The sequence below is a fragment of the Lontra canadensis genome, unplaced genomic scaffold (genome assembly GCF_010015895.1).
Source record: "Lontra canadensis isolate GAN:19392208 unplaced genomic scaffold, GSC_riverotter_1.0 scaffold183, whole genome shotgun sequence".
In the NCBI taxonomy this organism is placed as follows: Eukaryota; Metazoa; Chordata; class Mammalia; order Carnivora; family Mustelidae; genus Lontra; species Lontra canadensis.
The window spans coordinates 215,328-287,416 of record NW_022631177.1 but is presented as its reverse complement, the minus strand read 5'-3'; the positions used below and the strand labels follow the sequence as shown (position 1 = coordinate 287,416).

General features: G+C 37.2%; 1 protein-coding gene across 3 annotated transcripts; it reads right to left on the bottom strand.

Annotated features, from left to right (window-relative positions):
* Window positions 1–41,415: 41,415 nt before the first annotated feature.
* Window positions 41,416–68,184, bottom strand: EDA2R (ectodysplasin A2 receptor). 3 transcript variants are annotated; one of them, XM_032846913.1, is made up of 7 exons: window positions 68,098–68,184; window positions 48,138–48,316; window positions 47,496–47,581; window positions 44,801–44,965; window positions 44,180–44,181; window positions 41,970–42,024; window positions 41,416–41,798 (listed from the first exon to the last, which is right to left on the bottom strand). In XM_032846913.1, exons 1-7 carry the CDS (start codon window positions 68,182–68,184, stop codon window positions 41,416–41,418), a joined length of 957 nt encoding a protein of 318 aa, XP_032702804.1. The 3 variants fall into 3 exon arrangements, with proteins under 3 accessions (XP_032702804.1, XP_032702805.1, XP_032702806.1); XM_032846914.1 differs by lacking the exons at window positions 41,970–42,024; window positions 44,180–44,181; XM_032846915.1 differs by lacking the exons at window positions 41,970–42,024; window positions 44,180–44,181 and having other exon boundaries at window positions 41,416–41,792.
* Between the last annotated feature and the right edge of the window lie 3,905 nt (window positions 68,185–72,089).

Here is a 72,089-nt window from a genome sequence, read left to right as displayed (position 1 = left end):
AAAGCCACCAGGGATGAGGTTCATAATGTTCCCAATTGAGTTCCAATCTAATCTAAATTCTCTAAAAGCTAGGGTAACTGAGACAGAAGATAGAATTAGTGATCTGGAGGACAAACAGATAGAGAGAAGGGATCAGAAGGAAGCCTGGAACAAACACCTTAGAAGCCATGAAAACAGAATTAGGGAAATAAATGGTGCCATGAAATGTTCCAACGTCAGAATTATTGGAATCCCTAAAGGGGAGAAGAAAGAAAGAAGTCTAGAAAATCTAGTGGAACAAATTCCCCATGAAAATTTTCCCAATCTCACGAATGGAACCCCATTCATGTACTAGAGGCAGAACCGTCTCCCCCCAAGATTATAGAATCTAGAAAGTCCTTAAGACACCCGATACTAAGAATGAGGAATCAAATTGCAGACAGGATCTCTTGAAAGCAGCTAAGACAAAGAAGCTCTTTATGTACAGAGCAAAGCCCAAGAGAATAACGTCGGACCTGTCCACAGAAACCTGGCAAGCCAGCAAGGGCTGGCAAGATGTATTCAAGGCACTAAATGAGAAGAACGCACAGCCAAGAATACTTATCCAGCAAGACTGACATTCAAAATGGATGGAGAGATAAAGAGTTTCCAAGACCAGCAAGGCTTAAAAGAGTATGGGACCACCAAGCCAACACTGCAGGAAATATTAAGGGGGGGTTCTATAAAAGAGGAAGAATCCTAAGAATATCATTGAACAGAACTATGGCGACAATCTACAGAAAGAAAATTTACAGATAACATGATGTCAATAAAAATGTATCCTTCAATAATCACTCTCAATGTGAATGGCCTCAATGTGCCCAAAAATGACACAGGGTTGCAGATTGGATAAAATGACAGGACCCATCCATATGTTGTCTACAAGAGACCTTTTTCAAACCTAAGGATACACCCAGATTGAAAGTGAAGGGATGGAGAAGCATCTTTCATGCCAATGGGCCTCAGAAGAGGGCCAGGGTAGTGATTCTCATATCAGATAAATGAGATTTTAAACTAAAGACTGTAGTCAGAGATACAGAAGGACAATACATAATTCTTAAAGGGACTATCAACCAAGAAGACCTAATAATTATAAATATCTATGCCCCCAATATGGGAGCAGCAAATTACATAAGAAAACTATTAATCAAGATAAAGAGTCATATTGATATGAATATGCTAATAGCAGGAGCTCTTAACACGCCTCTCTCAGTAATAGACAGATCATGGAAGCAGAAAATCAATAAAGAAACAAGAGCATTGAATGACACATCGGACCAGATGGACCTCATAGATATATACAGAACATTCCACTCTAAAACAACAGAATACTCATTCTTTTCAAGTGCACATGGAACCTTTTCCAGAATAGACCACATGCTGGGTCACAAATCAGGACTCAACTGATACCAAAAGACTGACATTATTCCCTGCATATTCTCAGATAACAACGCTTTGAAACTGGAGCTCAATCACAAGGAAAAGTTCGGAAGGAACTCAAACACCTAGAAGCTAAAGACCACCTTGCTTAAGAATGCTTGGATCAACCAGGAGATCAAAGAAGAACTGAAACAATTCATGGAAACCAATGAGAATGAAGACACTTCAGTCCAAAACCTATGGGACACAACAAAGGCGGTCCTAGGGGGGAAATACATAGCCATCCAAGCCTCCCTCAAAAAAAAAAAAATGGAAAAATCCAGAATACACCAGCTGTCTCTACACCTTAAGGAACTGGAGAATCAACAACAAATTAAACCAACTCCACACACAAGAAGGGACATAATCAAGATTAGAGCAGAGATCAATGAGGTAGAAACTAGAGATACAGTAGAACGTATCAATGAAACTAGAAGCTGGTTTTGTGAAAGAATCAATAAGGTTGATAAACCATTGGCCACACTAAACCAAAAGAAAAGAGAGAAAACTTAAATTAATAAAATTATGAATGAAAAGGGAGAGATCACAACTAACACCAAGGAAATAGAAACAATCATCAGAAGTTATTATCAACAGTTATATGCAAATAAGAAAAGCAACTGAGAGCAAATGGATGCGTTCCTGGAAAACTATAAACTCCCAAAATTGAACCAGGAAGAGATTGACAAACTGAATAGACCGATATCTAGTAACCAGATTGAAGCAGTGATCAAAAACCTCCCAAGAAACAAGAGCCCAGGACCTGACAGATTCCCTGGGGAATTCTACCAAATTTTCAAAGAAGAAATAACACTTATTCTCCTGTAGCTGTTTCAAAAAATTGAAGCAGAAGGCAAACTTCCAGACTCTTTTTATGAAGCCAGCATTACCCTGATCCCCAAACCAAGCAACGACCCTACCAAAAAGGAGAATTTCAGACCAATATCACTGATGGATATGGATGCTAAGATTCTCAACAAGATCGTAGCTAATAGGATCCAACAGCACATTAAAAAGATTATACACCATGACCAGGTGGGATTCATCCCTGGGTTACAAGGATGGTTCAACATTCACAAATCAATCAATGTGATAGAACAAATCAATAAGAGAAGAGAGAAGAACCACATGGTCCTCTCAATTGATACAGAAAAAACATTTGACAAAATCCAGCATCTGTTCCTGATTAAAACGCTTCAAAGTATAGGGATCAAGGGAACATTCCTGAACTTCATAAAATCTATCTATGAAAGACCCACTGCAAATATCATCCTCAGTGGGAAAAAGCTGATAGCCTTCCTGTTGAGATCAGGAACACGACAAGGATGCCCACTCTCACCACTCTTGTTCAACATAGTATTAGAAGTCCTAGCAACAGCAATCAGACAACAAAGAGAAATAAAAGGTATCCAAATTGGCAAGGAAGAAGTCAAACTCTCTCTCGTCACAGATGACATGATACTTTTTATGGAAAACCCAAAAGACTCCACCCCCAAACTTCTAGCACTCATACAGCAATTCAGTAATGTGACAGGATACAAAGTCAATGTACAGAAATCAGTGGCTTTCTTATACACTAATAATGAAAATACAGAAAGGGAATTTAGAGAATTGATTCCATTTACTATAGCACCAAGAACCATAAAATAACTGGGAATAAACCTAACCAAAGAGGTAAAGGATCTGTACTCGAGGAACTACAGAACACTCATGAAAGAAATTGAAGAAGATACAAAAAGGTGGAAGACAATTCCATGCTCTTGGATCGGAAGAATAAACATTGTTAAAATGTCTCTACTGCCTAGAGCAATCTATACTTTTAATGCCATTCCAATCAAAATTCCACCAGTATTTTTCAAAGAGCTAGAGCAAAAAATCTTAAAATTTTTATGGAATCAGAAGAGACCCAGAGTTTCTAAGGAAATATTGAAAAAGAAAATCAAAACTGGGGGCATCATGTTACCTGATTTCAAGCTTTACTACAAAGCCGTGATCACCAAGACAGCATGGTACTGGCATTAAAACAGACACATATACCAGTGGAACAGAGTAGAGAACCCAGATATGGACCCTCAACTCTATGGTCAAATAATCTTCGACAAAGCAGGGAAAAATATAGAGTGGAAAAAAGACAGTCTCTTCAATAAATGGTGCTGGGAAAATTGGACAGCTATATGTAGAAGAATGAATCGCAACCATTCTTTTACACCGTACACAAAGATAAACTCAAAATGGGTAAAATACCTCAACGTGAGACAGGAATCCATCAGAATCCTAGAGGAGAACATAGGCAATAACCTCTTCAATATCAGCCACAGCAACTTCTTTCAAGATATGTCTCCAAAGGCAAAGGAAACAAAAGTGAAAATGAACTTTTGGGACTTCATCAAGATCAAAAGCTTGTTCTCAGCAAAGGAAACAGTCAACAAAACAAAGAGGCAACCCACGGAATGGGAGAAGATACTTGCAATTGACAGTACAGACAAAAGGTTGATATCCAGGTTCTATAAAGAACTTCTCAAACTCAACACTCACAAAACAAATAATCATGTCAAAAAATGGGCAGAAGACCTACAAATGATTATCAGACACATGAAAAAATGTTCATCATCTTTAGCCATAAGGGAGATTCAAATTAAAACCACATTGAGATACCACCTTACACCAGTTAGAATGGCCAAAATTAGCAAGACAGGAAACAACATGTGTTGGAGAGGATGTGGAGAAAGGGGAACCCTCTTATACTGTTGGTGGGAATGCAAGTTGGTGCAGCCACTTTGGAAAGCAGTGTGGAGATTCCTCAATAAATTAAAAATAGAGCTTCCCTGTGACCCTGTAATTGCACTACTGGGTATTTACCTCAAAGATACAGATGTAATGAAAAGAAGGGCCATCTGTACCCCAATGTTTATAGCAGCAATGGCCACGGTCGCCAAACTGTGGAAAGAACCAAGATGCTCTTCAACGGACGAATGGATAAGGAAGATGTGGTCCATATACACTATGAAGTAGTATGCCTCCATCAGAAAAGATGAATACCCAACTTTTGTATCAACATGGATGGAACTGGAAGAGATTATGCTGAGTGAAATAAGTAAAGCAGAGAGAGTCAATTATCATATGGTTTCACTTATCTGTGGAGCATAACAAATAACATGGAGGACAAAGGGAGATGGAGAGGAGAAGGGAGTTGAGGGAAATTGAAAGGGGAGGTGAACCATGAGAGACTATAGACTCTGAAAAACAATCTCAGTGTTTTGAAGGGGTGAGGGTGGGAGGTTGGGGGGGGCCAGGTGGTTGGTATTATGGAGGGCACATATTGCATGGAGCACTGGGTGTGGTGCATAAACAATGAATTCTGTTACGCTGAAAAAAAATTAAAAAAAAACCAAGAAATTCAAATCAAAATCACATTGAGGTATCACCTTACTTCAGTTAGAATGACAAAAAAGACAATGCAAGAAACATCAAATGTTAGAGAGGTTGTGGAGAAAGGGGAACCCTCCTACAGTGTTGGTGGGAATGAAAGTTGGTACAGCCAGTTTGGAAACAGTGTGGATATTCCTCAAAAAATTAAAAGTAGAACTACCTTATGGCCCAGCAACTGTACTACTGGGTATTTACACCAAAGATACAGATGTAGTGGAAAGGAGGGCCATACGCACCCCAATGTTCATAGCAGCAATGTCTATAACTATTATATATATATATATATATATATATATATATATATATATATCTCAACAATAACTAAACTGGAATGAACCAAGATACCTTTCAATAGATGAATGGATAAAGAAGATGTGGTCCATATACACAATGGAATATTACTCCAACATCAGGAAGGATGAATTCTTAACTTGGCATTAACATGAATGGGGCTGGAGGAGATTATGCTGAGTGAAACAAGTCAAGCAGAGTAGGTCAATTATCATATGGTGTCACTTATTTGTGTAGCATAAGGAATAGCATGGAGGACATTAAGGGGAAAAAAGGGAAAAACGAAAGTGGGGGAATTGGACTGGGAGATGAACCATGAGAGATTATGGGCTCTGAGAAACAAACTTAGGGTTTCAGAGGGTTGGGGATTGGGGGAATGTGTTAGTTCGGTGATGGGTATTGAGGAGGGCACGTATTGCACAGAGCACTGGGTGTAACACACAAACAATAAATCACAGGAGACTACATCAAAAACTAATGATGAGCTTCTGCCTTCGGCTCAGGTCATGATCCCAGGGTCCTGGGATCGAGCCCTGCATCAGGCTCTCTGCTCAGTGGGGAGCCTGTTTCCCTTCCTCTCCCTACCTGCTTCTCTGCCTACTTGTGAACTGTCTGTCAAATAAATAAATAAAGCCTTAAAAAAAAACTAATGATGTATTGTATGATGACTAACATAACATAATAAAAAGATGAAAGACAAAACATGGAAAAGAAAGAAAACTTCCAAATGCATTCTATGAGGCCAACACTACTCTGATACAACAACAAGGCAAACACTGCAAAATAAAAGTGCAAATCAATACCCCTGATGAAAAAGATGCAAAAGTACTCAATAAATATTAGAAAGCCACATTCAAAAATACATTAAAGGTTTATTCACCATGATACATTAATAGTTTGTTCACCATGATAAAATGGGTTTTATTCCAGCAATGAAAGAATGGTTCAATATCTGCAACTTAATTAGCATAATACATTAATAAATTGAAGAATAAAATTATATAATCACCTCAATAGGTACAGAGAACCATTTAAAAGGACATTTTTTATGATAGAAACTCTTTACAAAGTAGATTTAGGGAGAATATATACCAAAAAAATAAAAACCACATATTATATAGCATGTATAGATTATACATATATCTATATAGAAATTCATATATATATAAATTTATAGATATATAAAATTTTATAGATTTATAAATTTAACATAATGAAAACCATATATGAGAAACCCACAGCTAGAATCATACTCAATGGTGAAAAACTGAAAGATTTTCTCTAAAAGCAAGAACGAGACAAGGATGTCCACTCTCACCACTCATTCAACTGGAATCAGACAAGAAATAGAAAAAGAATCATCAAAATTGGTAAGAAAGAAGTTGAACTGTTACTTTTTGAAGAAGATATGGCACTATATATGGCAAACCCTTGGGGAAAAAAAGAAAGCCCTAAAGAGTCCACCAAAAACTCAGAGAACTGATAAATTCAGTACATTTGCAGGATACAAAATTAATATATAGAAATCTGCTGCATTTCTATATAATATTAATGGAATAGCAGAAAGACAAATTAATAAAATAATCTCATTTACGATTGGACCAATAAAAATTAATTACCTAGGAATAAACCTAACCAAGATGGCAAAAGACCTGTATTATGAAAACTACAAAATATTAATGCAAGAAAGTGAAGATTACACAAATAAATAGAAAGATACTCCATGCTCATTGGTTGGACTAAATAATAGTGTTAAAGTATCTGTACTACCCAAAACAATCTACAGATTCAATGAAATCTCTACCACAATACCATTATTATTTTTTCACAGAACTAAAACAAGTAATTCTAAAATCTGTATGGAACTACAAAAGACCTTGAATAGCCTAAGCAATCTTGAGAAAGAAAAACAAAACTGGAGCCATCACAATTCCAGATTCTATGTATGCTACAAAGGTATATTAATAAATACTGAAACAAAAATAGCCATACAGATGAAGGGAACAAAATAGAGAGCCCAGAATTAGACCCATAACTACAAGGCCAATTAAAGTATGGTAAATAAGGTAAAAAATATACAATGGGGAAAAATCTTTTCAATAAATGGTTGGGGAAACTGGACAACTACATGCAAAAGAATGAAACGGAACCACTTGCTTACATTGTACACAAAAATAAACTCAAAAAGCTTTAAAGACCAAAATGTGAGACCTGATATCATAAAATTCCTAAAAGAAAACTGAGGCACTAATCATTTGGATATTGGCTGTAGCAACATATTTATGGATATTTTTCCTCAAGCAAAGGAAACAAAAATAAAAATAAACTATTTGGACTATACCAAAATAAAAAGCTTTTGCATAACAAAGGAAACCATCAAAAAGACAAAAAAGCAAAATACAGAATGGTGAATGTATTTATAAATTATATATCCAATAAGGGGTTAATATCCAAAATATAATAACTTAAACAACTCAACATCAAGAAACCAAACAATTCAACTAAAAATAATAGACTGAGGACCTGAATAGACATTTTAATGTAAAAGACTTGCAGATGACCAACAGACACATGAAAGGTTACTCAACATCACTAATCATCAGGGAAATGCAAATCAGTACTACAATGAAATATCACTTCACACTAGTCAGAATGGCTATTATGAAAATGGTAAGGAAATAAGAGTTGGTGAGGGAACTCTCTTGCACTTCTGATGAGAATGTAAATTGGTGCATCTATTGTGGAATACAGGATGGATGTTCTTAAATTAATTAAGTATATGATCCATATGATCCAGTAATACCACTATTGGGTATTTAGCCAAGAAAAACAAAACCAGTAGTTTGAAATCACATATGTGCCCCTATGTTCGTTGCAGCATTTGCAATAGTCAATATCCAAGATATGGAAGCACCCATCCATTGATAGATGAATGGATAAAGAAAACAAAACCATATGATAATTGATAATCACTTATTTCTGGAGCATAAGGAATAAAATGGAGGACATGGTAAGATGGAGAGGAGAAGCGAGTTGGGAGAAATTGTAGGGGGAGACGAACTATGACAGACTGTGGACTCTGAGAAACAATCTGAAGGTTTTGGAAGGGGGTGGTGAGAGGTTGGGTGAGCCTGGTAATGGGTATTATGGAGGTCACATATTGCATGGAACACTGGGTGTGGTATATAAACAATGAACTCTGGAACACTGAAAAGAAATTTAAAAAATAAATAAAAATTTAAAAAAGAAGATGTTATATATGTAAAAATCTAAAAAAAAACACAAATGAACAAACAAATAAAACCAGATTCTTGAATACAGAGAACAAACTGGTGACTGAGAAAGGGTGGTGGGGAATAGATAAAATAGATGAATGTGATTCAGAAGTACAAACTTCCAGATATAAAATAAATAAGTTATGTAAATAAAAGGTACATCCCAGGGAATATAGTCAATAATATTTTAATAACATTGTATGGTGACAGATGGTGACTACATTTATGGTGAGCATTGAATAATATGTAGATTTGTTGATTCAATATATTGTACACCGGAAACTAATATAGCATTGTACATCAATTTTATACTTCAATAATAAACAAACAGACAAATAAGCAAATATGTTGATAGATAAATAAATAAATAAATAAATAAATAAGAACACATGTACATACCAAACAACAGTGACTCAAAATACATGAGACAAAAAAATGATAGAAATTCTGAAGGGAGAAATAGACAAATCCAAAATTGTAGTGAGAGACTACAACATACCCCTTTGAGCACACAGAATTAGTAGATGGAAAGTTATCAAAGATTTAAGAAATATGATCAACAAATATGTATATGAGAAGGTGCTCAACATTATATAGTGTTAGAGAATTAAAAATTAAATGAATTTCTACTATAGACCTATTAGAATAGCTACAATCCAAAGTACTGACAGCAAATGCTGACAAGGATGTAACGAAAGGGACTATCATTTATTGCTGGCGAGAATACAAAATAGCACTGACACTTGGAAAGTTTGGTAGTTTGTTTAAAATGCTATATACACTCTGACCATAAGATTCCAACAATTATTGTGATTGATATTTCCTCAAATGTGTTGAAAACATGTCCACACAAAAATTGTATATGAATATTTGTAGTAGCTTTATTCATAATTATCAAAACTTGGAAGCAACAAAGATGTCTTCCAATAGGCAAGTGGATAAATCAACCATAGTATATCTAGAAAATTGAATATTATTCAGCACTAGAAAAGCAATGAGCTATCAGGGTACAAAAAGACATGAAGTACATTTAAATGTATATTACTAAATGGAAGAAATCAATCTGAAAAAACTACATAACACGTGATTCCAACTATGTGACAATTTGGAAAAGACAAAGTGATGGAAACAGTAAAGATCAATATTTGCCAGGGTTTTGAGAGGGAACGATGAACAGGCATATCATAGAGGATTTTTAGAGGATCGAAACTATCTGGTTTGATACTATAGTGATGGACATATGCGATTATATATTTGTTCAAACCCACAGAATGTACAAGATTTAACGCTAATATTAACTATGGACTTTGAGTAATGATGATGCATAAATGTAGGTTCAGTTGTAACAAATGTACTACTCTGATGTGGATGTTGATATGGGAGGCTGGTGGGGTAGGGACAGGGTATAGAAGGCCCTCTGTATTTTCTGTTCAATATGGCTGTGAACCAAAGTCTTCTCTAGGCAATAGTCCATTTAAAATAGGGGTAAATCGAATTCATATTTTGTAAGATGCAAATATATTCATACATTGTGGGAAATTTTTACCTCCAAATGTTTGTTAGAAATAGGAAACAATTAAAGAGACAATGTTAGCAAGATGGAGAAATAAAATGTTCTCCATTTATATCTCCATCAACAATGATTTAAACAATCAGCCATGGACAAAAATGCCTTTGTGGGAACTTTGAGATTCAGGGAGGAGCTTTTTAAACACTTCTGGAGTCCAAGACCAAGAAATGTTTTGAGAAAGTAGGCCTTGACTTAGGCAGCTGAGTTGCTGAATATGAGTCTGCCTAAAGACCCAAAAATAGCTCTGTGTATCTGAGGACTAATCTACAACCCAGATTTTGTCCTGTTACTAGCACCATATGACAAAGCGCCTGAATGGAGTCATGGTCATGCATACCTCAAGTAATAGACACATAGAGCTCAATCATAGCTGTGGACCCTGAAGTGGTTTTTGAACCTGGTCCATCTCCTCACAGCCACACATGGTCTAGGGACACCTGGAGGTAAGTCTACAATGTCAGTCAGACTGTAGATCATGAAAGAGTTCTTTCATGATACTCAACTCCAAGTTGAGTTGGATACTCAACTCCAAGTTCTCCCAGGCATTAACAGTCTTGTTGAAATAGGGATCCACTGAGACACACCCCTTTCTGCACTTCAGGAGATCATGAAATGGACCTATACTTCACTCCAGTCCCTCCAGTTAGAGAAGAGTTCGGTCAACGAAGGGACCTGGTGGGAGACACTCATTTATTTTTCCAGAGCCAGGTATTCATTACTCAGTTTTGGCTATGGACCCTGAAACAGCCCTGGAACTCAGTTCTGGCCCTTCTCAGCCATTTTTCAGGGCTAGCCCAGACCATCCATGGACCTACCCAGTTATCAGGCAAGAGCTCTCTTAGGGTCTGGTGGGAACCATACCAATTGTCCAGTGGTCTGAAGTTCCAGCTTTGAACCCCAAAACAGGCCCTTGTCCCACAGCCACCATACTAAACAAGATACTGGAGGCAGTCCTATTCACCAAGGAACCAGACAGATCCATGTCCACTTGAGTCCCTGTTAACAAACCTGCCAACTTCGGACTCAAGTACAGACTCAGCAACAGCCTTATAAGTTGGTTCCACTCCAACACAACTCAATTTTGGAGGTTCTTCCATCAGCACAGTGAGTGGACACTTGGCACCACCACAAGGTCAAAATCCGCCTAATTAGCAGAAGAAGGGTTTGCTCCTTAAAATGCACAGAGAGCAAAACAAAACTATACGGACCATGAAGAATCAAAGAAAATTGCACCACCAAAAGTAACTAATAGTGCTCCAGTAGCTGACCCCAAGGAAATGGAGATTTTCAAAGTGCTTGACAATGAATTCCAAATAATCATCTTCAAAACCTAAATGAAATTCAAGGGAAAACATATAGAGAATGAAATGAAAACAGGAAGAATAATGCATGAACAAAAAACCAGGTTTAATATAGAAAAAGAAATAATAAAAACAGAACCAAACAAAACTCCAGGAGCTGAAGAATAAAAGAATTGGAATAAAAGAACTAGAAAATTCAACACAGTTTCAACAACAGAATTGAAGATGCAGGAGAAAGAATCACTAAACTCAGAAAGGTCATTTGAAATTAGAGGAACAAAAAGAAAAAAATATGAAAAGAAAACATACATGAATGATGGGATGTCATCAAAAGAATGAAAATCCGTGAGAGTCCCTGAAGAAATAGAGAAAAAAGAAAAAAAAAAAACTTAAAGAAATAGTTGAAAACTTTCCAAATATTTGGAGAGCTAAAGTAATTAAAATACAGAAATCTCAAAAGACCCCAAAAAAGATCAACCCGAAGAAGATTACCACAAGACTTCTTTTCATTAAAATGGTAAAATAATAAAGACAGGGAATTTCAAAAGAAGCAAGAGAAAAATGACTCCTTTTACATAAAGTAAGTCCCAAAGGCTGTCAACAGATTTCTTTGCAGAAAACTTGAAGGCCAGGTGGGAGTGGGTATATTTACAGTGCTGAAAGGAAAAAAAAAAAAAAAAGCAACAATGAATACTATGCTTAGTGAAACAGCCCTTTAGAAATTAAGGAAAACTAAAAACTTTCCAAACAACAAACGGTGAGGCAGTTCAACACCACTAGACCTGCCTTACAAGAAATGCTACAGGGAGTTCTTTAAATCGAAATAAAAGATTGCTAAGTAACACAAAAACACAAAATAATAAAACTCACTCATAAAGATAAATACATAGTCAAATTCATATATGCTAATCCTGTAATGGTGTTGCATAATTCACATTTATCTTTAGTATAAAAGTTAAGGGACAAAGGTATTAAAAATTAATATAGCTACAAAAATTTGATAATGGATACACAATAGAAAGATGTTAAGAGTAGCATAAAATGTGTGGGGACGAAGCTTAAGTTTAAAACTTTTGTATGTAGTTGACAATAAGTCATTATCAGGTTAAAATAGACTGTTACAACTACAAGACATTTTATGTAATTCTCATGTTAACTACAAAGGGAAAACCTATAGTAGATAAACAAAAAGATAAAAAGAAAGAAATTAAAGCATATTACTACAAAAATATGTGTTAAAAATAGACAACAAGAGAGGAATAATGGAACAAAAAATGTTTTTAAAAAGTCAGAAAACAATGAACGAAAGCAGCAATATTAAGTCCATACCTATCAACAATTACGTTAAACATAAATGGGTTAATATTGTGAACCCAAAGACATAAAGCAGATGAATGGATTAAAAGTATCTAAAAATATACTGCTAACAAGTTATTCACTTCAGCTCTAAAGACCAGGCTCAAAGTGTAAATTATAGAAAAAATATTCCATACAAATAAAAATCAGAGGAAAGCAGGGTTTATATTTATATAAGATGAAATAGACTTTCAGTAACAATCAGTCACAATAGGCCAAGGAGCTCACTATATTAAAGATAAAGGATATATTTAGGGTATTTAGGATATGTATTCATCAATATATACAGACCCAGTATTGGGTCGCCTAAATATTTAAAGCAAATATTAGCATAACTTAAAGGAAAAATAGACAACAATTCTATAATTGGAGACTTCAATAACTCATTTTGAATAATAAAAGCTTTATACAGATAGAAGTTTAATTAGGAGATAGTGTATCTAAATAATGCTATAGACCAAATGGACCTAACAAAAATATACAGAAAATCCTGCCCTACAACAACAGAATATACATTCTGTTCAAGGGCACATGGTACATTCTTCAAGACAGATCATATCTTGGCAAACAATGAAGTCTTAACAAATTTTAGAAGAACAAAATTGCATCAAATATCTTTCCTGACCACAGAGGTATGAAACTAGAAATCAATATTAAAAGGTGAACTGGAAAACACACTAATATGTAAAAACTAACTAAAATGTAAAAATTAAACAACACATTCCTGAACAACCCATGGGTCAAATAAAAATCAAAAGGAAAATCACAGTATTTATGAGACAAATTAAAATAAACAGAACCTACCAAAAGTTCTGAAATGCCGTCTAAGTAGTACTAACAGGGAAGTTTATAACAATAAATGCCTACATTAAGAAAAAAAAGAAAAATCTCAAATTAACTAACTTTACACTTCAAGGGGTTAAAAAAAGATAAAAAAAAAGTAGGCCCACAGATAGCAAATGAAGAAAATAACAAAGATCAGAGCAGAAATTAATAGAGTAGAAAGAGAATAGGAAAAAAAATGAATGAAACGGAGTTGATTTTGTGAAAAATTAATAAAATTGACAAACCTTTATCTAGACTAACCAAGAAAAAAAGAAAATTCAAATAAAATTATAAATGAAAGAGAATACCTTAACACTCATGACATAGAAATAGGATTGTAAGCAGCTACTATGAATAATTGCATGCCGACATATTAAATAGCTGATTTGTGTCAGTCTCAGTCTATTGATGGTCATGTCATTGGCTTCAATGCCTGAAGCATTCACATGGATCTAAACTATTTGTGGCCAGTGCCCAAATGCATTTCCCTAGCCAAGCTAAAGTTGTGGCTGGACCATCCACTGTGATTCTTATGATTGCAAGATGCACTTAAGCAATAACTATTAGGAACTTTGAAAAAATAAAGTTTATTACAAATCCTAGAGTTACACAGGATGCATAGGGCTACACAGTGAGGTCATGGGTAGAGAAATAACACAGACCTGGGGTTCTGCTTTTATTAAGGTTGTGAGTGGGATGCCCAGGACTTTGTGGGTTTACTTTACAATGGAAAATTTACAAGATAATAGTGAGAATTATTTCATGGGAAGGAAAGTCAGGTCACTCAAAGTGGTCAGTTATCTAAATTACCCAGTGCTTTCTAAAAGGGGAATGTGAGGGGTAAAACAGATTGGCTCGTTATCTAGTTGTGTAATTTAAAATATGTTTATCTAAGATAGATGTCTTCAAAATGGATACCTCGGCAATTAAAAACTTAATATCAAGCATTTACATTATAATAAAACTGTATTGTCAAATGGTTACACTACAGTAGCCTAGAATAAATGGATAAATTCCTAAAAATATGTAACTTATCAAGATTGGATAATGGAAAAATAGAAAATCAGATCACACCAATAAGGAATATAGGCATTGAAGCAATAATCAAAAACCTAGCAACAAAGAAAAGCCCAGGAACAGATGATTTCAAGGGGAATTTTTACCAAATACTTAAAGATAAAATAGTGCAAATTTTTTTCAAATTCATCCAAAAAATTTGAAAAGAGAGAAAATGCTCAAATTCATTTTACAAAGCCATATTACACTAATACCAAAGCCAAACAAAACAATATAAGAAAATAAGAAATCCTCAAATTCAACACTCAAAAAAACAGATAATCAAGTCAAAAAAAAATGGGCAGAAGAAATGAACAAACACTTCTCCAAAGAAGACATACAAATAGCTAACAGACACATGAAAAAATGTTCATCATCATTAGCCATCAGGGAGATTCAAATTAAAACCACATTGAAATACCACCTTATACCAGTTAGAATGCCCAAAATTAACAAGACAGTAAACAACAAGTGTTGGAGAGTATGTGGAGAAAGGGGAAGCCTCTTACACTGTTGGTGGGAATGCCAATTGGTGCAGTCACTTTGGAAAACAGTGTATAGATTCCCTAAGAACTTAAAAACAGAGCCACCCTATGACCCTACAATTGCACTACTGGGTATTTACCCCAAAGATAAAGACGTAGTGAAAAGAAGGCTCATATGTACCCCAATATTCATAGCAGCAATAGTCACAATCACCAAACCGTGGAAAGAGCCAAGATCCCCTTCAATGGATGAATAGATCAAGAAGGTATGGTCCATATATACAATGGAATATTATGCCTCCATCAGAAATGATGAATGCCCACCTTTTATATCAACATGGATGGGACTGGAGGAGATTATGCTGAGTGAAATAAATCAAGCAGAGAGAGTCAATTATCTATGGTTTCACTTACTTGTGGAGCATAAGGAATAACATGAGGGCATTAGGAGAAGGAAAGGAAAAGTGAATTGGGGGAAATTAGAGGGGTGATGAACCATGAGAGACTGTGGACTCTGAGAAACAAACTGAGGGTTTTGGAAAGGGAGAGTGGGAAAATGGGTGAGCCGTGGGAGGGCATGTATTGCATGGAGCACTGGTTGTGGTGTATAAATAATGAATATTTGAATACTGAAAAAATAAAATTTAATTTTAAAAAAAGAAAAAGAAAGAAAGAAAATAAAGCTACAAGGCAATACCCCTGATAAATAAAGATGTAAAAGTTTAAAACAAAATATCAGTAATCTGAATTCAACAGTATGTTAAAAGGATCATGCACCCACCATGATAAAGTGGGATTAATACCTGGGATGCAAGGATGGTCTAAAATGCAAATCAATACACATGGTATACCACATTGATAGAATAACAGATAGAAACCACATGATCTTCTTAATAAATGCAGAAAAAAGGAGGTTGTTGAAACTCAGCACCCTGTCATGGTGAGAGTGCCCAATTAATCAGTTATAGGAGGATGTCTCAACATAATAAAGGCCATATAAAAAAGCACAGAACCAATATCATACACAATCAATGATGCAAAGTTGAGAACTTTTCCTGTAAGATCAGGAACAGAACAAGAGTGCTCACACTCACCACTCTGATAAAACACAGTACTAGAGGTACTAGCCAGTGCAATTTATAAAAAAAAAAAAGTTATCCAAATAAGAAAGGAAAATGTAAGATTGTCCCTATTAGCATGTGGCATGATTTTATGTTTAAAAAAAAATGTTACAGACTCAAATAAGATCTATAAGGACTATTAAATAAATTTAGTAAAAATAAAAGATAAAAAAAACAAAAAAAATATTTGCATTTCTATACACTGAAGCAAAATACCTAAAAAAAGATATATAGAAAACAATCCCATTTGTAATAGTATCAAAAATAATAAAATACATATGAGTAAAGTTAACAAAGGAGGTGAATGATCTGTACATTGGAAATTTATAAAGCATCGATGAAAGAAATTTATGAAGACAGAAATAAATGGAAAGACATACTTTGTTAATGGATTTGAAAAATTAATTATGTTTAAATGTCTATACTACCAAAGAATCTTTAGATTTAATGCTATTCCTATATAAATTATATTGATAATGTGCAACTTTACTGAATTTGTTTAGCAGGTCTAGCAATTATTTGGTGGAGTATTCTGGATTTTCTATATAGCATATCATTTCATCTGCAAATAATGAAAGTGTGACTTCTTCCCTGCCAGTTTGGATGCTTTCATTTCTTTTTATTGTCTGATTGCTCTGGCTCAGACTTGCAGTATTAGAACAAACAATCTTAATTTTTTTTATGGAATTACAAAAGACCCTGAAGAGCCAAAGCAACCTTGAAAAAGAAAAGCACAGCTGGAGGTATCACAATTCCAGACTTCAGGTATATTACAAAGATGCAGGGATGAAAACAATATGGTACTGGCCCAAAAACAGACACAAAGAGCAGTGGAACAGAATAGAAAACTCAGAAATGGACACATAACTATATTGTAAATTAATTATCAATAAAACTTGAAAGAATATGCAATGGGAAAAAAGTTTCTTCAACAAATGGTGCTGGGAAAATTGGATGGCAACATACAAAAGATTGAAACTGGACCATTTTCTTACACCATACACAAAATAAATTCAAAATGGAAGACCTAATTTTTAGACTTGAAACCATCAAAATCCTAGAGAAGAACACAGGCAGTAACATCTTTAACTTTGGCTATAGCAATTTATTTCTAGATATGTCTCCTAAGGCAAGAGAAACAAAAGCAAAAATGAACTATGGGATTTCATTGAAACAAAAGGAAATAATCAACAAAACTAAAAGACAACCAGTGGAATGGGAGAAGATAGCTATAAATGACATGTGATAAAGGGTTAGTATCCAAAGTAGACAAAAAAACCTAAAACTAAACACCTCCAAAATGATCCAATTAAAACGTGAACAAAAAGTATGAATAGACATTTTTCAAAAGAGGATGTACAGATGGACAACAGACACATGAGAAGGTGTTCAATGTCACTGATCATCAAGGAAATATATATCAATATATATCAAAAATTCAATGAGATACTTATCAGAATGGCTAAAATTAACAAGAGAGGAAATAAGTGTTGGCAAGGATGCAGAGAAGAGGAGCCCTTGTACATGTTGGTGGGATTGAAAACTGGTACAGACACTCTGGAAAACAGTGTGGAGGTTCCTCAAAAAGCTAAAATAAAACTACTCCATGATCCAGTAGTTGTATGACTAGGTAATTATGCAAAGGGTACAAAAATACTAATTCTAAGAGATACATGCATCCCAATGTTTATAGCAGCAACATCAATGGCCAACTTATGGAAAAAGCCCAAATGTTTGTTTATTTATTTATTTATTTATTTATTTATTTATTTATTTATTATTTTCTACTTTCAAGCATAATTACTTTTTTTTTTTTAATTAAACGTTGTTAGTTAACATAGAGTGCAATATTGGGTTCTGGAGTAGAATTCAGTAATTCATCACTTTCATACAACGCCCAGTGCTTATCACAAGTGTCCTCTTTAATAGCCATCACCCATCTAGCCCATCTCCCATCACCCATCTAATCTCCACCTCCCTCCATCAACCCTCAGTTTTCTCTCTATCATGAATGGTCACCTGTGGCTTGTTTCCCTCTTTTGTGTTTTTCTTTTCCTCCCTTCTCATATGTTTATCTGTTTTCTTTCTTAAATTCCACATATGTGTGAGATCATCTGGCATTTGTCTTTCTCTTATTGATTTATTTCACCTAGCATAATATACTCTAGCTCCATCCATTTCCATATTGCAAATTACATTCTGTTTGATGGCTGAGTAATATTCTATTGTAGATATACAATATATATTATTTGTCTATTCATGAGTCAATGGTTATTTGGGCTTTCTCCACAGTTTGGCTTTAGTTGATAATGCTATTATGAACATCAGGGTGCATGTACCTCTTTGAATCTGTATTTTTTTAACCTTTGGAAAATACCTGGTAGTGCAATTGTGGGATAATAGGGCAGTTCTATTTTTAACTTTTTGAGGAACCTCCAAACTGTTCTCCAGGATAGCTGCACTGGTTTGCATTCCCACCAACAGTGTAAGAAGGTTCCTCTTTCTCTGTATTCTTGCCAACACCTGTTGCTTCTCAGGTCGATAATTTTAGCCATTCTGATAGGGTGAGGTGATATGTCATTGTGGTTTCGATTTGGATTTTCCTGAGCCAAGTGATGTTGAGCATCTTTTCATGAGTCTGTAAGCCATCTGGATGTCTTCTTTGTGAAAGTGTAAAATTTGTAAAATTTTAAATTTTAAAAAAATTTATTTTTTATAAAAATAAATATTTTTAAATATTTAAGTAAATATATTTATTATTTAAATATTTATTGCTAAATATTTATTATTAATTTTATTTATATTATTTATAATATTTTATAAATATTATTTACATTATTTTATATTATTTATATAATTATTATGTAATGATTATATATAATTATTATTATATTAATTATTATGTAATTTTATATTATTATGTAATTATTTATATTATATTTATATCCTTAAAATAATTTTATTTATATTATCTATAATGAATATTTATTATTAAATATTTAAATATCTATTATTTAAATAAAATATAAATATAAATAAATATTATAAAATATTTTTTAAAAAATTAAAATTTGTAAAATTCTTTTCTTCTGTACATTTCCTAACAGGATGATTTGGTTTTTTGGGTGTTGATTTTGGTAAGTTCTTTATAGATTTTTGTATACTATCCCTTTATGAACTACATCATTTGCAAATATCTTCTCCCATGCCATTGGTTGCCCTTTAGTTCTGTTGAGTATTTCCTTTGCCATTCAGAAGATTTTTATCTTGATGAAGTCCCAACAGTTCACTTTTTTTTTGTTTCCCTTACCTATGGTGACCTGTCTAGTAAGAAGTTGCTATAGCCAAGGTTAAAGAGGTTGATGCCTATGTCCCCCTCTAGGATTTGGTGGTTTTGAGTATCACAGTGAGATCTTCATCCATTTTGAATTTATTTTTGTGTATGGTGTAAGGAAAAGGTCCAGTTTCCTTCTGCATGTGGCTGTCCAATTTTCCCAGCACCATTTGTTGAAAAGACTGTTTTTTTTGTTTTTGGTTTTTTTTTTCCTATTGGATATTCTTTCCTGCCTTGTGGAAGATTAGTTGATCATATATTTGTGGGTTCATTTCTGGGTTCTCTATTCAATTCCACTAATCTATTTGTCTGTTTTTGTGCCAGGACTGTACAGCCTTGATGACTACAGCTTTGTAATATAGTTTGAAATAATATAGAATCATGATGCCTCCAGTTTTTTTTTTTTCTTCTTCAGAATTGTTTTGGCATTTCTGGGTCTTTTCTGGTTCCATAAAGATTTAGGATTGTTTGTTCTAGCTCTGTGAAAAATGCTGTGACATTTTGATAGAGATTGCATGAAATGTGTAGGTTGCTTTGGGTGGTATAGATATTTTAATAATGTTCTTCTAATCCATGAGCATAAAATGCCTTTCTATTTCTTTGTGTCCTCTTCAATATCTTTCTTAAGTGTTCTATAGTTTACAAAGTAAAGACATTACCTCTTTAGTTAGGGTTATTCCTAGGTATCTTATCACTTTTCGTGTAATTGCTAATGGGATCAATTCTTTGATTTGTATTTCTGATATTTTCTTATTGGTGTATAGAAATGTAACAGATTTCCACACATCCACTTTATATCCTGCAACTTTGCTGTATTCATTTATGAGTTCTATTTTTTTTTTTTTTATGGAGTCTTTTGGGTTTGACTTCTTTCTTGCCTATTCAGATCCTTTTATTTCCCCCTCCTTTTTTTTCTGGTCTGATTGTTGTGACTAAGACTTTTAGTACTGTGTTAAATGGTAATGGTAATGGTGAAGGTGGGTATCCTTGTATCATTTCCTGACTGTAAGGGAGGATGACACTAGCTTTGGGACTTTTGTAAATGGCCTTTATGATGTTGAGATATGTTCCATCTATCCCTAATTGTTGAGGGTTTTATCAAGAAAGGATGCTGTATTTTGTCAATTTTTTTTCTGCATCTATTGACAGGATCATATGGTTCTTAACTGCTCTTTTATTAATGTGTTGTATCACATTAATTGAGTTGTGAACGTTGAAGCCAACCTGCAGCCCAGAAATAAATCCCACTTGATAATAGTGAATAATTCTTTTAATGTATTGTGGAATTTGATTTGCTAGTATTTTATTGAGAATTTTTAAATTTATGTCTGTCAGGGATATTGGCTTGTAATTCTCCTTTTTAGTGGGGTGATTATCTTGTTTCAAAAACAAGGTAATGCTAGCTTCATAAAATGATTTATAAGTCTTCCTTATATTCTTATTTTTTTTTTCACAACAGTTTGAAGATAGTACGTGATAACTCTTTTTTAAATGTCTGGTAGTTTTCCCTGGGAATCCATTTGGCCTTGGGCTTTTGTTTGTTGGGAGATTTTTGATTATTGATTCTATTTCTTTGTTGGTTATGGATCTGTTCAAATTGTCTATTTCTTCCTGATTTAATTTTGGTGGTTTGTAGTTTCTAGCAATTTGTCCATTTCTTCCGGGTTGCCCAGTTTGTTGACATGTAATTGTTCATAGTTTTATTTTCCCTAAAATTTTGTGCATTTCTCTGGTGTTGGTGTGATCTCTCTTCTTTCATTCATGATTTTATCTATTTGAGTCCTTTCTCTTTTCTTTTTGATAAGACTGGCTAGGTGTTTATCAATTTTATCAATTCTTTTGTAGAACTAGTTCTTCGTTTCGTTAATCCATTATATTGTTTTTTGTTTGTTTGTTTCTGTGTCATTTGTTGCTAATCAAATCTTTATTATTTCCCTTCTGCTGCCTTTAGCCTTTATTTGTCCTTCCTTTTCTAGCCCTTTAAGGTGTAAGGATAGGTTGTGTATTTGAGACTTTTCTTCCTTATTGAGGTGGGCCTCTACTGCAATATAGTTCCCTCTTTTAAAAAAAATATTTATTTATTTGATAGACAGATCACAAGTAGGCAGAGAGGCAGGCAGAGAGAGAGAGAGGAGGAAGCAGGCTTCCTACTGAGCTGAGATTCCAGTGTGGGGCTTGATCGCAGGACCCTGGGATCATGACCTGAGTGGAAGGCAGAAGCTTAATCCACTGAGCCACCCAGGTGCCCCAATATACTTCCCTCTTAAGACCACATCTGCTGCATCTTAAAAGTTTTGGACTGTCGTGTTTTCATTTTCATTTGATTCCATTTTTTTTAAGTTCTTCTTTAATTTTCTGGTTGGCACTTTCATTCTTTAGTTGGGTATTCTTTAGCCTCCTCGAAATTTTTTCATATGGTTGACTTCAAGTTTCGTAGTTTTGTGTTCTGAAATATGCATGGTATGATTTTAGTCTTTTTGTACTTGTTGAGGGCTGATTTGTGACTCACTATGTGATCTTTTCTGGAGACTATTCCATGCACACATGAAAAGAATATGTATTTTGCCTCTTTAGGATGAAATGTTCTAAATATATCTGTTAATTCCTTCCAGTCCAGTGTGTCACTCAAAGCCATTGTTTCCTTGATGTTTCTCTGCTTTGATTATCTGTCCATTGCTGTAAGTGGGGTGTTAAAGTCCCCTAATGGTATTGTATTATTATCATCAGTGAGATTATTACTAAGTGGTTTATTATATATTTGGGTGACCCAAGTCAGAGGCGTAAATATTTACAATTGTTAGATGTTTATGGATAACCCCTTTATTACTCTTCATCTCTTGTTACAGTCTTTATTTTTTTTTATTTTATTTTTTATAAATAAATATTTTTATCCGCAGGGGTACAGGTCTGTGAATCGCCAGGTTTACACACTTCACAGCACTCACCATAGCACATACCCTCCCCAATGTCCATAACCCCACCCTCGCTCTCCCAACTCCCCTCCCCCCATCAACGCTCAGTTTGTTTTGTGAGATTAAGTGTCACTTATGGTTTGTCTCCCTCCCAATCCCATCTTGTTTCATTACTCTTCTCCTACCCCCTTAACCCCCCTTGTTGCATCTCCTCTCCCTCATATCAGGGAGATCATATGATAGTTGTCTTTCTCTGATTGACTTTTTTCGCTAAGCATGATACCCTCTAGTTCCATCCACATCATCGCAAATAGCAAGATTTCATTTCTTTTGATGGCTGCATAGTATTCTGTTGTGTATATATACCACATTGTCTTTATCCATTCATCTGTTGATGGACATCTAGGTTCTTTTCATAGTTTGGCTACTGTAGACATTGCTGCTATGAACATTCGGGTGCACGTGCCCCTTTGGATCACTACGTTTGTATCTTTAGGGTAAATACCCAGTAGTGCAATTACTGGGTCATTGGGTAGTTCTATTTTCAACATTTTGAGGAACCACCATGCTGTTTTCCAGAGTGGTTGCATGTGCTTGCATTCCCACCAACAGTGTAGGAGGGTTCCCCTTTCTCTGCATCCTCACCAGCATCTGTCATTTCCTGACTTGTTAATTTTAGCCATTCTGACTGGTGTGAGGTGATATCTCATTGTGGTTTTGATTTGTATTTCCCTGATGCCGAGTGATATGGAGCACTTTTTCATGTGTCTGTTGGCCATCTGGATGTCTTCTTTGCAGAAATGTCTGTTCATGTCTTCTGCCCATTTCTTGATTGGATTATTTGTTCTTTGGGTGTTGAGTTTGCTAAGTTCTTTATAGATTTTGGACACTAGCCCTTTATCTGATATGTCGTTTGCAAATATCTTCTCCCATTCTGTCAGTTGTCTTTTGGTTTTGTTAACTGTTTCCTTTGCTGTGCAAAAGTTTTTAATCTTGATGAAATCCCAATAGTTCATTTTTGCCCTTGCTTCCCTTGCCTTTGGCAATGTTCCTAGGAAGAAGTTGCTGCGTCTGAGGTCGAAAAGGTTGCTGACTGTGTTCTCCTCAAGGATTTTGATGGATTCCTTTCTCACATTGAGATCCTTCATCCATTTTGAATCTATTTTCGTGTGTGGTGTAAGGAAATGATCCAATTTCATTTTTCTGCATGTGGCTGTCCAATTTTCCCAACACCATTTATTGAAGAGGCTGTCTTTTTTCCATTGGACATTCTTTCCTTCTTTGTCGAAGATTAGTTGACCATAGAGTTGAGGGTCTATTTCTGGACTCTCATTCTGCTCCACTGATCTATGTGTCTGTTTTTGTGGCAGTACCATGCTGTCTTGATGATGACAGCTTTGTAATAGAGCTTGAAGTCCGGAATTGTGATGCCACCAACTTTGGCTTTCTTTTTCAATAGTCCTTTGGCTATTCAAGGTCTTTTCTGGTTCCATATAAATTTTAGGATTGTTTGTTCCATTTCTTTGAAAAAAAATGGATGGTACTTTGATAGGAATTGCATTAAATGTGTAGATTGCTTTAGGTAGCATAGACATTTTCACAATATTTATTCTTCCAATCTAGGAGCATGGAACATTTTTCCATTTCTTTGTGTCTTCCTCAATTTCTTTCATGAGTACTTTCTAGTTTTCTGTGTATAGATTCTTAGCCTCTTTGGTTAGATTTATTCCTAGGTATCTTATAGTTTTGGGTGCAATTGTAAATGGGATTGACTCCTTAATTTCTCTTTCTTCTGTCTTGTTGTTGGTGTAGAGAAATGCAACTGATTTCTGTGCATTGATTTTATATCCTGACACTTTACTGAATTCCTGTACAAGTTCTAGCAGTTTTGGGGTGGAGTCTTTTGGGTTTTCCACATATAGTATCATATCATCTGTGAAGAGTGATAGTTAGACTTCTTTGCCAATTTGGAAGCCTTTAATTTCCTTTTGTTGTCTGATTGCTGAGGCTAGGACTTCTAGTACTATGTTGAATAGCAGTGGTGATAATGGACATCCCTGCCATGTTTATGACATTAGCAGAAAAGCTTTCAGTTTTTCTCCATTGAGAATGATATTTGCAGTTGGTTTTTCATAGATGGCTTTGATAATATTGAAGTATGTGCCCTCTATCCCTACACTTTGAAGAGTTTTGATCAGGAAGGGATGATGTACTTTGTCAAATGCTTTATCAGCATCTATGGAGAGTATCATATGGTTCTTGTTCTTTCTTTTATTAATGTGTTGTATCACATTGATTGATTTGCAGATGTTGAACTAACCTTGCAGCCCTCGAATAAATCCCACTTGATCGTGGTGAATTAACTTTTAATGTACTGTAGAATCCTAGTGGCTAATATTTTGGTGAGAATTTTTGCATCTGTGTTCATCAAGGATATTGGTCTGTAGTTCTCTTTTTTGATGGGATCCTTGTCTGGTTTTGGGATCAAGGTGATGCTGGCCTCATAAAATGAGTTTGGAAGTTTTCCTTCCATTTCTATTTTTTGGAACAGTTTCAGGAGAATAGGAATTAGTTCTTCTTTAAATGTTTGGTAGAATTCCCCCGGGAAGCCGTCTGGCCCTGGGCTTTTGTTTGTTTGGAGATTTTTGATGACTGTTTCAATCTCCTTACTGGTTATGGGTCTGTTCAGGCTTTCTAATTCTTCCTGGTTCCGTTGTGGTAGTTTATATGTCTCTAGGAATGCATCCATTTCTTCCAGATTGTCAAATTTGTTGGCGTAGAGTTGCTCATAGTATGTTCTTATAATTGTCTGTATTTCTTTGGTGTTAGTTGTGATCTCTCCCCTTTCATTCATTATTTTATTTATTTGGGTTCTTTCTCTTTTCTTTTCGATAAGTCTGGCCAAGGGTTTATCAATCTTATTAAATCTTTCAAAGAACCAGCTCCTAGTTTTGTTGATTTGTTCTTTTTTTTTTTTTTTGGTTTCTATTTCATTGATTTCTGCTCTGATCTTTATGATTTCTCTTCTCCTGCTGGGTTTAGGGTTTCTTTCTTGTTCTTTCTCCAGCTCCTTTAGGTGTAGGGTTAGGTTGTGTACCTGAGACCTTTCTTGTTTCTTGAGAAAGGCTTCTTCTGCTATATATTTTCCTCTCAGGACTGCCTTTGTTGTGTCCCACAGATTTTGAACCATTGTGTTTTCATTATCATTTGTTTCCATGAATTTTCTCAATTGTTCTTTAATTTCCTGGTTGACCCATTCATTCTTTAGAAGGATGCTGTTTAGTCTCCATGTATTTGGGTTCTTTCCAAATTTCCTCTTGTGATTGAGTTCTAGCTTCAGAGCATTGTGGTCTGAAAATACGGAGGGAATGATCCCAGTCTTTTGATACCGGTTGAGACCTGATTTAGGACCGAGGATGTGATCTATTCTGGAGAATGTTCCATGTGCACTAGAGAAGAATGTGTATTCTGTTGCTTTGGGATGAAATGTTCTGAATATATCTGTGATGTCCATCTGGTCCAGTGTGTCATTTAAGGCCTTTATTTCCTTGTTGCTCTTTTGCTTGGATGATCTGTCCATTTCAGTGAGGGGAGTGTTAAGGTCCCCTACGATTATTGTATTATTGTTGATGTGTTTCTTTGATTTTGTTATTAATTGGTTTATAAAGTTGGCTGCTCCCATGTTAGGGGCATAGATATTTAAAATTGTTAGATCTTCTTGTTGGACAGATCCTTTGAGTATGATATAGTGTTCTTCCTCATCTCTTATTACAGTCTTTGGCTTAAAATATAATTGATCTGATATAAGGATTGCCACTCCTGCTTTCTTCTGATGTCCATTAGCATGGTAGATTGTTTCCACCCCCTCACTTTAAATCTGAAGGTGTCTTCAGGTTTCAAATGAGTTTCTTGTAGGCAACATATAGATGGGTTTTGTTTTTTTATCCATTCTCATACCCTGTGTCTTTTGATTGGGACATTTAGCCCATTAACATTCAGGGTAACTATTGAGAGATATGAATTTAGTGCCATTGTATTACCTGTAAGGTGACTTTTATTGTATATTGTCTCTGCTCCTTTTTGATCTACTACTTTTAGAGTCTCTCTTTGCTTAGAGGACCCTTTTCAATATTTTCTGTAGAGCTGGTTTGCAAATTCTTTCAGTTTTTGTTTGTCCCGGAAGCTTTTAATCTCTCCTTTTATTTTCAATAATAGCCTAGCTGGATATAGTATTCTTGGCTGCGTGTTTTTCTCGTTTAGTGCTTTGAATGTATCATGCCAGCTCTTTCTGGCCTGCCAAGTCTCTCTGGATAAGTCTTCTGCCAATCTAATATTTTTACCATTGTATGTTACAGACTTCTTTTCCTGGGCTGCTTTTCGGATTTTCTCTTTGTCACTAAGACTTGTTAAATTTTACTATTAGGTGACGGGGTGTGGACCTATTCTTAATTGATTTTGAGGGGGGTTCTCTGAACCTCCTGGATTGTGATGCTTGTTCCCTTTGCCATATTGGGGAAAGTCTCTCCAATAATTCTCTCCAATATACCTTCTGCTCCTTTCTTTCTTTTTCTTCTGGAATCCCAATTATTCTAATGTTGTTTTGTCTTATGGTGTCACTTATCTCTCGAATTCTCCCTTTGTGGTCCAGTAGCTGTTTGTCCCTCTTTTGCTCAGCTTCTTTATTCTCTGTCTTTTGGTCTTCTATATTGCTAAACCTTTCTTCTGCCTCATTTATCCTAGCAGTGGGAGCCTCCATTTTTCATTGCACCACATTAATTGCTTTTTTGATTTCAACTTGGTTAGATTTTAGTTCTTTTATTTCTCCAGAAAGGGCTTTTATATCTCTCAAGAGGGTTTCTCTTTTATCTTCCATGCCTTTTTCGAGCTCGGCTAGAACCTTGAGAATCGTCATTCTGAACTCTAGATCTGACATATTACCAATGTCTGTATTGATTAGGTCCCTAGCCTTTGGTACTACCTTTTGTTCTTTTTTTTGTGGTGAATTTTTCCACCTTTTCACTTTTCCAGATAAGAGTATATGAAGGAGCAAGTAAAATACTAAAAGGGTGGCAAAAACCCCAGGAAAATATGCTTTAATCAAATCAGAAGAGATACCAAATCTTGAGGAGGGAGAAAAGGGATAAAAAGAGGTTCAGAAAGAAAAAAAAAAGGAAAAAAAGAAACAATTAAAAAAAGAAAACGAATAAAGAAAAAATATAAAAAGGAAAAAATATATATATTAGATAAAGTAGTTAAAAAACGTTTAAAAAAGGGTAAAAGTTAAAAAAAATTAGCAGAAGAAGAGAAAAAAAAATTGAAAAAGAAAAAAAAAATTAAATTAACTGCAAGGCTAAAGAATCATGGGGAGAAAGCCATGAGTTCCATGCTTTGCTTTCTCCTCCTCTGGAATTCCACTGCTCTCCTTGGTATTGAAACTGCACTCCTTGGTAGGTGAACTTGGTCCTGGCTGGATTTCTTGTTGACCTTCTGGAGAGGGGCCTTTGTAGTGATTCTCAAGTGTCTTTGCCCCAGATGGAATTGCACCGCCCTTACCAGGGGCTGGGCTGAGTAATCTGCTCGGGTTTGCTTTCGGGAGCTTTTGTTCCCTGAGCACTTTCTGTAGAGTTCTGGAGGAAGGGAATGAAGATGGCGGCCTCCCAGTCTCCGGCCCAGAGGAGCCGAGAGCCCGGGGCCCCACTCCTCAGTGCACCCTCAGAGAACAGCACCCAATTACTCCCATCACCCTGGCCTCGGGCTGCACTCTGAGCTGACTGAGCCTGTCACCGGTTCAAGGTAACCCCGAGCTGAGAGTCACTCCTCGGCTCTGTCTCTGTAGCCGGCTTCCCCGTTCTAATACCTGTAAACTCTGCAACACTCAGACACCCCTGATCCTTCTGTGACCCTGCGGGACCTGAGGCCACGCTGACCCTGTGTGGGTTTCACCCTGGATAAGCCTCTGGAGTGATGTCCCTCAGCGGAACAGACTTTTAAAAGTCCTGATTTAGTGCTCCGTTGCTCCGCCACTTGCTGGGAGCCAGCCCCTCTCCCCATGGTCTATCTTCCCGTCGTTTTGGATTCACTTCTTTGCCAGTCCTACCTTTCAGAAAGTGGTTGATTTTCTGTTTCTAGAATTGCTGTTCTTCTCTTCGATCTCCCGTTGGATTTGTAGGTTTTTGCAATCTTTAGATAAGCTATCTAGCTGATCTCCTGCTACCTGAAGTAGTCTCAGCCTGCTACTTCTCTGCCATCTTGACTCCTCCACAGTCTTTATTTTAAAATGCAAGTTGGTGCAGCCACTTTGGAGAACAATGTGGAGATTCCTCAAGAAATTAAAAATAGAGCTTCCCTATGACCCTGCAATTGCACTACTGGGTATTTACCCCAAAGATACAGATGTAGTGAAAAGAAGGGCCATCTCTACCCCAATGTTTAGAGCAGCAATGGCCACTTGTCACCAATCTGTGGAAAGAACCAAGATGCCCTTCAACAGGCGAATGGATAAGGAAGATGTGGTCCATATACACTATGGAGTATTATGCCTCCATCAGAAAGGATGAATACCCGACTTTTGTAGCAACATGGATGGGACTGGAAGAGATTATGCTGAGTGAAAATAGTCAAGCAGAGAGAGTCAATTATCATATGGTTTCATTTATTTGTGAAGCATGACAAATAACATGGAGGACAAAGGGAGATGGAGAGGAGAAGGGAGTTGAGGGAAATTGGAAGGGGAGGCGAAACATGAGAGACTATGGACTCTGAAAAACAATCTGAGGGTTTTGAAGGGGTGGGGGGTAGGAGGTTGGGGGCGCCAGGTGGTGGGTATTATGGAGGGCATGTATTGCATGGAGCACTGGTGTGGTGCAAAAACAATGAATTCTGTTACACTAAAAAGAAATTAAAAAAAAAAAAAGGAAGAAATGCAGAATCTCAGGCCCCAGCCCCACGAAGTCAGAATCTGCATTTCAACAAGATTCCCAGGAGATTTTCATGTATGTTCACATTTGAGAAGCAGGGGATTTATGCCTATCCCTAATTGTTGTGACTTTCTTAGAAGGAATCTAGTACCTTTAATTCATTGATCTGCTCATAAGGAGGGCATGGGTGATGAGCCCGGGATGTTGTACAGAAGTGTTGAATCACTATTATATGCCAGGAACTAATATTATACTGTTAGTCAACTAATTAAAATTCAAATAAAACTTAAAATAAATAAATAAATAAATAAATAAATAAATAAATAAATTATTGAATCAGAAAAAAAAAATCTAGTTTGAAATAGTTTAAAATCCTGTAACTTCTATGACTTTTTCATGCCCAGGTATTATCTTTATAATCATTGTTTTAAAGCCTAGTTCAGACATCTTACTTATACCTGTATTAATTAAATCCCTGGTTATAAATACTATTTCCTGTTCTTTCTTTTGGCATGTATTTCTCCATCTCATCATTTTGTCCAGAAAAGAAAAGAAAGAACAAGAAAAAATCTAGAACAACAACAACAACAATTACAGCAACCAAACTAGATCATGAGTGTGTTTTGGTCTGCTTGTTAAAAGAAACTAGTCATATATATAATGAAAGTATAATATATATATATATATATATATATATATAAATACAGTACATGAAATTCATAAAATACAGTGTAAGTAAACAAACATAGATAGAAAGTAATATATAAAAAATAAATTTATAAAAACTAAAGAATTGAAAAATAAGAAAATAATGAAAAAAATGAAGAATTAAAGTACAAATGAGATTAGATCTATTTTCCCCTAGAACTGATGTTTTGCAGCCCTCTATGACTAGTAAACTTTGTGTTAGTGAGTTGTTTATGCTGGTCTTCTGTGGAGGGGCCAGTTGCACTGATTCTCATGTGGCCTTGCTGTAGTGGAAATGCACCTGCAGGGGGCAGAGAGGCAGGGCTTGGTGTAAGTGGAGGCTCCAGACTCCACTAAATGGCATTTTTTTGTTCCCTGAAGGCTCTCAGAACTGATGGGTGGGATGAATATGGTGGTGCCCCACTCTCTAGCCTTGGAGTTGAAAATTCATTCCCCCCCAATCTTCCATGAGCCCTTAAAGAAGAACAATCAATCATTCTAATCTAGCTGGTTTCTGTCAGATCCCTGTGTTCTCCCTGCCTTTGTCTGAGGTTTTTATCTCAGGCATGCAACTAAGTTTTGTAAGTCCAAATTTTAGGGATTCCCATGTCAGGGACTCTTGGTGTTCCTCTCGGTGGGGGAGGGGTGTCTCTCCATATTTCTGCTGTTTGCCGGAGCCATTCTAGGAAAGTGGTCAAAAAACCACACAGTGATTCACAGCTTATGACAATATAGAGTAGAAAGCTTGTAACTAGACTTGCATTTCTCAGCTGGCTTCCCGGCTCCTATGCCTGGAAGCAGTGCAGCACTTAGGCACCACCTGTTCTTCTTGCAACCTAGGGGATCCTCAGACCATGGTGTTCCACCAGGGATTCTGCCCACCTGACCACTGCACTGCCTTTATGCCAGGTGCATTCCATAGTTTTCTAAAAGTTCTGGTTTTGTACTCCACTGCTTACAAGTTCCGGTTTTGTACTCTCTCCTTTGATAACCTCTGTAAGCATACTCCCTCCCTGTCATTGTATTCACAACTGCACTGGCCTGGATTCAAGTCTCCACACCTCCTACCTTCCAAAAGCTGGTCATTTTCCTACTTGTAGACTTGAGGTTTTTGTTCTTTCAGACCTCTGATTGATTTATCAGGTATTCAGAATGACTTGATAACTAGCTATATTTGAAGGATGAGCAAACTTATGGTTTCCCTAGTCCTCCACCATCTTAACTTCTCCCCAAATGTCTACTGACTGATGAATGGGTAAGCAAGATGTGATACACACACACAAACACACACATACACACAATGATATATTACTCAGCCATAAAAAAGAATGAATTCTTGTCATTTGCAGTGACATGGATGGAGCTAGAGGGTAAGCAAAATAAGTCAGTCAGAGAAAGAGAAATAGTATATGATTTCACACATATGTGGAAATGAAGAAACAAAACAAATGATCATAGGGAAAAAAAGAGAGAGGGAAACCAAGAAATAAATTCCTTACTCTGGAGAACAAACTGATGGTTACCAGAAGGAAAGTGGATGGGAGGATGTGTTGAATAGGTGATGGGGATTAAGGAGTGCATTTGTTGTGATGAGCACAAGGTGTTGTATATAAGTGTTAAATAACTAAGTTGTACAACTGAAACTAATATTACAGTGTATGTTAACTGACCAGAATTTAAATAAAAACTAAAAAAAATGAGATATATGATTTTACAGATAACACATGAATGAGTAGGAAAATGCACCATGATCTATGTCTCTTTGTTCTTCCTACTTATGACAAACTTTCTTTCTCAGAAGCAGCTGGAAGATCTGAAGATAATCTGTAGAGGTGAATTTTAATAAAAATGTGGTTAAAATGTCAGGGGATTAAAAACAGCTGATTCCTAAAGAGAATGGAAAGCATCAATAAGGTCCATAAGTTAAAAAAAAAAAAAATCAAGCCCTGTCATTCACTCAGTTGTTTTCTAGTAACCATTTCCTGTGATATTCTTTATCCTTCCTCTCCTTTGAGAACTCCTGCCACCAAGAGTGAGTCTACAGCAAAGCTAGGTCTTGCATGTTCATTGCACATTGTCAGTGTTGGAAGGATATTAGAGATCATTGAGTCTAATCTCCTTTGTGCACCAAAACTGAGGCCAAGGAAAGGTGGAAGGATCTTAATCCATCTAAGGAATGATGGAGGTGAAATAAGAACTCAGATTTCCAGGATGCTCTGTCAATGACAGCATTGTGCCCAATAAAACAGCATAATCAGTGTGGTCATTCTGATAATAAGGAAACAATTATCGTGAGCTGATAGTATTTTGAGACTATTGTGTTATACTTAGAAATTCCTAAGAAGAATCTTTTTTCTTTTTTTTTAGCTTTTTTCTTATTTATTTATTTATATTTTTATTATGTTACGTTAGTCACCATACAGTACATTATTTTTTGATGTAGTGTTCCAAGATTCATTGTTTGCATATAACACCCAGTACTCCATGCAATACATGTTCTCCTTAATATCTGTCACTGGGCCAACCCATCCTCCCACTTCCCTCCCCTCTAAAACCCTCAGTTTGTTTCTCAGAGTCCATAGTCTTTCATGGTCCATCTCCTTCTCAGATTCCCACCCCTCCCCCCCATTTGATGTAGCTTTCTAATCTGGGAACTGTGAGAAATTCAGTGGGGGTAAAAGCAAGTCTCTTTTCTGGGGTCTGTCTTAGGGAGGCAGCTGTGGATAGTGGGAAATGCTTGTGCCTCAGAGTCAGACAGATTTGGGCTAGAATTCCAGCATGGCACTTTCTGATACAGCAATAGAAAAAGCCTGAAATTTGTTTGACTTTCTTTTGTAAAATAAGGTTGTAAAGAACACCAGCCACCCAGGAACATCATGAGGATTGAATGAGACAACATATGAAAGTGAGAAAGCATATGAGAGGTAATGTGTAAGAGCTCAAAATTAAAAGAACTGAATAGGACTCAGGTTCTCTCTCTTTCTTTTGTTCTGAATTGGGTAACTGGGTGGTGTGTATGCCTGTGTGTGTGTGAGTGTGTGTGTGCTGGGGTGGGGAAGGAGGGAAGAAGAGAGAGAGAAAGATTGAGATTGAGATGATTTCTGGCAATGCAGGTATTTAGAAAGTAATCACACTGGCAAACAACAGCCTACTCACAGATCAGTGATCATAGAATATTTTTAAAAACAACTTTATTGAGGTATATTTTACATATTATAAAATTCATTCACTTTGTACATTTCAGTGATTTCTATGAACTTTACTGAGTGTTGCAGCCATATCATAACTTGATTTTAGAACATTTCCATCTCCAAATAAGATCCCTTTTCCCAATTTATATTCAAGATTTTTTCTCACTCCCAGCCCCAGGCAACCACTAATGTACCTTCTTTTTCTATTAGCTGCTTTTAAGGACATTTTAAAGAAATTGAATCATACAATATGTGTTCTATTTATCTGGCTTTTTTACTTAGCATACTTTGAGGTTCATCTATGACATACTGTGTGTCAGTTCAATCCTTTTTATGACTGAATAGTATTCCACAATACGTATATATGACAATTTGTTTATCCATACACCAATTGATAGACTTTGGGTTGTTTCTACTTTATAGGTGTTATAACTAATGCTTCTATAAATATTTGTGTAAATATTTTCAGAAAGTCTAGTTAGAATATGCTTTGGTTTTAAAAATTTTATTATCAAAATTAAAGCACACACAAACACACAATCCTAGAAATTTTGCAGACCTCAGAAAACATGTGCACATGTCTCCTAGGGTCATGGAACCCTGTTTAAGAAGTATTAGTTTAGAACACAAAAATTTCTTTTTTTTTAAGATTTTATTTATTGATTTGACAGACAGAAATCACAGGTAGGCAGAGAGGCAGACAGAGAGAGAGAGAGGAGGAAGCAGGCTTCCCGCTGAGCAGAAAGCCTGATGCGGGGCTTGATCCCAGGACTCTGGGATCATGACTTGAGCTGAAGGGCAGAGGCTTTAACCCACTGAGCCACCCAGGTGCCCCAGAACACAAAAATTTCTAATAGATTTGTAGCACAGATGAGAAGATAAATGTTATAAACAGTTTAAAAAGATAGAAGGAGACCTTCGACTATAAACCAGATCTCCTGAGAGACAGGCCAGTGGATTCCACTACCCCTGATGGTATATCCACAGTAGAAAAAAAAAAATTCTTATTTCCCTGCTCTACTCACTGAGCAAAGATACACCAGCCAAAGGAAGTATCTTGTGTTTTTTTTTTTTAAGTTGGGGGGGGAATGTGTTTGGAAGTATTTCTGTTTACTGGTTAATAAGACATATTTCCAGAGCATCAAAAACAAAACAGAACTCTGGCATCTGCCAGTAGCCACACATGTATATGGCTCAAGATTTAACAAAATTTCTATAAATAACCAATTTATGATGGAAAAGTAATTAAAATTAACCTACATCCAGTGTAAAACACCAAACACCTTGATAGTAAGGTGGGCTAGGAGTTAGAGGCATGAGAGATTATCTTCCCGGTATAGTAGGGCCACAATATTGACACTGTTACTTAACGTTGGTCTGAGAACCTTGGAGGAGAAAGTTGCTCTCCTAGATTATTCCCTGTCAAAATCCAAATCCAGTTATACAGAGAGGAAAATATTAAACCAAAAAGCAAACTCATTCCTTGTAAACAACTACCTTCCCTTACAAACAAAAAAGAAGTTACTTTACTAGTTCAAATAGAGACAACTCAACTATTATGTGGGCTTGAGGCATGTTGAAAATGTTTTTATTAAGTGCCCTTTGTGCTTCCACTGACCAATAACTCTCCAGTAAAACAAAAATACATAAAAGCAAGGTGTTAAAAGAAAGGTGTCCATACTTAAAAGCAATGAAAAGAAAATCTTTAAAAGCACTCTCTAAAAGCAAACAGCTGAGTGTGATATTTGTCATGGGCAAAGAGCAATTACAAAGAAAAAAAGTATGTTTCACCTCACCTCTACATAAGATACCTTAAAAAGCAAAGTAAAACTTCATTTTCCTATTTTCATTGCCAACTCCAATTTTTGAACTTTGGAAAAGGAAATTAGAACCAAGGTGATTCTTGGTATGGCTTGGGATGGTCACACAATGTTCATATCATGAGGACTTTGCTCTTGGCTGGCACACCTGTGCACTGAGGTAGCCTTGGCAACCAAGGCTAGTATCTGAATTGCTACAGAAAAATCTCAGTGCCAAGAAGCTATTCTAGGCTAGGTATTCCAGCCAGGAAGTTTGTTGTCTTGGGTGGGGCCTACATTGAGCTTTGTAGTTACTGTGTTTATAGACACACCAATGGAAGATTTTGATACCTGCATGTTGTTTGTTTTGTTTTGTTTTCTGCAATGTTGGCCTGTTTCCACTATGGTACTTGTACTATGTACTGTCCTAAAGCAGTTGTTAGGGGGAGGACTTGAAGCAGAGGAGAAAGCCTTGCTCTGGGGATTAGAAGACTTGGGCGACTGACCTCTGGCCTAACAAACCATGTATCTAATCTGAGATGGCTTCCTCTTCTTTAAAAAGGGATAAAATAACACCCAATTCAGGGTCTTAAGAGGATGAAATGGGTGTAAATGTGCTTCATAAATTCTAAAGTCTAGAGCAGGCATAATGAAGAAGGCTGTGTCATTTTTATGATTGTATTATTATTATTATTGCTGTGTTATAATCACCACATTTCCCATAGAACAGTAGTGTTGGACTTGAGCCACTGTCAGGTGCATGGTGACCTTTGAACACACCTAAGGCCTGCTCAAACTGAATCATCTTCTGTTTGGGTACTAGTTCTTACTCTACCAGAAGGTGTAGACAAGACTAATTAAAGCCAGTGAGAAAAAAACCATCCCAGAAATAAAAGAACAGAGAATCTAAATGCCATGGCTGAAAGCCTTGGCTCATACATATTTGCTAATACCTGTGTGATGTCAGACTGTGTGGTATAGCCTTGTAAATCAATTGCTTCTAGTTCCCAGTCCAGCAGAATGGGCCATTTTACTTTTTCTCAGGTGCTTTTAGCACTCTCATCAATGAGTTGCCCCAGGAGCCCTTAATCAGTGATTATAGATAAAATATCCCCAAAGATGCATAAAATCCTGAAATCAGAGGTCTTTCTGTAGAGAACAGTCCTTTTCCAGGGTTAAAACCTGGTGATGAAGTGCTCATGGTGCCTAACTCAATTCATTAACCACCAAGTACTTATGGAATGGGAATTGGCTTTACAGGATTCAGAAAAATAACCAGACAATAAAGAAGAATACAGTCTCCAAAGAGCTTATTCCTCTCTGGTCATGGGATGTATAAGTAGGACCTAAAGCAAAAACACAATGGGGCTCCTTTTCCTCTCCCACTCAGCTGCCCCCAAGTTAATTGGAGTATCTTTCTGGGAGATAGTTTGGGAAAATCAGACCCCAGGGGTGCCTCAGTGGCTCAGTAAGTTAAGCATCTGCCTTCCATTCAGATCACAATCACAGGGTCCTGGGATCACGACCCCGCACATGGGGCTCCCTACTCAGCAGGGAGTCTGCTTCTCCCTCTCCCTCTGCCTGATATTCCCTCTGCTTGTGCACCTTTTCTCTCTCTCTCATATAAATAAAAATAAAATATTTAAAAAATTGATAACTAAAAAAAAAAAAAAAAAAAAAAAAAAAAAAGGAAAGTCAGGCCCCAGAAGGAAGGTCAACTTGGCTCAGAATTTTCTGTAAGTTTGAAAGACAGCAAGACCTAGCCTTATTCCCTGCTGGAGTTGGAGAGTTATACCACCTCAAATAAAGAGTGAGACCCAGATAATCGATCCACTGGGAAATCACTTTCTTTGCTCTATGCTGCAATGCAGAAACATGGCTCTTCAAACATGTCTTAAGAGCTTCCAGCTGACCCAGGGAGTGCAATGATTCTGGAGAAACCTAGCAGAAGAGGAAAGCAGAGGAAACTTTATAGGCCATAGGAGGTAAGAACTACAGAGAGAAAAGAAAAAAAAGGAAAGGAAAGGAAAGGAAAGGAAAGGAAAGGAAAGGAAAGGAAAAGAAAGGAAAGGAATGTAAAGGAAAGGAAAGGAAAAAAAAAAGGAAAGACCTCTATATCTTGGATGCAGATGAAGTCATGTGCTATTTTTCGATGGAAGATCACTGTTAACTCAGCAACAATTTACAGAATATTAGGTCAGATGTTTTTCCTGGTAGTAGGGATGAGCTGCCTTAATCCATCTCCTAAGTCTCTTCCCTAAGTTCCTTAGTGATCCTTTGGGGTTATTTAGGCAGTATCTAATGGAGAGAAAGAACTAGTGCCCTTCCCTGTCCTTTCATAGCCAAGAGCAGTTTCTGCTCTACTTGTTCTTCCCTGGACTAAACACTAAGCTATGGGATCAATACTTGGGTCTGGGAGTGGGAGTGGGTATGTGGGGCAGGTTGTATTTCCCAAATATGCATTGCTTTGGATAATTTATTAGTCTTTCTAGGCCTCGATTTCCTCCTTTAAAATGGGCATAATGTGTGAATAAACCTTTTTAAAAATAAACCTTTATAGACTATAAAGTAATGAAGTTATAGTTGACATATTTACTCCAATATCTGCAATCTACCTGGAGGAGGCTTTTAAAGATGAAATAATTGTACTCCTCCCACCTCTGAATAAAGAAAAGTCTCAAATATTTGTTCAAGCTAAGATCAGAGACTCTTAAACTGGACAGTGGAATGTGGGGAGGGGGCAATAGAATGGATGTTCTTACTACCTCCAGCCTTTAGCCAATCTTTTCATATTCAAGAGGCAAAATAAAATAAGACAGGTAGAAAGTGTCTTGTCTGACCTTGCAGCCCTTCTCACTTTTTGACCTCTTGAGGGACAGTACTAAAAGGGAAATCTCTTAGATTTACACTAGGGTCAGACCTGGCAGAAAATGTACAAGGGTGGCTGCAGGGTAGATGTGGAGTTGTAGGGAAGGGGTGAGAATAGGTTTGGCAAGAACATTACCTCATTCGCATAAGAGCCTTATTTGTATCTCCACCCTTTCTCCTGCCAAAGATTGTTGTTTTCTGGAACAGATATGCCAGAAAATCAGTATCTCCTTATTCCATAACACTGTCTTTCAGAAAATTAAAATTTTAAGATATTGGAGAGGGCTTGTTATTTACCCCTACATTACCAAGTGACTTAAGGTTAGTCATTTTCCATCTTTGGGCCTCAGTTTTCTTATCTGCAAACTGGGGATAGTAATCCTTGCCTTGCCCATCTCAGGGCTTCTATAAAGGTCCAATGAGGGGTGGCTGTGTTGCTCAGTCAGTTAAGTGGCTGCCTTCAGCTCAGGTCAAGATCCCAGTGTCCTGGGATCAAGCCCTGCATCAGCTTCCCTGCTCAGCGGGAAGTCTGCTGCTCCCCCTGCTTGTGTTCTCTCTCTGTCAAAACAATAAATAAAATCTTTAAAAAAATATCCTGTGAGATAATGGTTGTAACACATACTGCAAACTGTAAAGTGTAGCACCTGTATATGTAGTAAATTTCAACACTTCCACCCTAGGATAACTCTGCCCTATCTCTATCCTGAGTTTTTATACATTAAGTTACACCCAACATTCTGGACTATATATACTGTTCCCAGAGCAAGAAGATAGTTGCTCCACTCATCTGAGAACTGTTTTTCTTCAAATCTGATCCACTGTGAGGGAGTGGGCATCAGCTCAAGTGACCCATTATAGACCTAAGAGGGACTTAAAAGCATTCTGCAATGATCCGATCTCTACACTGAGTTTCTCTTATGTCCTCTGTCATCAGCCTTGGAGACTGAAGTTCCACTTTATTATGAGAAGCATGTGAAACTGGTGGTGAGGGGTCAGAAACCAATTTTGTTCTACTCTAAACCAAGAAAGCACCAATAGCCCTTGAGCTCCCCTAAAATCAGGCCTCAGTGAGAACCTTCTGTCCACAGTGCCCCCACTGTAGACCTCAATAGCTTCACTGTCACTTCAAATATCAAAGCTCTGAAGTGAGTTTGGTCATTGGGATCTAGAGATTTAGCCTTGGGCTTTAGAAGACCAGGTACCAGGAAGTGACAAAAGAGGCAAAAGTAGGAAGATAAATAAAAATAAAAGGAACTTTAGGAAATATCATTTAAAAGATAAAAAAATATTGAGTTCAATCTTCACTAAAGAGGGGTAAATGACCTATATGTGGGGAGGAAGACCCTGGCAAATGGGCTAGCTCCAGAGCTGTCCCAACCACAAAAGTCTAGGAGATGAGTGGGGAATCAAGGTGTCAGGCATCCCCCAAGATGTGTGTAAAGGTGTGTGTGTGTGTGTGTGTGTGTGTGTGTGTGTGTGTTATAGAGGGGGCAGTGTGAAGGAGTTAAAGGGGGAAGGGCTTGATTTTGTCCCTGAAGTGCTAGGTAGAAATATCAGTATCTGTATTATCCTGAGAGGTCTCTCCTCAAGGTCCACCTGACAAACATCCAAACAGTAAAACTCTACCCCATTCATTGGCATACCCTCCTTTTTTCTCTATAATTAAGCTAAGCTAGGTACATGTCTGGTAGTTCCATGGCAAAGAATATTGCTCTCTGGGCTAGATATAATAAGGAAGCAAGAAATGCTGCAGGTCAGTCTTGGGAAAATGGTAAAGAATCAATCTTTTGGTGGAATGGGATAGGATGTCCCCATTCATAGAGTAATGGCTGTTGTGGATACCACATCCCAGGCCCCTGATACTGTTGTGTATAGGAAAAAAGGCAGGAGATTCCAGAAAGAATGACTGGGCAAGGTTGCTGAAGCCCAAGAGACCTAGGGAAGGAGCAGAGCAACTTAAAAATCTGTGGAGCAATCTCATTATTCTCCTGCTCTCCTTATGTCTCCAACAAAACAAAACAAAACAAAACAAAACAAAAACCACTTTAGTTCAGGTCAATGGTTGAAGATTCAACAGTAGAAATACATCACTTAGCTAGGTTGATGATAGTTCTACCCTGTTCTATCTAGGTGATACCATTCCTCATGAAACTGGGTTCAGTTTTAAGCCCCACATTCTCCAAAGAAACACAAAGTGGTACCTCCCAGAAAGGAAAGGCTATCTTTAGACCTCTTCAGGGCTTTCACAAGGCAGAGAAAGCAGATGAGGTCTGTGTGGCCCAAGGAACATATCCAGGACCCATGAGTAGATATTATAGGGAGAGAGAAGGTTTTTCTTTACATTGAGCTCCAATCTCCCAGTTATAGTTTCAGTACACATGGGGCAGTAGTAAGCTCTCTGACACTGTAAGTATGTGAGCAAATGAGATACAAACATTTGTTGGGGACATTACAAAATGAAATCAAACATGGATTGGAGGACTTGGAAGGGAAGTTGGACTAGATAACCCTGAAAATAAATAAGCTGACTTGTTTGATAGCAGTGTTAGATTTCACCTACATTTTATTCACATTTTCTTAAGTAGATATAGGGGAGGGGGAGACATTAGAGGGCCTAGACAATATCTTACCTGCAGAAATATGGAAAAGGGTTTTAAAATGTAGTTGGTTAGTTGAAAAGTAATAATCTACCTGCTCTCCTGCCTCATATTACCTCATACTAATTAAGCCTCCGAGAAAGTAACATTGGCTATGGAACATTCATGGTTAGACAAACTCTGGAATGGAGCCTCCAGCTGGGCTCTAGCTTAATTCAAGCACTGATTTGCTCCATGACTTTGAGCAAATCACTTTCCCTCTCTGTCTCAGTTTCTATCTCTATAAAATGAGGCTAACAAACTCTGACCTGCTTACCACAAAAGGGTGTTAGATCAGATAAGTGTAGTCAATATGGAAGGGTATACAAATTGAACTAGGGTTGGGGAAGGAAAGAAAATTAACAAGATTTAAACAGTTCGAATGTCTCAGACACTATAAAAGATGCTTGCACATACATTTCTTACTCAACATCCCACATGATCTTATGGGGTAAGTAGTGCTCTCTACTTTTTATAGTTTAACGACCTGGGGTACAGTGAGGTAAAGAGATATACACAAGGTTCACAGAGCTATTAAGGAATAGAGGTAGATTTCAAATATAGGGATGCCAGATGGCAAGGCTTACTTATTTTTCCATTGTGTCATGGTGCTTCTAGACATGAGTGGAGATAATGGAATATGAATATTAAGACAATGAGGTCAAGAGAGCTTGTAAAAACCCAGGATAGAAAGACCAGCACCATGTCAACCTGGCTACCTCCTTGACCATTGTAGGCCCAGAAATGTGATATTTAGCTGACAGACTCCAAAGATTAGCGTAGCCACTTTTGCCCCTCCAGTGTTTCTAGCTTGCTCTTCCTCTACCCCTAGCCCTACTGAACAATATTCCAGAGGAAAATTCCTTGTGGATGGTCCCCAGTTTCTGGTCTTTCTGTCCCACCTTTCCAGCTCACCTCACTAGAGCTAAGGGCTGGAGACTTTAAATGGCATCTTGAACTCCAGTCTGTCTTCAGAGTTTTCAGCTCTGTCCCCCCACAAGTTCTCAGCTCCAGTATAGGAGGATGAACTAGAAAACTTTTGTAGATCAAGCTCTGTGCATTCGATCGGGGTGTGGACCCAGTGGGAGTGGCTCTCTGAGGCACAGGAGGCCATGGTAAAAGACTCCTGTGTGGGGAAGCCACAAGTTGAGCTGCAGTCATCATCCAGGATGGGGTTAAGTGGCTGGGTCTCACGGATGCTTTCACTCAGGGGAGACTCAGGACTGGTCTCCTGTCCAGGTGGCATGGTGAAGAGAGATTCTTCTTCTGCTGCCTCAACAGCCTCAAATTGCAGTGAACCTCCTGCAACTTGAAGCAGAAAGCCACTGGGTCACACAAAGGTAGGAGATCCTTTCAGTAGAGGACCTTGTCTGGTATACAAGATGGGCAGGGCCTGGGTAGTAGTGCTCCCCTTCCCCTCCCTGGAGATCAAAGTACCTAGCACTAGGCTGAGGTAATACAATTGGGAAACACATTTACACTGGGGTATCAAATTGAGGCTACCTAGTGGTGTATCAGGAAAAAGAGTCAATTTCTCCAGAGAATGAGAAATTCTTTGAGGGCAGCAGGACTTTGACCCTTTTTTCCCATGACTTTCATCCCTTAGTGTTATGCCTATGTGTTATGTTATGTCATATGTCAAGAGTCACACTGCAGATGGAACTAAGATTATGGATCTTAAAATAGTGATATTGTCTTGTATTACGCAGGTGGCCCCAATGTCATTATATGTGCTCTTAAAAGCAGAAGAATCAGAGAGAGCATCAGAGAGATGTGACATGAAAAGGACTTGATCCATCATTACTAGTTTTGAAAATGAATAAGGGTCATAAGCCAAACAATGGCTTTATAGAGTCTAGGTGGACTCTAGAAACTAGAAATAGCCCTCAACTGACAGACAGCATGGAAATGGGACCTCATTCCTATAACTGCAAGTAATTGAATTACTCCATCTTTCTGAATGAACAAGGAAATGGATTCTCTCCTCCAGTTTCCTGAAAGGAACACAGTCCTGCAAACAGATTTATTTTGGCCTTGTAAGACCCTAAGTAGAGATCCAGCTAAGTCCACAAAACTTCTGATCCATGGAAATGGTGAGATAATAAATAAGTGTTTTAAGCCATTAAATTTATGTTAATTTGTTATGGCAGTGACAGAAAAGGAGTACATGCTTCACGCATAAGTCTAATACAGCATCAGGTTATAAACTGAGAGTCCATGGGGTGTGTATTTGTTTGACTCTCTGCATTGTGGTTGTTTTATTTATTTGTTTGTTTGTTTATCTATTTATTTATTCATTTAGTCATTCAGTATATATGCATGTATTTTATTACTAGAATTCATCATCAGAGCTTAAAACTAACATACAGAAATTTGGATTTCTGTATTCCTCTGAAAATGCAGAAAATCTCAAAACATTGAACATTCCCCCATTGTAAAATAAAGAGAAAGAAGAAAGAAATAAAGGAAGAAAGGAAGAAAGAGACAAAGAAAGAAGAAGAAAGAAAGAAAGAATGAATGAACGAACGAACCACTTGGAGTTGAGTAGCAGATTCGCCTTTGGGCAAAAAATGAACTAACTCTTTCATTTGCCATAGTCCCTACTCCTCTCTATTATGTAATATATTGGATCTAATTCACACAATGATTCTCCTATATGACTCCAGTATGCATATTAGTCAGTGACTCCTGATAAACACCCTCTCCAAATGAAAATAAATAAATAAATAAATAAATAAATAAATAAATAAATTTAGTTTTATCCTCTTTCTCCTGTGGAGACTCTGAGGGAAATACTTGCCCTCATATCCTCAGGGAAGGCTACTTAATTATTATCTTGAAGACAGGGGAGGAGCAGAGAAGGGTTACCCACTTCTCCTTTCCTGAGGCAAGAGGAGGGACATAAGCAACTCTCAGATGTTGCCTCATCTTCATCTTTCTGGGGTGTGGAGCCCAAATTCTTCACTGCCTATGTTTCAGGCCCATGCCCAGGGACTGGGCAACAGCTCTCTTATTTGAGAAACTGTCTCCAAAGTCAGAAAGGTCCACCCTGAACCACAATTTTCCAAGATCCACCAAATAGTAGAGGAGAAAGAAACAGAGTTTGAGAGGGTTGATAAAGGGATAACAGTATTCCCTTTGCATCTCTGCAGTCCATGAAATGCTAGATTCACCATTGCTTAAGCTAAACCTATATGCTAGGCCTTCTATAGATTACCTGGCATTTCCTAAAACCAAAGTTACCCAAGGAGGTCTATATAAAGAGATCTTCCCACATAGAGAGAAGTTAAAAAAGTGATACTATTTTGGGCCCAGTATCCAGTGGGCTGAGGAGGAATCTGAGCACCAGTATATCTAAGAAACTTTATCCTCCCCATTTCTTACTAAACAAACTCTATTCATTAGTCTGGATTCCTGTTTAGGTGTCTCTGCCTAGCTCTCAGTTCTCTCAATGACATGAAAGCTGCACAGAACCTTAATACTCTGGGCTCTTGTTCTAACCTTTTGCCTATTCCTGGCCAGCCCAGCATCCCATCTCTTCCCATCTTTGCTTTCATTGACCTGGACTTTCTGTCCCACATTTTTGGATAATGGCTAGAGCTGTCTGAAAGCAGATCACAATGGTACTTCTGACTTTATGACCTTCAATTGGCAATTTCCATGGCAATCTCCTATGGGCTGGGTCAGACCTCTTTGGGTGTCAGTATTGTCTGGGGATAAATGTCTGGGTCCACTAGCTCCTCTGGAAACTGGATTCTCAGCTACCACATTTGAGATATAACTATACTGATAACAGTTGCCCAAGACCTCACCCACTTTTATTACAGTCATGTCTCAAAACCAGCCATTCATCTTCTATTCCTGATAAGCTCCAGAATCTATACCTATAAGTAGGAATGAAGAATTGGAAAAGAACTTAGAAACCAACTAATCCAACACCAACTCTCATTTTAAAGATTAGGGATGAAAAGACCCAAAGAAGCTAGACAACGTGTCCAAAGTTGCATAGTAATGCATAGGTTGATTTAGAACCTAGGTATCCACATTTCTTCCCTAAGGGTTTTCTCATGATGTTGTGCTCCTTTATGAACCCCTTTACCTTAATGAATCAAGTTCCATATATTTGCAGGGTTGGCCTCAGTAGTTTCTGAAGTCCCATGCTTTCTATTGCTACCCACAGATAGTCCACCCCTGAGGTTTTTCAGCACTGTAGGGAAGGCCCATTAACTCTCAACCCCAGAAAATTCCTCCCTTCTGTTAATCAGAGCCTTGCTCCTGATTCGTGTGATATGTGAAGTAGCTACCCTTACCATGCTGGCAATGTCTGTTGAAGAACTGCTTGCAGTAGAAGAAGAAGAGCCCCAGGAAGGCCAGGGAAAACACCACAAGCAGACTGCTCATCAGTGCAACAAGTGTGGCCTCCTGAGGGGGCACTGTGGGTATATCTGCCTTCACTAAGCTCAACTGGAAGGCACCTGTGAGATAAGAAAATGGGGGATGTCATTCACCATGGGCAGTTAATAGTCACCCTGACACTGGGCCTGACCTTCTGTAAGTTATTGTCCTCTTCCTAGGACCCCCCCTCAGTTAGGGCTGCTAAGCTGGTTTTAATTCTTCATAGAGAAGGCAAAAATATAAAAAACGAAATAGAAGAACTTGCAAATACTGTTGGTAAAGTATAAGTTAATAAATTATTCAAACACAAACATATTTTATGGTCTTTCCATGTCATATCTAGTTATATAACCTAGAAAACTAGAAACAAATTAAAATGTCCATCAGTAGATACAGCATAAATAAACATGTAATGACATAATATTATTATATAATTTAAAATAAAAGACCTGTATGGATCAATATAAATAATCCAGAAGGGAAAAAGAAAATTGGGGAAAGTGAGGATATAACTTGAAATAATTTATATAAAATATCAAATATGAAATTATGTAACAAAAATACAAGTATTAAAACATGGGTGGAGGGTTTGGCAGAATCATAGTGCTCACCAATTATCCACATGCTTCCCTGTATTTCCTATAGACTTTGTAGTTAGGCCATCAGAGTACTTCTGGCCAATGGACCATGAGTGAAAGCAATGTGTGTCCCTTGCAGACTGAAGTAATTAAGAACCACTATGTTTCTTCCATATCTTCCCTGTTCCATCAACTTAGGAGCCACAGGGTCTAGATGGTATAGTCACAAGATGGAGGAATGTCTTCATATAGTGAAAAATAAACTTTTGTATTAAGTTAAGGGTTTGTTACTATAGCATAGCCTACCAAAAGGATGCATACAATTTTATGACAGAGGTTGCCTCTTGGGGAATAGAGAGAGAATTAAATTCAGAGAGGATCAAAAAGGAAATTCTATAGGGATGCCTGGGTGGCTCAGTCACTTAAGTATCTGCCTTTGGCTCAGGTCACAATCCCAACATCCTCAGGTCACAATCCCAACGTCCCAACTCCCTTCTCAGAGGGGAGTCTGCTTCTCCCTCTCCCTCTGCCCCTCCTTCATGCTCTCTCTCTCTCTCTCTCAGATAAACAAACAAAATCTTTAGAAAAAAATAAATTCTATTAAATCTGTGGAATCTTTGTTCTTTTTAAGAAAACCCTCAGATTGTTTTTCAGAGTCTATAGTCTCTCATGTTTCGCCTCCCCTTCCAATTTTCCTCAACTCCCTTCTCCTCTCTAACTCCCCTTGTCCTCCATGCTATTTGTTATGATCCACAAAAAAGTGAAACCATATGATAATTGACTCTCTCTGCTTGACTTATTTCACTCAGCATAATCTCTTCCAGTCCCGTCCATGTTGCTACAAAAGTTGGGTATTCATCCTTTCTGATGGAGGCATAATACTCCATAGTGTGTGTATATGGACCACATCTTCCTTATCCATTCGTCTGTTGAAGGGCATCTTGGTTCTTTCCACAGTTTGGCGACCGTGGCCATTGCTGCTCTAAACATTGGGGTAGAGATGGCCCTTCTTTTCACTACATCTGTATCTTTGGGGTAAATACCCAGTAGTGCAATGGCAGGGTCATAGAGAAGCTCTATTTTTAATTTCTTGAGGAATCTCCACACTAAGAAAACCTAAAATAAATATGCAAAATGTTAAAATTTATTAATTTTGGATGTTGTGCAATTAACCTTTTTTAAGATTTTATTTCTTTATTTTTGGGAGAGAGAGAGAGAAAGCACGAGCAGAAGGTAGATGCAGAGGGAGAAGTAGACTCCCTGCTGAGCAGAGAGCCTGACATGGGACTCCATCCCAGGACTCCAGGATCATGACCTGAGCCAAAGGCAGATGTTTAACCAACTGAGCCACCCAGGCACCTGCAACTAATGATTTTTATATATATTTTTTCATTCTAAATATTTCTATATACAAATTTTAGAATTGTTTGTTCCAGCACTTTGAAAAATGCCAGTGGTATTTTGATCAAGATAGCATTGAAAGTATAGATTGCTCTGGGCAGCATCTACATATTTGAAATATTTCATAATATAAACATATCAATAATTATAAGGATTGAGTATATCTATCTATTTATCTATCTATCTATATATGATAAATAGAGAAAAATGATAGATAGAAAAATGGATGGTGGTATGGGCATAGACTAGATCCTAGTACTTCATTCAGGCTTCTCTATTCCTAAGCAATAGAGACTCTTTTAAACCTCATATTACATCATCATTATCATCTGTAAGTGTACAAATAGTATAATTTATAAAGTGCTTTCTAAATCTATTAATTCATTAGACCTAGACAGCCATCCCATAAAGGTATGAAGAATGGTGATTATCATGACTTACATTCTTTTCAGATGATGTAAAGAGGGTTATGCAGACACTGCATTACAAAATAAGAATTCAAATCTAACTGCTTCTCTTGCCAATCTGCTCTACGGGAAGGAGTACAAGGGGGTAGGGAAGTCTTTACTACCCTATCTTGCTACCACCCAATGAGTTGGAGGAAAACAGGAGAAGAGAACTGGATACACACACTGAACCTCAGAGGTGGGTGTCTGCTTTGTGCATGGAATGCACTCTTGGTCCTGCAGTCCTCCAATGCGTGTCTTTCGGTAGAACCTATGGTCAGAGCAATAAGGAATGGCAAAGTAATAAAATAAACAATGCATGTAGGCTGGTCCTTACTGAGACCATAAGCAACTTCTAAAAGTCTTGCCGTCCTGGAAGCCGGTACCCACCTCCAACCCTCATGAATGCTCTGCCTCAATATCTGATTCTGAATCAGAGTCCCACATGTTCTACCTCCTCCCTCATTCACCCGACCCAATAGCTAAGAAGCAGAATTAATCTTATAAGAGAGGGGAGCAGTGCTTTGAAATCAATTGCTTCATGATCTCATTTAGGTCTACAGTGAGATTTACCTTGAATCTTGGGCCTTGGCTTAAGCATGCCAGCATGATGAAAAAATTGTTAAGTATTCATCTGTGGCTGACCATGTGCTAGGCACTTCGTAAGGGGATCATGGGAAGACACTGCTTCTCTCTCATGGGACTTTGAGCTCATCATGATATGGACAGTTAGAATATTTCAACTAGACTTTGAGAGGTAAGGATTAAAAAGACCTCCAAGGAATAGAAAAGGTCCAGAAAAATCTTGGTCTCCAGAGCAGGCTCACCTAGGCAGACAGTCTCCACAGACAGCATTAGAGGTAGCTGTGCAGTTGGCCTTCTGGATGCGATTAATGACAGCACAGGTGATGCAAGTCTGACATCTATGGTGGCCCCAGCTGCTTTTGAATCTACGGGGAGGGCAGGCTGTGCAGTATGCATCTCCACCTTCTCCATAGCCACAATCCTGCAGAGAGACAGGTATCACTAACACAGCTCTATAGAAACTTAGAGAGAGGATCAGCTATGGGACAAATGGACATCGTATACAGTAGTGCTTTACAGACTGCAAGTTGCAATACATTTATGAGTCACAAAATCAGTTTACTAGTTTGAGATCAGCATTAAAATTGAAAAACAAAACAAAATAATGATATAAAATATCAGTGTGCATATGCTAATGCTAAATATCAGTCAACATAGGCTAGGTTATAATATGGCATGTGGGAATTTACAGTGCTTGGATAGATAAAATCTGACTTGTATATGCCTCCCTGGATGAGACTAATTGAAAAGCAAAGGAGGAGTGCCCAGAACACCGCATCCTTTGAAGTTTCTTGGCTGAAAATGGCCAAATTCTTACTGAGGCTCAAGGTTCTAATCTAGGGAGTAAATGTTTAAGTTTTGAAGAAAAAAAAAGGCACCTGTTGTGGTCACATACTTCACAGACTCCTTGCCTTCTTGCGCTTATCACACACTGCCCCATATATTAATATCCTGACCATTAAAGTTACACTTTCTTCCTCACTTTGCACTTGCACCTCATATATTGCTAAGATCCCAATAAAAGTGGAGACAAAGCTTGGCAAAAGGTCTTTTGCCACTAGAGAGTCTTGTCCTCAGGCCTCTTCTTTCTCCTACTAAGGTGTCTGGAGAAATCTTTTCATTCGCCATTCTCTGGGTTTGATGGCCAAACCTGACACTGGCAAAAAGTGAATTCCAAATCTCAATGCCTTGAAGGAACAAAAGTTTATTTCTCAATCACCCTATTAGCCTACCAGAGGTCTAGTAGGAGCTATGCTTTACATTATTCTCATTGGGCTACACAAGGTAACAGAGGCTTATCTTTGTGTTGCCATGATTGGAACATCAGGGAAAAGAGAACATTGTGAATTGCCACTGGCTCTTATTTTCTTCCAGAAATGATCCATTTCACTTCGCTCACATGTCTTTGACCACACATACCATCTGACCATTAGTAACTACACAAGTAAAAGAAAGTGCAATTCCACAATGTTCTAGAGGGTAAGGAGTTGGAAATATTTGACAAACAGCTGTAATCACTACCAATACCACAATATCATCTTACAAAACTTTTAGAGATAAAATATATGCAAGTATGTGTTAGAATGTGACAAAAAATGTTTTCCTTACTCTTGGTAATGGTTAAAAAATGTTTGAATGCCAGTGATATAGAGGAGAGATGAGTGATCTAGCTGGTTCTTGCCTTGGGTCTAATATTGACTCAGTGTGACTCTAGCCAGTCCCTCTCTATTTCTAAAGATCAGAAGCCCCAACATTTGAAGAGGCTGAAGTAGATAGTCTCTAAATATTCTTCCAGCTCTGATATTCTAACTCAGGTATAAGGCACCTGCCTGATACATCATATCTCTTTCAAAAATACAACTCTAATTATTAAGGGATATTAACTATTTGCTAGTTATGGCAGAAGTAGGCTGATTGCCAAACTAAGTCTCCATTCTTCCTGAGAATACCATTAGCCAACATTCTCTAACCCCACTGTAGTTAGGTGGATTCATGTACCTAATTTCTAGCTAATGGAATATGGATAAAGTGATGTTTGCCTCCCTTAGGCCTGCCCCCAAGAAAACTGCCTGTTTTTTTCTTTATACTTATTTTATATTTAAAAATGCTTTAATTTTATTTATACTGAGATTTTCTGGAACACAGGAACACCCAGAGAAATGCTGAATTCAATATATTAAAAATGAAAGGACATCAGGAAAATGGAGAAGGTGGCAGCTCCAAGCTTTCATTTCCTCATAGTAACACAGAAAAACAGGCAGAGGGACACTTAGGTGGCTCAGTCAGTTGAGCATTCAGCTCCTTATTTCAGTTCATGTCATTATCTCAAGGTCCCAGGACTGAGCCCAACATCAGGCTCCATGCTCAGCAGAGTGTCTGCCTGAGGGTTCCTCTCCCTCTCCCTCTGCCCCTCCCCTGGCCCGTGTTCTCTCTCTCTCTCCCTTTCTCTCTCTCTCAAATAAATAAATAATTCTTTACAAAAAGTATGCAGATATTGTCACAATAAATATTTCAGGACTCTGGGAAACAAAGGTTTACAGCAATTAAGCAAATGCTGAACCAAGAAAAAGACGACTTGAAAATGAAAGGAAAATTTTATGCCATTTTTGTTTGCCCTTACTACACCCCTCTCCTGAGCAGCACCAGTTCTAAAGTGGAGGCAATCTTAAAGTGGCAACAGCCTGTGTTCTTAGTGGGTGGACTTCATCCCTAGTTCCAGAGTGAATTGAGCAAAACTTATTCAAAATTATTATGTTTGACTGTTCTAACCTGTCTGTTGGCTACCTGAAAGACTGGTACAAAGTGTTCACCTCTGTTTCATTCAATACAGAATTCAGACTGGGAAAGGGGTATGCATTTAAAAAAAAGATTGCAAAGCAAACTAATGAACAACAGATTCCTAGGCAAGAAATGATAAGCAAATAAACACAATAGACATCCTAATCTTGGAAGGGTTAGAAAGACGAAAGAAATGTGGGATAAATGATAAATGTGTTGTGAAATGGAAACATTCAGAAGCACCCATATATATGGGGGAATTTAGAAAGGCACATGCATTCCTAGGGCATGAGAAATGCTTATAAAAGGAGAAGACCCAAAGCTTCCACATCAGGCTGATCCACAGGTTAAGTGCAATTTTGGCTAAGGAATGCTTCAGCACAAACCCAATCTGCAAAGACTGGGAAAGGTGTGTTTTTGTTTATTTTTTGTTTATTTTGCTTAACTTCTAACACTCAAGGAAATCACTATCAAAATATTATTGGGGCATCTGGGTGGCTAAGTCTGCTAAGTTTCTGCCTTCAGCTCAGGTTATGATCTTGGGCTCCTGGAATCCAGCCCTACATAGGGAATCCATGCTCAGCAAGGAGTCTGCTTCTCCCTCTCCCCCTGCCCCTCCTTCCTGTATGCACTCCTTCTTAAATAAATAAATAAATAAATAAATAAATAAATAAATAAAAATATTAACTAACTATGATCTAAATGAATACAGATTACATGACAACATATGGCAAAGAATACAGTGTCTGAAAAAAGAGTTTGGAAAAACACCTAAATAAGTGACCCAATAAGCTTTCAATAAATTCATTAAAAAAAAATAAAATAAATGTGAAGAAGAAAAAAAAACTGGTTAACACCACATTATAATTAAAAAAAAGGTTAGTTTTGAACAAAAAGGTGACAAAGCATATAAAGAAATAGGGATGTATGGTTCATTTAAAGAAACAAATAAAATTGATAGTTTCTGAGGAAGTCCAGACATTGGACTTATTAGACAAAGACTAGAAGACTAAATCTTAAATATATTAAAAAATCATGAAATAAGGAAATTAGAAAGAAGTGTTTAAACAAAATGGTAATATAAAAATTATAAAAAAGAAACCAAACAGAAATCCTGGATCTGAAAATAAACCAATTGGAATAAAAATGCATTATAAGTGTTCAACAGCAGCTCTCAGCAGGTAGAAAAATGAATAAGCAAACTTGAGGACAGTTGAAATTATGAAGTCTGAGGAACAGAAATAAAAAAAGGAATGAAGAGAGTAAACAAAACCTAAGAGACACCAAAAAGTGGAGTAACAAACAATGGGGATTCCCAGAAGGAAAGGAGAGAAATAAACAAGCAGAAACCATATTTGAAGAAATAATGGCTAAAATTTTACGAAATGTGATGAAAGACATTAATAAACACATCTATAATGCTCAATGAACTTTAATAGGAAAATTCAGAGACCCATAATAAGACATATTACACATAAGATATACAGAGCCAAAGACAAAGAAAAAACCTTGACATAACAATAGAGAAACAACTTGTCAAGTACAAGAGATCATATTTTTCCTAAAAAATATGGAGGCTGGAAGGCAATAAGATGACATATTTAAGTATCGAAAGAAAAAGACTACTAACATATTATTCTTTATCCAGGAAAAAAAAATTCTTCAAAAATGAAGGAGAAATTAAAACATTTCTATATAAACAAAAGCTGAGGCAGTTTAATATTAACAGACCTGTACTGCAAGAAATGCTAAAGGGAATTCTTTAGATTAGAATTAAAGGGTGCTGGGGGCTCCTGGGTGGCTCAGTGGGTTAAGCCTCTGTCTTCCACTTAGGTCGTGGTCTCAGGGTCCTGGGATCAAGCCCCGCATTGGGCTCTCTGCTCAGTGGGGAGCCTGCTTCCCTCTCTCTCTCTGCCTGCTTCTCTGCCTACTTGTGATCTCTCTTTCTGTCAAATAAATAAATAAAATTTTTAAGAAAAAAAAATTAAAGGATGCTGGATAGTCGCTTAAAGCCACACAGAGTGATAAATATCTTTGGTAAAGGTAAATACATGAACAAATATAAAAGGCATCATTATTGCATTTTAAGTTTTCCACTCCACCTTTTATTTCCTATACTATTTAAAAGAAAATGCAATAATTATAAATCTATGATATTGGCACATAGTTAAGACAAAAGTGAAGGGCGCCTGGGTAGCTCAGTGGGTTACGCCTCTGCCTTTGGCTCAGGTCATGATCTCAGGGTCCTGGGATCAAGGCCGGCATTGGGCTCTCTGCTCAGTGGGGAGCCTGCTCCCCACCCCCTGCTTGCCTCTCTGCCCACTTGTGATCTCCTTCTCTCTCTGTCAAATAAATAAATAAAATATAAAAAAGTGAAAATAATAACATAAAGAGAAGTGAGACCAAGCTGTATAAATTAGAGGTTTTGTATGCTATTGAAGTTAACTTGGTCTCAATTCAAACTACATTAATTTAGGATGTTAAAGGGAATCTGCATGGTAACAAAAAGAAAGCAACTAAAATATATATAAAAGGAATGAAAAGGAAATTAATAAAACTCATTGCAAAAAAATCAACTAGCAAAAATGGTAATAATGTAGGAAATGAGGGTCAAAAATGGTATAAACCATACATAAGACAAATAAGATGTAAGAAGTACTCCCTTAACAATCTCTCTCTCTCTCTCTGTCTCTCTCTCTTTTAAGTATTTCTCTTACTATCAATGTTCTAAATGCTCCAAAAGCAGAGATTGGCAGACTGGATAAACAACAACAATAACAACAAAAATATACATGCATGACGCACCCATATGCTGCGTACAAGATTCAAAGACACAAATGATTGAAAGTAAAAGGATGAAAAACATATTCCTTACAAATAGTAACAAAAAGAGCCCTGGGGTGTCTGTATTGATGCCATATAAAATAGACCATGAACAACAACAACAACAAATCTATAAGAAACAAAGAAAAGGGGGGAGCAGTTAACATGACAGAGAAGTAGGGGGACCCTGGGCTTTTCCTCATCCCTTGAAGACAGCTGTACTGAAGTCATATCACTTAGAACATCCATTAAATTAACCTGACGAATGGGAGAAGGATATTCATGTTTGGAGAGAGATAACCTGGCAAAGTGCCAAGTGCATGGAAGTGAATTTGAGGAGAGAAAAACTGTGGTGCTGTAGAAAGGAGGGAATGATTTCCATGGAGAGAGAAAAAAGAGAGAAAGAGAGAGGGTTGAAAGAATGTAGCATTAGGTTCACCCAAGAAGAAAACCTCTTTGGACCAAGGACTGGAGAGTGAAGGGTACTGAGTGTTGCAGGATTTTTGCAAATAGTGTATGGAGCTCAAACTCCGAGGTTTTGGAAGAACATGACTTTCACCAGAGTGCAACTATGACATGCACTTCTGGGGAGGAGGGAGCTAGCCTAGGAGCATATAATGTGGTGTAGGAATATCCTGGGTCACACTGGGAGAGAATGTTCCCCTTCTTGGAGTACATTTGGAAGAGGGTATTTTGCTTCTCTAAGGACAAAAGACACTTCAGGTGCCAGCAAAGGGCCTTTCATCAATATGAGACAGAGGCACATGCAGAGGGTGGCTAACCTGGTTGCTGCATTTCATTGTGCTACAGCATAGATTCCATGCACTGCACAGGCAAAGGACTGTTTTTCTGGGACAAAGGACACCAGATACAGCAGGGTGAGGCTCCATGCTAAAGGATGGGGATAGGCCCAAGCAGTGCCAGCTCCTCTAAGATTTGGAGTTTTGAATTCGTCAAGCAGCAAAGATAAAATGCAGGAGAACTGTGGTGTTGGGTGGGCTGAGGGCCCCTGCTACTTTGTAAGGTCTTCCTGACAGGGACAAGAGAGTGGGGTGGAGCCATTTTTCCTCTCAAAAACAACAGAGTCAGGGGCACCTGGGTGACTCAGTGGGTTAAAGCCTCTGCCTTCGGCTCAGGTCATGATCCCAGGGTCCTGGGATCGAGCCCCACATCTGGCTCTCTGCTCCGCAGGGAGCCTGCTTCCTCCTCTCTCTGCCTACCTGTGATCTCTCTCTGTCAAATAAATAAATAAAATCTTTAAAAAAAAAACAGAGTCAGACTTCAGAGTGCAACACAGTGGCCCCAAGAGGAGGTGAGACCGGCTTATACCAAAACCTGCCCCCTGTACCTAGCGAATGCATATGTATTGGGACATGTTTGATTCTGATCCAGTGCATGGGGCCTCTCCCCCAGAAGACCAGCATAGGGAGTACCACGCATGCACAAGGTCTATTGATCATAGGGTGCTTCAAGGTGTCAGCAGCAATTCTGGTGGAAATAGGACCAGGATTTACTTCTTAGTTTTTTCCTATTCTTTAGAATCAGGCTCATAGGGTTTTTTTTTTTTTTTTCCTTCCTTTTCTCTTTGGGGGGGGGGGGGGGTCAGAATTTTTTTTTTTTTTTTTTTTTTTTTTTTTTGGAATCAGGCTTATAGTTTTCTGATTGCTTTTATTTGTTCTTATTCCTATTATTTCTTTTTCTTTTTTTAATCAGATTTTTTTCCCCTTTTTTCCAGGCTTATTTGAAGAAACAAATCCAAATACACCTAGTTAAAGGTCCAAACACTCCCCACCACAAGTAAGGAGGAACTCTACAGGGTTGGACCAGTGGGAAAGAGCAGACAAAACTCAACAACAAAGTACACATAGCATACATGAGAAACACTTCCTAAAGTGTCAGGCCCTGGACAGTGTATGACCCCTTTTTAATATAGCATTACTCTCAGGTGTAGGAAAGATAACACACTTATAAAACACGCAAAAGACAGTAGCTTACCCAAAATGAAAAGATGCAGGAAATTCTCCCTAAAAGAAAGGTGAGGAAGAAATCACAACTAAAGACTTTCTCAAAGCAGATAAAAGCAATATATCTGAACAATAATTTAAAGCAGCAGTCATAAGACTACTAGCTGGACTTGAAAAAGCACAGAAGACACCAGAGAAACCCTTGCTACAGATATAAAAGAATTAAAATTAGGTTGCCATAAAAAATGCTACAACTGAGATGAAAAACTGGATACTGTTCCCAGTATCCAGTCCCAACAAGAACTGAAGAAACAGAAGAGAGATTTGGTGATATACATAGATAAATAAATAGCTAGATGAAATTATGGAAAATAATGAAGCTGAAAATAAGAGGGAAAGAAAATTACTAGATCATGCATGTAGCCTTGGGGAACTCAGTGAGTCCATAAAGGAACATAATATCCATATCATAGGAACCCCAGAAGAAGAAGAGAAGAGAAAAATGGACATAAAGTTTATTTGACACAAATTATAACTGAGAACTTCCCAAATCTGGGGAAGGAAATATGCATTCAAATCTAAGAAGCATAGAGAACTTACCTCAAAATCAATAAAAGCAAGTCAACACCAAGACATAGCACAGTGAAACTTGTAAAATACAAGGGTAAAAGAGAATTATGAAAGCAGCTAGGGAAAGGATTTTTTTAAATTATTTGTTGTGTTAGCTAACATATATTACATCTTTATTACTTGATGTCATGAGAAAAAAAAATGTCCTTAACCTACAAGTGTAGACACATAAGGTAGCAGTGGACCTGTCTCTTGAAACTTGGCAGGCCAGAAGGGAGTGGAAGGAAATATTCAACATGCTACAAGGAAAAATATGCAGCAAAGAATTTTTTATCCAGCAAGTCTGTCATTCAATATAGAAGAAGAGATATAGTTTCTCAGATAAGTAAAAGCTAAATAAGTTCATGAACACTAAACCAGTTCTGCAATAAATATTAAAGGGGACCATTAGACTGAGAAAGAGAGACCAAAAGCAACACAGTCTAGACAGAAATGGAGACATTACAGGTAATATACTGGCACTAAGCTCATATTTGTCAATAATTACTCTGAATGCAAATGGAATAAATACTCCAAAGGGCATAAGGTATAAGAATGAATTAAAACAAAAACAAAAATAAAATCCTCAAGACCCATTGATATGCCACATACCAGAGACTCATTTTAGACACAAAGACACCTCCAGTTTGAAAGTGAGGGGGTAGAGAATCATTTATCATGCTAATGAACATCAAAAGAAAGCTGGAGTAGCCATACTCATACCAGACAAACTAGATTTTCAAACAAACACCATAATGAGAGATGAAAAAGGGCACTATATTATAGTAAAGGGGTCCATTCAGCAAGAACATCCAACAGTTTTAAATATTTATGCTGCTAACTTGAGAACAGCCAAATATATAAATCAATTAATAAAAAAAATAACTTGAAGAAACTGATTGATAATGATACAGTAATAGTAGGGGACTTTACCACTTTACTCACATCAATGGATAGATCATCTATGCAGAAGATCAACAAGGAAACAAGGGCCTTGAATGATACACTGAACCAGATGGACTTAACAGATAGATTCAGAGCATTTCATCTGAAAGCAGCAGGATATACACTCTTTTTGAGTGTGCACGGAATATTCTCCAGAATAGAACAATTACAAGGTCACAAATTAGGCTTAAACCTCTACAAAAAGACTGAGATCATACTACACATATTTTCAGACCAGAATGCTATGAAATTTGAAGTCAACCACAAGAAAATATTTGGAACAACCACAAATACATGGAGGTTAAAGATCACCCCGCTAAAGAACAAGTGGGTTAACAAGGAAATTAAAGAAGAATTTTTTAAAAAACCATGAAAGCAACGGAAAATGAAAACACGACATTTCAGAACCTCAGGGATGCAGCAAAGGCAGTCCTAATTGGGGAGTATATGGCAATACAGGCCCTTCTCAAGAAGCAAGAAAAGTCTCAAATATGCAGTGTAACATTACACCTAAAGGAGTTGGAAAAGGAATAGCAAATAAAGCCTAATGCCAGCAGGAGAAGGGAAATAATAAAGATTAGAACAGAAATCAATGATATACAAAACCATAAAATAGTAGAGTGGACCAAGAAAACTAGGAGCTGCTTCTTTGAAAGAATTAACAAGACTGATAAACCTCTAGCCAGACTTATCAAAATGAAAAGACAAAGGATTGAAATAAATAAAAGCATGAATGAAAGAGGAGACATCACAAACAATGCCACAAAAATACAAACAATTATAAGAGAATATTATTACCAGTTGTATGTGAAAAAATTACACAATCTGGAAGAAATCAATAAATTCTTAGAAACATATAAACTACAAAAACTGAATGAGGAAGAAATAGAAAATCTGAACAGACACATAAAAGAAATTGAATAAAAAAAAAAATCTTCCAACAAAGGAGAGTCCAGGGCCTGATGGCTTCCAAGGGGGAACCTTAACAAGCCCTTAAAGAAGAGTTAATATCTATTCTTCTCAACTTGTCCCAAAAAATCAAAATGGAAGGAAAATTCCAAACTTATTCTATGAAGCCTGCATTACCTTGGTCCCCAAACCAAAGACTCCACTAAAAAGAAGAATTATAGACAATTATCCCTGATAAAACTTGATGCAAAAATTCTCAATGAGATGCTAGCTAATGGAATCCAAGAGTATATTAAAAGGAATATTCACCAAGACAAAAGGTATTTACCCTTGTCCCTATTGTTCAACATAGTACAAGAAGTCCTAGCAACAACATTCAGACAAAAAAAAAAAAAAAGTATTCAAATTGGCAAAAAAGAATTCAAACTCTCTCTCTTCACATATGACATGATACTTTATCTGGAAAACCCAAAACACTCCATCCCCAAATTACTAGAACTCATATAGCCATTCAGTAATGTGGCAGGATACAAAATCAATGCACAGAAATCATTTCCTTTCTTATACACTAACAATGAAACTGTAGAAAGGGAAATTAGAGAATTGATTCCATTGACAACAGCACCAAAAGCCATAAGATAGCTTAGAATAAACCCAAACAAAGAGGTAAATGATCTATACTCAAGGAAGTATAGAACACTCATGAAAGAAATTGAAGAAGACACCAAAAGATGGGAAAAAAATTCCACGCTCATAGATCAGAAGAAAAAACATTGTTAAAATGTCTATGCTGCCCAGAGCAATATATACTTTCACCATCATCCCAATCAAAATACCAATGGCATTTTTCAAAGTGTTGGAAAAAAACAATCTAAAATTTCTATGGAACCAGAAATGACCCCGAATCACCAAGGAAATGTTGAGAAAGAAAAACAAAGCTGGTGGCATCATATTGCCTGATTTCAAGCTTAATTACAATGTTGTGATCACCAAAGTAGCATGGTACTGGCACAAAAACAGACACATAGACTAATGTAACAGAGTAGAGAGCACAGATATGGACCCTCAACTGTATGGTCAAATAATCTTCAACAAAGCAGAAAAAAATATCCAGTGGAAAAAATACAGTCTCTTCAATAAATGGTGCTGGTAAATTGGACAGCTATGTACAGAAGAATGAAACTTGACCATTCTCTTACACCATACACACAGATAAACTCAAAATGGATGAAAGACCTCAATGTGAGACAGGAATCCATCAAAATCCTAGAGGAGAACATAGGCAGTAATCTCTTCAACATCAGCCACAGCAACTTCTTTCAAGACACATCTCCAAAGACAAAAGAAAAAAAAAGTGAAAATGAACTTCTGGGACTTCATCAAGATCGAAAGCTTCTACAGAGCAAAGGAAACAGTTATCAAAACAAAGAAGCAACTTATGGAATGGGAGAAGATATTTGCAAATGAAACTACACACAAAGGTCTGATATCCAAGATCTATAAAGAACTTCTTAAACTCAACACCCATAAAACAAGTAAGTCAAAATATGGGCAGAAGACATGAGCAGACACTTCTCCAATGAAGACATACAAATGGCTAACAGACACATGAAGAAATGTCCTTCATCATTGGCCACCAAGGAAATTCAAGTCAAAACTACATTGCAATAACACCTCACACTAGTTAGAATGGCAAAGATTAACAAGGCAGGAAATAACAAATGTTGGAGAGGCTGTGGAGAAAGGGAACCCTCTTACACTACTGGTGGGAATGAAAGTTGGTGCAGCCACTTTGGGAAACAGTGTGGAGATTCCTCAAAAATTACAAATAGAGCTACCCTATGACCCAGCAATTGCACTACTGGGTATTAACCCCACAGATACATGTGTAGTGAAAAGAAGGGCCACATGTACCCCAATACTTATAGCAGCAAAGTCCATAATAGCCAAACTGTGGAAAGCACCAAGATGCCCTTCAACAGATGAATGGATAAAGATGTGGTCCATATATACAGTGGAACATTACTCACTGATCAGAAATGATGAATACCCAATTTTTGCATCAACATGGATGGGACTGGAGGAGATTATGCTAAGTGAAATAAGCCAAGCAGAGAAATACAAACTGTATTATTATAAGGTTTCCTTACTTAAGGAACATAAAGAATAGTATGGAAGACATTATGAGAAGGAAGGGAAAAATGAAGGGGGGATAGAATCGGAGGGGGAGACAAACCATGAGAGACTGTGGTCTCCATGGAACAAACAGGGTTTCAGAGGAGAAGGTGGGGTGGGGGTATGTTGGCCCAGTGATGGGTATTAAAGAGGGCACCTATTGCATGGAGCACTGGGTGTTATATATAAACAATGAATCTTGGAACACTACGTCAGAAACTAATGACAAACTGTATGGTGACTAACATAACATAATGATAATAATTAAAAGGATAGATGGTCTTTATTCCAGGATGGCAGGGTTATTCAATATCCCCTAAAAATCAAAGCGATACACCACATCAATATAAGAAAGAATAGCAACCAAATGATCCTCTCAATAGATGCAGAACATGCATTTGACAAAATACAGCATCCTTTCTTGATAAAAACCCTCCACAAAGTAGGGGTGGAGGCAACATAGCTCAACATCATAAAAGCCATATACAAAAGGAAAAACTGAGAGCTTTTCCTATAAGGTCAGGAACAATACAGGGACATCCGCTCCCACCACTGCTGGTTGACATAGTACTGGAAGTCCTATCCTCTGCAATCAGCAACTTAAACGAATAAAATGCATCTAAACCATCAAAGAAACCAAAATTGCTCTCTTCAAGATGACAAGATATTCTATGTAGAAAACCCAAAAGACTCCACCAAAATTTTGCTAGAACTGATACAGGAATTTAGCAAAGTTGCCAGATATAAAATCAATGCACAGAGGTGTGTTGCATTTCTATACCAATAATGAAGCAACAGAAAGAGAAATCAAGGAATTGATCCCATTTACATTTGTACCAAAACCCATAGGATACCTAGGGATAAACCCAGCCAAAGAGGTAAAAGACTGTAGTCTGAAAACTATAGAACACATATGAAAAAAATTGAGGTAGAAACAAAGAAATGGAAAGCATTTCATGACCATGGATTGGAAGAACAAATATTCTTAAAATGCCCATACTTCCCAAAGCAATCTACAAATTCTATGCAATCCCTATCAAAATAACATTAGCATTTTTCACAGAGCTAGAACATGAATCCTAAAATTTGTATAGAACCAGAAAGGATTCTGAATAGTCAAAATAATCTTTTAAAAAAAGAAAACCAATGTGGGAGACATTACAATTCTTGACTTCAAACTGTATTACAAAGCTGTAATGAACAAGAGAGTATGTTTCCTTTGCTTTTGGAGACATATTTTGAAAGAAGTTGCTGTGGCCTCCTCTAGGATTCTGATGGATTCCTGCCTCACATTGAGGTCTTCTATCCATTTTGAGTTTATCTTTGTGTATGGTGTAAGAGAGTGGTCGAGTTTCATTCTCTACACATAGCTGTCCAATTTTCCCAGCACCATTTATTGAAGAGAATTTTTTCCACTGTATATTTTTCTTGCTTTATCGAAGATTATTTGACTATAGAGTTGAAGGTCTATATCTGGGCTGTCTGCTCTTTTCCACTGGGCTATGTGTTGTCTGTATTTATGCCAGTACCATGCTGTCTTGGTGATCACAGCTTTGTAGTAAAGCTTGAAATCAGGTAACGTAATGCCCCTCAGTTTTGTTTTTCTTTTTCAACATTTCCTTAGCAATTCGGGGTCTCTTCTGATTCCATACAAATTTTAGGATTGTTTGCTCCAGCTCTTTGAAAAATACTGGTGGAATTTTGATCGGAATGGCAATAAAGCATAGATTGCTCTAGGCAGTAGAGACATTTTAACAATGCTTATTCTTCCAATCCAAGAGCATGGAATAGTCTTCCATCTTTTTGTGTCTTCTTCAATTACTTTCATGAGTGTCCTGTAGTTCCTCAAGTACAGATCCTTTACCTCTTCGGTTAGGTTTATTCCCAGGTATCTTATGGTTCTTGGTGCTATAGTAAATGGAATTAATTCTCTAATTTGCCTTTCTGTATTTTCATTGTTAGTGTATAAGAAAACCACTGATTTCTGTACATTGACTATGCATCCTGCCACATTACTGAATTGCTGTATGAGTTCTAGTAGTTTGGGGGTGGAGTCTCTCGGGTTTTCCATATAAAGTATCATGTCATCTGCAAAGAGAGAAAGTTTGACTTCTTCCTTGCCAATTTGGATATCTTTTATTTCTCTTTGTTGTCTGATTGCTGTTGCTAGGACTTCTAATACTATGTTGAACAAGAGTGGTGAGAGTGGGCATCCTTGTCGTGTTCCTATGTCAAAGGGAAGGCTGTCAGCCTTTTTCCATTGAGGATGATATTTGCTGTGGATTTTTCATAGATAGATCTCATGAAGTTGAGGAACGCTCCCTCTATCCCTATACTTTGAAGCATTTTAATCAGGAACAGATGCTGGATTTTGTCAAACGCTTTTTTTTTTTCGTCAATTAAGAGGATCATGTGATTCTTCTCTCTTTTCTTATTGATTTGTTCTATCACATTGATTGTTATGCAAATGTTGAACCACCATTGCAATCCATGGATAAATCCCACCTGGTCCTGGTGGATAATCGTTTTAATGTACTGTTGGATCCTATTAGCTATGATCTTGTTGAGAATCTTAGCATCCATATTCATCAGGGATATTGGTCTGAAATTCTCCTTTTCTGGTGGGGTCTTTACCTGGTTTGGGTATCAGGGTAATGCTGGCTTCATAAAACGAGTCTGGAAGATTTCCTTCTGCTTCAATTTTTTTAAAGAGTTTCAGGAGAATAGGTATTATTTCTTCTTTGAAAGTTTGGTAGAATTCCCCAGGGAATCTGTCAGGTCTCAGGCTTCTGTTTTATGGGAGGTTTTTTGTTCACTGCTTCAATCTAGTTACTAGATATTGGTCTGTTGAGGTTGTGAATTTCTTCCTGGTTTAGTTTTGGAAGTTTATAGTTTTCCAGGAATGCATCCATTTCTTCTCAATTGCTTAACTTATTGGCATGTAACTGTTGATAATAATTTCTGATGATTGTTTCTATTTCCTCAGTTTTAGTTGTGATCTCCCCCTTTTCAATCATAACTTTATTAGTTTGGATCTTCTTTCTTTTCTTTTGGATTAGTTTGGTCAATGGTTTCTCGATCTTATTGATTCTTTGAAAAAAAAAAAACAGCTTCTAGTTTCATTGATGCATTCTACTGTATCTCCTGTTTCTATCTCATCAATCTCTGCTCTAATCTTGATTATTTCCCTTCTTGTGTGTGGAGTTGGCTTAATTTGTTGTTGATTCTCCAGTTCTTTAAGGTGTAAAGACAGCTGGTGTATTCTGGATTTTTCCATTTTTTTGAGGGAGGCTTGGATGGCTATGTATTTCCCCCTTAGGACCACCTTTGCTGTATCCCATAGGTTTTGAACTGAAGTGTTTTCATTCTCATTGGTTTCCATGAATTGTTTAAGTTCTTCTTTGATTTCCTGGTTGATGCAAGCATTCTTAAGCAAGGTGGTCTTTAGCTTCCAGGTGTTTGAATTCCTTCCATACTTTTCCTTGTGGTTGAGCTCCAGCTTCAAAGCATTGGGATCCGAGAATATGCAGGGAATAATCTCAGTCTTTTGATATCGGTTGAGCCCTGATGGTGACCCAGTATGTGGTCTATTCTGGAGAAGGTTCCTTGTGCACTCGAGAAGAATGAGCATTCTGTTGTTTTAGGGTGGAATGTTCTGTATATATCTATGAGGTCCATCTGGTCCCATGTGTCTCTCAATGCTCTTGTTTCTTTACTGATTTTCTGCTTGGATGATCTATTACTGATAGTGGGGTGTTGAGATCTCCTACTATTAATGAATGTACTCATATCAATATGACTCTTTATCTTGATTAACAGTTTTCTTATGTAATTGGCTGCTCCCATATTGGGGGCATAAAAATTTACAAATTGTTAGATCTTTTTTTTTTCATTTCCACCATTTATTGAGTGATTATGAGTATGTTAGCGGTTTTATACTTTTCATCTTATTTAATTCTCACCACAGGATGGGGCATTATTATTCCACATTTCAAAATGAGGAAAGTGAGGCCCAGAAAGGTTAACATCTAAAATACATAAAGACCTCATATAACTCAATCGCAAGATTTTTTTTCCTTTTTTAATTTATTTTCAGTGTAACAGTATTCATTGTTTTTGCACCACACCCAGTGCTCCATGCAATCTGTGCCCTCTCCAATACCCACCACCTGGTTCCCCCAACCTCCCACCCCCCACCCCTTCAAAACCCTCAGATTGTTTTTCAGAGTCCATAGTCTCTCATGGTTCGCCTCCCCTTCCAATTTCCCTCAACTCCCTTCTCCTCCATCTCCCCTTGTCCTCCATGCTATTTGTTATGCTCCACAAATAAGTGAAACCTATGATAATTGACTCTCTCTGCTTGACTTATTTCACTCAGCATAATCTCTTCCAGTCCCATCCATGTTGCTACAACAGTTGGGTATTCATCCTTTCTGATGGAGGCATAATACTCCATAGTGTATATGGGCCACATCTTCCTTATCCATTCGTCCGTTGAAGGGCTTCTTGGTTCTTTCCACAGTTTGGTGACCGTGGCCATTGCTGCTATAAACATTCGGGTACAGATGGCCCTTCTTTTCACTACTTCTGTATCTTTGGGGTAAATACCCAGTAGTGCAATTGCAGGGTCATAGGAAAGCTCTATTTTTAATTTCTTGAGGAATCTCCACACTGTTCTCCAAAGTGGCTGCACCAACTTGCATTCCCACCAGCAGTGTAAGAGGGTTCCCCTTTCTCCACATCCCCTCCAACACATGTTGTTTCCTGTCTTGCTAATTTTGGCCATTCTAACTGGTGTAAGGTGGTATCTCAATGTGGTTTTAACATTAATCTCCCTGATGGCTAGTGATGATGAACAATTTTTCATGTGTCTGATAGCCAACAAATTGTTAGATCTTCTTGGTGGATAGTCCCCTTAACAATTATGTAGTGTCAGGGTGCCTGGGTGGCTCAGTGGGTTAAGTCTCTGCCTTTTGCCCAGGTCAGGGTCTCAGGGTCCTGGGATCAGGCCCCACAGTGGGCTCTCTGCATAGCGAGGAGCCTGCTTCCCCCTCTCCCTCTGCCTGCCTCTCTGCCTACCTGTCATCTCTCTGTCAAGTAAATAAATAAAATCTTAAAAAAGAATTATGTAGTGTCCTTCTGTATCTCTGACTAGTCTTTAGTTTAAAATCTAATTTATCTGATATGAGAATCCAGCTAGCACAATTCTTACATAAATTTTGATACTGATAGTGTTATAAATGTATGTATTTATTATAGATAAAATATTAATTTATAAAACATAAAATGACATGCAACCCAAAATCACAATCATAATGGGCTTATCCTAGAAATGTAAGGTATTTCAATATTTAGAATTTATTGATATATACAAACAAATTAACATGTTAAGGGGAGAATAGATGAAATTGTCAACAAATGTTGATAAAATGTGACAATATTTGAAACCATTTCTGATTTTTAAAAATCTTATATATTATATAAAAGATTTTAAAAACACTCCATATGCTGCCCTATTGTCTGTCTACTGATGTGCCTTAATCTAGTAAGTAATAAACAGAGAAAGTCAATTAACATATGGTTTCACTTGTGGAACTTAAGGAATAACATGGAGGACATTAGGAGAAGGAAAGGAAAAGGGAAGGGGGGAATCGGAGGGGGAGATGAATCACAATACTGTGGACTCTGAGAAACAAACTAAGGATTTTAGAGAGGAGAGGGATGGGGGGGTTGGATGAGTCTAGTGGTGGGCATTAAGGAGGGTACATATTACATGGAGCACTGGGTGTTATATGTAAACAATGGATCTTGTTTACATATAACAAAAAACTAATGGTGTATTGTATGGTGCCTAATATAACACAATAAAAAAAGAAACAATAAACAATGAAGAGTAAAACAATCCGAAATAGTTCACAAAATTGAAAATGCAAATAGATAAAAAACTCAAAAAAAAATTTCCCATCAAATAGAAAAAAAGGTAAGATAATATAAAGTTCTCATAATTTAGTAATTTTAAATTACAAAGGAAGGTATAAAATTAATAGATGATAGAAACATGCATTGTTCTTGTGTGGTTTGGCTTTTGGGATATAAGAAATCCATGCCCTACTGAAAATAATTATAATTGTAATGGACATTAGTAAAATAAATTCAGAAGTGTTATCTGCTAATATATTTCAAGAATTTCTAAACAGTGTACATAAATTTTCATAGTAATAACACTTTTAGAAATATGTCCTGAGGAAATACTGTTGATTTTCTGTAAAGATTTATTTATAGTAATGTTTACAATCCATATGAGTAAATTTTAAAACTAAATATACGTAACTGTAAAAACAAGGCTGTGTCAGATGATGTTAGCTGCTTATCTAAATGTTATTGCCCTTTTTCTTATTTATTAATAGCACATTGATTTCATTCTCAGTTGCAAGGTAACCAGTCTCAAGAACTGATTCTTGGTTGGCCTTAGTTAATCTTGGTAATCCCATTACCACTTGCCAGGTATTCATTTCCTAGCCTTTCTTGCAGTTTAGAGATACAACATCAAATTTGCACCCATAAGATAAAAGGAGAAATCTACTCTGAGGAGCTTCTAGGAAAATAATTCTTCCCTAATAAAAGTCAAGCTACTTTGTCCCTGCCCCTTCTTCCTGACTTTGACTGTGCTGTGAAGATGTGATGCTTCGAGTTATGGCAAAAGAGGACACAAGCATGAAGACAAAACAAGATACTGAAGATGAAGAATAAAAAGAGCCTGGGTCCCTGAAAGCATTGTTGATCTGCTCAACCAAACATAGTCTCCTGACCTCTAGACTTCATTACATAAATAAATGTGTTTAGCATTCAAGTTACTGTTGCTTTATGTTACTTTTAACTTAGCACATCCTAATTGAGTCAGAGATAAACTAATTCCCTCATAACAAAGCTGAGACTCAAACCCTTGTTTATCTGGCTCATGTTTATTTTTACTGAGCCATTTTGACTTTGGGAAAGTCATGCATCCTCTCTGAGTCTTAATTTCCTAATCTAAAATGGGGTTCTTAATACCTCCTTGGTGGGACTTAGAGCCAAATTAGACAATGCACATGAAAGTCCTTTACAAGGTACAGACTGCTATACAAGTACAATCTGTTTATATATAAAGCTTTTGCAGGAACACAACATTGCATCTCGTTTGTTTTCTCTGAGCTTTCTAGTGGTGTTGAAATACACAAATGTACATTTCATCATGGGTCATGTTTTAAGAGTTTGGTAACAGCAGTTTGATCGATAGACTAATTTTTCTACCTTGAAGAAGATGTGAAATAGAGAGATAGGAAGGTGGGCTAAATAACTGTATTTTATTTTATTTATAAGATCATGTCGCTTTTCTAATCAAAACCCTCCAAAGGGTACCTGGTGTAGCTAGGGAAAAAATGAAAATTTCTCATCATAGATTTTAAGACTCCACATGGTTTGGCCCAGACCTTCCTCTACAACCTCATTGTGTACCACACTCTATTTCACTTTATATCAGCTGCACTAACCTTCTTCTTTTTCCTTGTATATAACTAGTTCATTCCCACCTTGGGATTCTGTACTAGCTATATTCTGTCCCCAGAAGACACCTCCTTAGAGAGGCTTTCCTCTGCTACCTGATCTGAAGTAACTTTGTATCAGATCAGACCTGACATCTGGCTCCTGAATCCCAAGAGGGTGGGCCCTAATTTAGTTGACAGATTTCCCTAATGCTAAACAGTCTTCTTAGGCCTCTGCATTCCATATTTGCTCTTGATATATGCCATTATCTCGTGGAATCCTCCCCTGACCCTGATCTTGTCAAGTGGACTTTTTGTTGGCACTGTCACTGCTATTATCATAATCTTTGGATTCCATGTTTTGTCTGCTAAACTGGATTAGCCACAGGTTAATGACTCTCTTAATCGTGGACCCACTCAGTAGTGAGGCTGAGTCCTAGAATATGACAGAAGTAAGTATCCTGATCAGAGGTACTTACCTTAGAGAGTTCTTGTCCAGGTCCACACAGTTGGCAGGTGACACACTGTCTCCATTGGTCCCAGTACTCATTTTCTTGGCAATCCATGGCAGGAAGGCTGTGGATACATAACACAAAAAATAGGGAGCTAGTGAAAAGGGAAGGTAGAGGCTTGCTTTATGCGTCACTTGGTTATGGGTCCACTTTAAATAGTCTCTGGCTCTGAGTTACAGGGGGTGAGAAAGCCAATCCAAAACCACTAACACTTATATAACTCTGACCATGTGCCAGGAACTCTTTTAAATGCTTTACATTTAATAATAAATAATTGAATACTTTACCCCACCATATCATAGATTATTATTATCCCTGTATGAGGAAACTGAGGCACAGAGGCCAAGATATTTCCCAAAGTTCACACTATTAGCTGCTGTACAACTTGCTGATCTGGAAGGAGAGTAAGACAGGGAGCTAGCATCTACCTCGGTGGGTAGAGAATAACCACAATTTCTTACATGTGACCAGCTATTAACAGTTTAGAAAGCGCTTTCACATCCATTATTATTTGATCCACACAACAACCATGTGAGGTAAGCAATATAGGGATTATTGTCATTGTTTTGTGGATAAGGAAACTGAAACATGTTTTTTTTTATGCCAAAACTGTCTTGAATACCTTTGAGGGCCACTACTAGCTGCCATTGTTTCTGTCCTAGGGAGAGTGGGACGGGAGGTGACCCATCATGAAGAAATATGCTGGTACACTGAGGTGTAGAGAAGGAGAAATACTACTCAGATAACAGTTCTCAGAATACAGATGGCATAGGACAGCATCACTAGTATTGGCCGGAGACCTGGGAGATACAGATTTTAATCCTGGCTATAGGGTAACCAATCATTCAGGTTTGCTTAGAACCAAGAGGCTTCCCCAGCATATGGGGTTTTGAGTGCTAAAACTGGGACAGTTTCAAGCAAACTGGGATGGTCGTTCAACTCACCTAACTCTTTTTCTTTCAACCTATGCCCTTGGATGAGTCACTTTGGGTTTTCTGGCCACAATTACTTAATCTGAAAAAAAAAATGGACAATATGTTTCTTAGTTACCTTATATAGCTCTTGGGAGGATTAAATGAGCTAAGACCCATCAGACCATTGTGAAGTCTTTAAAAAGATAGACGAAACAAGACAGAGTTAAGTACACAGAGAGATAGGTTTCTACAGAGATGAATTTTAATGAAGGAAACTCAAGTAATTGATATAGACAATTTGCACTGTTCAAAGACAAAGGTGGAGGGAGATTCTTTTGCTTGTTCCTTAACCTCATACCAAGGTGAACTTCAGGTGGCTATTCAAAGTGCTGAAAATCCCAAGTATGTATGTTGGAAGAGAGGAGAGTGAATGTGAACCCTGAGAGGCCACCACTCTTCCCCTTAAAACTCCCCAGTGGTATTAGGTTTAGTCATCCTGGCTGGCATTCTTGCTTGAATGTGTCTTTCCCCACCATCAATTGGACCATTCTTCTTCATTCCTTTATTCAAAAGAGAGTGGGCTACAAAATTCATTTTTGCACAAATTAAAAAATGTTCCCACTTGTATTGTTTTAATTACAGGCCTATAGTTGTCAGCCTCAATAAACGCAGTCCCCTCCATACCTACAATTCTTAGTAAGGACCAAAACCATCATTGGTCTCATGGGCCTTATGAAAAGGGAATTAAGTGTCATGGGCACAGAGCCAGTATACTGGCCCAGACAACTACCCTGTATCATTTCCTTACCCACAAAAGCAGAAAAACATTGGCAGAAGCCAAAGAGCAGCCCTGGCCTTGAGATAAGCTCCTGACATAGGCATGTGAAATCTCCACAGCAGCTGCTTCTAGCCTCTGGGTGTCTAAAACACTCTTTTTTTTTTTTTTTACTTCCATAGCCCCATTTCTCTAATAAATGTCATTTGTCATGAATCTTAACACATCCCTCTAACATGGGCTTTAAGACCTATGTTTAGGTTTATTACTAAATCCTCATAGCAGAATCCAGGGAATGAAAAGACAGTTTTCCCCCCTTTTTTGGTCAAACTGCTTATCTAAAGCATATAAAATAAGTTGTCTTTCATTATAAACTTAAGAAATTGTCTTTATTACAGAGAACAAAATCACATAGACTCTGGAGTGTTTTGACGTCAGGGCATATAGGAAAACTGTTTAATAATGGTTAAATATTATTAACCAAGACAGACTCAGAAGTTATGACAAATTCTTCTCTGTGGTCATCAATTGTCCTCTGGCAGATGTAATTGCCTTTTTATTGTAAGAGAAGGTGAGAGACAACAATTAGGTTTTGAGAAAATTAGGACTACTCTGAGGTGTCTCATAACTACACCTCGACATACTTCTAAAATGTCACAGAGGATGAGGCTAAGTCATCCAAAATCAAATAGACAGGTCTATATTTTTTTTACATTAGTATATAATCATATAAACACTATCCAGATAAAATACAGAATCTTTTCATTGCTTCAGCTAGCTGTCTCATGGCCATTCTTAGTCAATACCATCCCCTTCTCCCCAGTAATTTATATTTTGGCTTCTAACACTGTATTAGTTTTATCTGTCCTTGAACTTCATATAAATTGAATTAATACAAGAACACTCTTATTTCTGGCTTTCTCAGCTCAATGTTATTTCTGTGAGATTCATCCATCATGTGCTCAGCAACATTTCTTTCTTACCATTGTTGTTTAGCATCTCATTATATGGCTTTGCCATAATTTATTTATACTTTTTTGGGGGGGTTGATAGACATTGGGCTTTTTCCAGTTTGTGGCCATTATAAGTAAAGTTGTTATGCTATGGTCAACTAATTATCAAAAAGAGTGCTAAGGCTATTTAATGGGAAAAGAACAGTTTTTTAAAGGTGTTGTAACAATTGGATATTCACATGAAAATTGATCAAATTAAAACCCTTCACTCTATATGCAAAATTAACTCAAAATGGACCAAAGCCCCAAATGTAAGGGACAAAACTATAAAACTCTTATTTATAAGAATTTTCTTTTTAAGAAAACTTTTTAAAAATAATTTCTCATTTTTTTCTTATAAAAATATAGATTTAAATATTGGTGACCTCGGATCAGGCAAAATTTTTGATATAACACTAAAAGCACAAGCAACAAAAGAAAAAATAGATTATATTTAATCAAAATGTAAAATTTTTGTGCTTCAAAGGACACTTAAAAATAAAAAGACAATCTATATAATGGGAGAAAAACCCTGAAAATTCTAGAGATCTGATAAAACACACATAGAATATATAGTTATGTCTTACAACTCAGAAATAAAAAGACAACCCAATTAAAAATGGGAAAAGTGGGGGTGCCCAGGTGGTTCAGTCAGTTGAGCATCCAACTCTTGGTTTTTGCTCAGGACATGATCTCAGGGTCTTGGAATTGAGCCCCAAGTGGAGCTCCATGCTCAGTACAGAGTCTGCTTGAGAATCCTTCGACTCCTCTCCCCTGCTCAAACTCTCAATCTCTCTCTATTTATCTCTCAAATAAATAAATAAATAAATAAAATCTTCTTAAAAAATGGGAAAAGTATCTGAATATACATTACCCCAAGAAGATATACAAATGGCCAATAAGCATATGAAAAAATGCTCAACATCATTAGCAATTAGGGGAATGCAAATCAAAATTATAATGAAATCCCACTTCACATCCACTAGGGTGACTGTAATAAAAAACAGGGAAGATAAGGGAGTGTTGGCAAGGATGTGGAGAAATTAGAACTCTCATATATTGCTGGAGAATTGGGACTGCTTTGTTTTCCAGGTGATCTGTAAGGTGTCTCTTTATTCCTGCTTAGTGGGTTAGAGTTTTTTTTAACTCAGACAAATAAAAAGGTGAAATAACTGGCTGCTGGATCCTTGCTTGTCGTAACCAAGTACTAGAAGCCTTAAAGAATCAAAGGTATGCCACAACCTCTCTTTATCAGTTCTCTTATTTAGTATTTCAAAT

Coding starts and splice junctions, on each gene's coding strand:
- EDA2R (XM_032846913.1), bottom strand. CDS start 68,184: ATGGATTGCCAAGAAAATGAGTACTGGGACCAATGGAGACAGTGTGTC. Junction 47,582..48,137: donor TGTGGAGACTGTCTGCCTAG/GTGAGCCTGCTC, acceptor CTCTGACCATAG/GTTCTACCGAAAGACACGCA. Junction 44,966..47,495: donor ACCCACCTCTGAGGTTCAGT/GTGTGTATCCAG, acceptor CTTATCTCACAG/GTGCCTTCCAGTTGAGCTTA.